Below are 72,089 nucleotides of genomic sequence, written 5' to 3'. Positions count from 1 at the left end.
ATTAACTTGATTTTTTACAAATGAAGGAACAGAAGTTAAATGATTTACCTAGAATCACATAGCTAGTAAGTGGTTGAGACCATATTTGAACTTAATTCTTCCTGAATTCCAGGTCCAGAATTTTGTCACTGTGTAATATAGGTCCCTAAAGTCTCTGATACCTAATTCTGTAACATTCCAGAAACAGGAAATGACAGAGACAAAAATATGAGTCTGAGGAGTTATGGGGCATAGTTAAGGAATGGGATATAGTCTATCCAATTTAACTTAATCAACAAGTACTTAAAGGAGAGAAGTTGTGACAATATGGTGAAAATAAAATGGCTTCATTTTCCAGCAGGACCTTGAATGTATAGTCTAGGAATATGAAATTAAAAGAAAGGAGCATAGGGGTATTGTATGTTATTTGTATGCAGTCATACACACACTGAGAAGAAATCAGTTGCTACTATTTTGTGGGTCAAGGTCATAGCGAGTTATTTCTTGCCAGTAAAATACCAAAGGTAATGTCAGTATGTCCATAGAATTGGATTCTGCCACTAGGTCATTTTTTGATAATGCATGACTATCTGCTCAATGCAAGAAAACCAGTCCCTTTATCTTATAGACACTTTGGCCAAAGAACTATTTCTATTTTATGAAATCCAGTTGTTTGAAGCTTGAGACCCATGTGGCTTTTGTGCCCCCAGAAAGGGAAGTGTTTTATGGGGGGAAAGAACCAAAACAAAAATTGCTTTTTTAAAAAATCCCTCTTCAAGATCTTGAAAGTGATTTTCTTTCTTTGATTACTTTGCTAGTGGCAAGAATTCTTGAGTGAGGAACAGTCACTGGGGATTGATGTGGTTCCCATTTATTCTCTGTGTAGCATGCTTACCTGTGTCCCTGTGACTTTGGTTATTGATAAATATAAATCCTGACTTCCCATCTGCTTTAGGTCTATTTGAAACTCAAAATCACTCAAGCGATAGACACAGCAGAGATAGCATATTTTATCCTTTCAAGGATGCCTTTACTTCTCAAGAGGGGACTAGTTTTTAAGATGTGCCTTAAAATAGAAGATTCTTTCAAAGCTGGAACTAGGGTGGGACAAGGATTTTGCCCCAGGGGGCATTATATTCTGGGTGTACAGTATTTACAGGATACTGGTTGCTTTTGCAGTTTTTTTAGCTGCTAAGTTAGTAAGAATATTTAGTTAAAGAGAAAGCTACTAGATGGCAGGCTTTGGTAAGCTTTTCCCCTACTCCATTCTGTCCTTTCCCTACAATAGTAGTCAGTATATTGCCACATCTAGTTCACTTTCCCTTTCCTTATACAACTTACTTATGGGAGCATGAAATTTGTGTTACTTTCTGTGGCCACAAAAAATTTTATTTATGACTGAGTATATATTTTTGTCATAGCTCTATTTTCCACCTTCCATGACTCTCTTTGATCTTGTACATTCTGGATGGTAATAATCTCAGACCAAAGAAGAATGTGGAAATTTCCCTGTCTTGGTGAAATTACCTCATTTAAGAATAATTGGTATTCACAGAAGTAATGCACATTTTCATCTACCTAGTAATGAACAAATTAACAAGACACCTACTGAGTTGTGTTAACAAAATTACCAAATGTAAAAGGAACTAATTACTCTCCACTTTATCCAGAGGAACACAAAACTGCATTCCTAATGGGCTTTTTAGCTGACTTTATATCTACTGCAGAGAAAGGAAATGAACAGGTGCCTGGTGATCAAAGACTGTCCTTGCTGATTGTCTGAAAAGTAGTGCTTCTTTATTCAAAAGCCCAAGATTGCTTCAAGATTTGTCCTCTTTGTTATTTTCCAAGATACCAGATTGTTATCTGTAAAACAATAATGAAAACATATGGAGATATATGTTAGTAATAGGATGCTTCAATCTTCTTGTGGAAGAGTCTTAGGAATACAACTGCTTATGAACTTACATGTGGTTAGATATACAAATTAAGAGTGCTTTTAGGGCCCAAGGCCCAAAAAGAATCAGGCTACAGGCTAGATTTTAATAACTGATGAAAAATAAATCCCAGCATGAGTATTGTAATTATTTGTGTTTATTAATATCAAATATTTTGTTGCTGAGGAAACAACAATGACATATAGGGTTTTACCAGCCTATTGTTTGGTGCTAAATACAGTTATTCAATTCAATTCAATTCAATTTGACAAAGACCTATTAAAGCACTTAATATTTTTAAGACACTATGCTGGGTGCTTTGGGTCCAAAAAAAGCACAGTGTGGGAGAAAGAAATGGACCCTACCATCTCTAAATTACATTCTACTGAATCAATATAAAATATTAAAAATAAAACATATACAAAGTGAGTGAAGGAAATTAAATTAATCCTACTTTGATTCCTAAAGCTAATATTCTGTATCCTTGAGTTGAGCCCAGGAATTGAGCTTTCCCTCTAAGTTAATTTAAAGAAAAAAGTTATAGCCCCTGGGATACTTCCAATATAAGGGAGGGAGATACAATCAGTCAGTAAACTAATGTTCCTACAATATCTGTTATATGCTAGATGATATATTAAGCAATAAAGAGAAGCAAAAAAAAAAAAAAAAAGCCCCTGCCCTCAAGAAGCTCACTGTCTAATAGGGGAGGTAACATGCAGGCAACTATGTACAAGCAAGAATTCTGGGAATATCAGCCAGAAGCAGAGCACTAATATTAAGGACTGAAAAGACTTCTTGAAGAAGGTGGAACTTTACTGAGACTTGAAGGAAGCTAGGGGACCAGGAAGGTAGAGATGAGAAAACTCAGTGTTTTAAACAAGGGAGACATTCAGTGAAAATGCTTAATCCAGAGATGGAGTGTCATGGGTAAGAATCAACCAGGAGATCAATGTTCGTGGATCTCAGATCCAGAAAGAAAACTTATTGTAGGAGTAATAAATAATTTAAACCTTGAAGGAACTAAGAATTCAAAGAGGCAGGAAGGCTATGAGGGAGAATATTATAAATGGAGCATATAAACAGGCCTGTGCTGGGAACCACTTGTAAGTCATTTTGACTATAGAGAATATCAGGGAAAATAATGTGAAATCAGTCTGACAGTATAGTGTGAGGACAAATTGTAAAATATTTTAAATGTCAAACAGAAAAGCCTTGTTTTGTTCTAGAGGTAAAAGAGAGTCATTCAAAATTCTTGATCAAGGAATGACAGTTACATTTGTGTTTTAAGAATATTGCCTTGGCAGCTCTATTCAGATGGGATGAATTGAACAGAAGAGACCAGTAATATGGATGCAATGTGACTAGGATAATGAATAAAGATGAGGAGATCAATACAAGGGATTTATGAAAAGATACAATCAATGACTCAAGATTTATAAATCTTTGGGCTCATTTAGACTGCATCTACTCATAAGGATGACACTAGGATTCTATTTTGGGGAGTGTTTATTATGTCTATCTGGAATTTACTCTGTAGAAATTTCCAAATATAGTTTACATATATTATTCTACAAATGTGATTAAAAGGGAGGTTCTCAGTTTTGCAAACCATACAAATACTCAAGGTACATATTGCATATTAGGCACAATCCACAAAGAATATTGGCTAAGATCACCTTTATTTCACTTCACAGGAATAAGAGGAAAAGGATTCATAGGATCTCATTTACCAATACAGAAAATGCACAAAACAAAAATAGTAATTTTTATGAACTCAGGAGTTTCCTCTGTGGTATAACTCTGATATTAATGAATTTCAGCTCTTCTACTGGGTTCAACACAGTCCTTTCCAGCATTCTAAAATTTTCTGTGATTTTGTCCCCTCTCCAATGGCAAACACACTTTGTATTGTTATATAAGTAATCACTATCTTATGAAGTATGCACTGCTTGAATCACTTATGAGAATAATAGGGAGATTGTAAATTCTTTGTGAAATTTAGGTAGTGATGTTCAGAAGACATTGAAAATATGTTGCCAGACTTTAAGAAAGATTAGTTGTGAGAATCATCTACCAAGAGCTTATCATTAAACATATGAAAACTGATGAAGTCAATAAGAAATTGTAGAGAAAAAAAAGAGCCCAAGACAGAATTTTGAGAAATCCCCATACTTTGTGGTCTAAGTTATGCTTCAAAATTTGAGAGTTTTCTGTCTTTCTGTATCAGGCTCTTGAGAAAACTGTATCAATTTCCATTCTGACGTCAGTAAAAATTCTCAACATCTTAATACTTTAAATGGGAAACAAACAATTTTGTCCCTAATTTGACAGTAAGAAATGAAGTTATTTCCTAGTTTATAAGCTATAATGTCATATCATGGACCTGAGAGACCTGAAGCCCCTGGTAGTAGTAGAATTTGCAACCTACTAATGTCATACACTATTAATCAGTTAAAAAACCTTAGTACAAAAAAGAGGCAAGGAATAATGGAAAGAACACTAAATCTAGTCAGAAGAACTGGATTTCAATTCTAGCTCATCTACCTGGATGCCTTTGCTTATATCATAGTTATTCTGTGAGTCTCTGTTTCTACATCTATAAATTCAGGGGAATTAATAAAATTAGAGGATTTAGAACTGGAAGAGATCCTCTAGTTCCTTCTTAGGATCCTCAACATGGCTCCTTTTCTAAAGCATAGTGAGTTTTATCCTCTTTTCAATCATAATCATCTTCTCCTTTGACTATCCTCCTTGATTCTCCCAGTATAAAATTTAGTAGAGGTTCAATTTGCTTGGGTTCTGTACCATAGAATTACAGATTCATGGAATTTTATTTCTGAAAAGCACCTGAGAGCCCACAAGGGCCATCACTGATCAAAATTCTTTCTAACATGTTTGTTATCATAACTTGATTGCATTGTTACTGACTAATAAACACTTGTACTTTTTACCTTGCAGGATTACTAATAAGGAAAAAGCTCTCATAAAGTGTTAAGTTTTTATAAAATATCCATTCTTTGAATAAAAGTAATGCCTAATGTTCTCTCTGAACATAGGATTTAAGTATTTATAAATATGATTGTATATATGTATGCATACATATATATCTGATAATAGCTTAGATTTCTATTATCATATTTGATTTTTACAATAACCTTGCAAGGAAGATAGTATAAATATTAACATCTTCTTTTAAAATATAAATAAACTGGGGCTTCATGACTTCTACACAGTCATGGAATAAAAAAGTAACAGATTTGGAACTCAAATTTAATTCTTCTGATTCCCAAAGGCAGTTCTTTCATACCACTGCTGTATCTTTTTCTTTTTTTCCCATGCTCTCTTTTCCTTGTGATGGATAGAACAATTCATCCTGAAATAGGGCTGTCATGAATGTATGAATGAATGAATGAAAAACATTTAATAATGTTACTATGTGCCAAGTACTAAGTTTTAGAGATGCAAATAACCTCTTTACCTTAAGCAGCATCCATTCCAATAAGGAGTCTTAGAAGGGAATTGTGTCTCTAGTAGTCACAAAAATAGTGACTATAATCAAAAGGCATTCAGTTGTTAATATAGGATCCTCTCTCCAGATATAATAGTGGTATTAATTTGATTACTATTCTTAGAGTAGAGAGAAGAAAGCAGGGAAGAAGTGACAGACAACAAAATATGCAGGATAGATGTATATGAAGAATGGTCCAAATCTGGTAGATTCTGTGACTTTGTACTCACTCATCATAGAAGATAGAGCTAGCCATAAGATTTAATGAGGGTATGGAGAGTAGATGTAAAAAGGGCTATCTTTCTGGAGGTCTTCTATGTATTGTACTGTACAATCAGAGGTGAGATGATGAGTCATGGCAATTATATAAACATGATATGTCTTTGGCTGGTTCCCATTACTGAGAAATTACTGCTGTTGGGAATTTTCAAACAGAAATATAATACTTTCTAAGGATCTGGGTGTCTTGACTACACTTTGTCTAGACTGTTCTTAAGTTTTCCTTAGCTTCATGGTCAGTCCTATTATCTTTTTTTCTCAGTTCATTATCTCCTGTTTTATTTCTCATTGTCTTAGTTTGTGAATCTCTTGCCAAGACACCTGAGGTAGCAGTCTTATTTTTTATATCAAGCTGTGTTATAACTTGTGAGATATACTATTGATTCTTATTTTTAGTTTCTCTTGGAGCAACCAATTTTCATTGGTTGTGGTCACTTGTCACTAGAGAAACACATGTAAAATGGTTGGCTGATTAAAGTGGCTCTGATGCCTTTGGAGTGATTCTGTTCCCAAAATATAATTGTTGGAAATGTTCTTGTTACCATTTGGCTTGATGCACAGCATGTTGGTATCACAAGAGGTAGTTGGTGTTGGGTGTAATTGTGACATTGTTACGACCAAATTTCATACCCACTACAGCAGGTTGAAGGGCACCACTACTTTGCAGACCTTTCCTTTAATCTGTTGCTTGATGCTTTTATGTTGCCAGACTTTGTCTCCTCGCCTGCCAAAACTGGCACATTAGCAGATTTCCCAAATAAATAAAAAAGACAGAGCATAGAGTTTAATGCAACATATGATAAGATTATGAAAAAATGTTTTAAAATGTCTTTCCAACAAAGCAAGGGCTATAGGAAGCTGGCATGAAGAAACTGTGTATTTTGAATGAGGGACATTATGACTAAATGGGCATAAACAAAATCTGGTGGGATTATTTTCCTAATGAAGATATCACCATAAAAGAGACATGCCACATAGAGTGATGGATAAAAGGAATAATAAGCCTGAAAGAGAATAGCTTTAGGGATATAACCATTTAAAAAATGTTTACTAAGATCCTGCATGTGCCTTCTCTCAAGGATATTATACTTTTGGGAGAGACAAAACATACATGAAATAGAATTTTGTACATTGTATGGATATATTGACAATGACAATAAAAGTGAAGGTGAAATACTTTTAATTAATTTATTTATTAAACAAGGATTTATTAAATCTCATTACTGTATTAGATTTCAGGGAGATGCACAGATGATTAAACATTCATTTTTATTTTTAAGAAACTTAAAGTCTAATGAGTAGAAATGAAAAAAAATATACTCAACTAAAAAAGTAAATCCTCCTTAAAATAAATCAACTTAAAAAGAAGTAAATCCTGTAAGAATTACTATCCTCATGCTTCATTGCCACTTGACTCCAAGTCTATGGCACTGAAGAACAAGCATTGTCATGTCCTATTAAAGTAGAAAGGCCTTAAGTAGGGGTCTGATTTCTTACTGTCATCTGAGAACTAACCTTTCTATATTTGGATGGTCTAATCATCTTAGGGTTGAAAACCAGTGGAACTTTTTTTGACCATAGCAAATCACTGAATCATCTAATGAGATATAGAAAGGTTGTCATCAGTGTTGATGAAGAAAGTACTCATACCAATGAGTTGTCAATCATTTGAAGTGTTGAAGATGTTATAATTATCATAACAATGTTAGAGGACAAGTGCTTTTAGAAGTTCAAAGAAGGGAGAGATGTTGTTGAAGGGATGAATGAAAGCTTCCTAAGTGAGAATGACATTTGAGATAGGTAGATCCACAAGGTAGAGAGGAAGAGCTTTTCCAAAGAATGGTAATGAAAAGACCTGGAAAACATAAGGCCTATTTGTTGAACAAAATATTGATCATTTTGGAGGAGTTTATATCAATTTTAGGGAAGAAAAAACTGAATCAATAGAGGAAAAACAATATAGTGAACATTGTTAATAATAACAGCGAGGTGACTTAGTGGATAAAGTGAAGGGCCTATAGTCAGGAAAACCCAAGTTGAAATCTGTCCTGAAACACTTATTAGCTGTGTGACCCTGGACAAGTTACTTATTCCTGTTTGCCTCAGTTTCCTCATATATGAAATGAACTGAAGAAAAAAATGGAAAATCAGTCCATTATCTTGCCAAGAAAATCCCAAGTGGGCTCACAAAAAATTGGACATGATTGAATGACAGGACAACAACAACAACTATACCAATCATAATAACAGTAGATAAATAATAGAAATTTGTATGATGGCTTGAGGTTTGTGAAGATGAAATTTATTTAGTGTTTTATGATATGTAAAAACATACATTATCTCATTTAATCCTCACAACAATTCTGTGACTATATTTGGAAAGGAATGAGGAGTAATTAAAGGATTTTGGGTTAGGGAATGAAGAAAATGTATGATTCTGGAAGATTCATAATCTGGTGATTGCTTGTAGGATGAAATTGCTTGCAGGAAGGGGAACTAGAGTTAAGGAGATAGATTAGATAATATTGCGGTTCTTTCAATTGAGAAAGACTATTTAAGAAGCTGAATTAAAATGATGACAAAGAAATTAAAAAGGAAGGGATGGATGTGAAGGATTAAAGCAATAATGTATAAAGAAATCAATATAGAAAGTGTATGCTAGTGAGAACTATGTGGAAGTAAGCATAATTGCCATAGATGGAAAGGAGCTTAAAGACCATCTGTTCCAACTTTCTCATTTCACATTTGAGGAGATGTGGGTCAAGACATTGTTGTTATTTGCTCAACATCACACTAAAAATAAGTTATAGGATTAAAGCAAGGATGTGGAATTTCTGGTTCCTAGTTTAGTGCTGATTCATAGTGCTAATCTGAAACACCTTTTAAACCAAATCCTTCATAGAACATGAACAATCAGTTTGTCTTTAGGAAGCAAAAGACAAAGAGGTAAAATCCCAACAAGTATTTATTGGGTTAGTGTGTTATAGTGGAAAGTGTGGTGTAGTAGAAAGAATGGTGGATTTGGAGTCAGATAACTCGAGTTTAAGCCTTGGCAATGGCACTCTTTCCCTGTGTAATCTTGGGCAAGATCCACTAACATTTTTTTATTTCTCTTTGATCCTCTATAAAATGAGGTGGTTGAACTAGATTGCATCTCAGGTTCCTTTCAACTCTGTATCTATGATATTATAATTCCTCTGGACTTGGAGTCAAATAACTTGGTTTCCAATCCTGGGTATGACAATTATTTGCTCCAAGTCTAAGAGCAAACACTGTCTCTGTTTCTTCATTTATAAATTGAGATGATATAACACCTGTACCATCTACTTCATAGACTTGTTTAGAGGAAAGATCACTTAACCCTCAGTTTTGCTTCAGTTTTCTCATCTGTAAAATGGGCTAGAGAAGAAAATGGCTAACCATTCCAGTATCTGCCAAGAAAACCGCAAACGGGATCATGAAAAATGATATACGACTGAAAATGAGTGAACAACCACAACTGCAACCACAATAGCAACAAATTTGTAAAATTTAAAATGCTATACAAATGTGAATGAATTCTGATATTTTGAGTTTCAAAACTGTCTACTGTTTCTGAGAATATAGGGAGGGAAACAGATGACTGCTATTATCCTTTTTTTTTTTTTAATCTTTTCCTCTGCTCTCCTTTATGAAATCTTACTTCTTATCAACATTGTGACTTCCATTTTCTTGCCCCTATAATCCACAAGCAGATCATCTTCCCTGAACATGTCACTCCTCTTCTTCATATAGTGATCCCATGGTAAACCAATTTAGTTCTATACTGTTTTTTTCTCTTTAATCCTAACTCCTTTATCATTTTGACTTTCACATCCTGCGGAGGCTTAACTTTGGATCACTTCTGTTATTGGTCACCTTCCCTCTCACATGCATACTACTGAACAAAGCTGAAGAAAATCATGCAACTATTCTGACTGAATCTACTTTAAATTTATGCCATAAAAACTCAACTGGACCCTCACTGCTACTAGATAATCCTTTATTTTTTTTTCACATTTTTTATCTTATTTTTAATTTATGGAATAAAACAAGCATGTCCATAAAAAAGTTTAATAAGAAAGATGATTACATTTGAATCTACTATGTATGATTTTCTATTCCTTTTAAATATTTAATAAAGTTATCATGTGAATTTCTTTTCTTTTTCTTTTTTTTTTCTTCCTTCTGACTTTCCCCTGCCCTAGAAATGGCTACCATTTGACCAAAATGCAACTCTCTCTCTCATATACATAATATTTATGTATGTACATACATTTGTATTCTATACATACATATTTATCAGTTCTTTCTCTGGATGCAGATAGCATCTTTCGTCATACCTGCTGTCTACCAGACCAGAACAGGTCTCTAACCTGTGGGTGTCTAGAGTCAAACAAAGCAGGCTAGAGACAGGAGAGTTAGGAATCAAACAGAAATTTAATTATTTCAAAGTAAGGAAAACATATTTGTAAAGAAAAGTTCTTGAGGAAAGCTTTAGGCTTCTGGCAGGGATAAGGCTTTTATGAATGAAACCACAGTCATTTTTAGGTCTTTAGTAAATAGTTTCCATGGCAGGCTCATGAATGCAGGCTTTTTTGGGCTTGGGTCCTAAAAATAGTCCTTAAGTTATTAGAATCATTGAACCTTATGATCAATCATTCAGTGGCTATGAAATCAGAGCTGGCATGATAGGAACAGTAGTGCAGCCCCTGGTTTGGTTCACTTAGTAATTACAAGCATGGGAATTTTTCAAAGTATTAGGAGACAATTGATTGCTTTCTGCTACAGTACATAGGCTGCTTCTGGTTCTCAGGTCCCTGGGAAATAGGTAAGCTCCAACAAATCTAAATGGTTATAAAAATCATAAATCTCTCTTGAGTCCTTTATAGTTTTAATCCTTTAATATAGTTTAATCCTTTAAAAATAGTTTATCAACTAACTCACTATCCTCAGTTAGTCCATCAGTCTCACAACTTAACAGTCATTCTAGGGAAATTTCTAACTCTCTTTTACCTACTATATCCAATCTGTTTCTTAAGTATATAACTTTCATCTTTGTAATATATCTTGCATATATACTCCCATTCTCTCTTCTGACACTGTCACTACTCTGGTCCTTATAAGTGAACTATTATATTAGTCTTCTGGTAGGTCTTCCTGCCTGGAATCTCCCCTACTTCCATTCATTCTCCATTCTCCATTTATACTGTAATTTTTACTAAGATCTGGATTGGATCATGTTACTCACCCCTATTCAATAAACTCCAGTGATTCCCTATTGCCTTTGAGATTAAATCATATGTTTGGCATTAAAAATTCTTTATAATCCAACCCTCTCCTACCTTTCCAGTCTTACTTCCCTTCACATACTTTCCCAGTCAGTGATACTAGCTCCATGTTGTTCTGGAAACATTGTCTTTTGGGGGAGATGATATATAAACAATGATATACAAACACAATTTATAAAGAATAAAATGAACATGATCTCAGAGGGAAGTCACTAGCATTGAGGAGAATGGAAGAGGTGGGGAACAGGGGGAATAAAAACAACTTTTTTCAGAAGATGAGATTTTAGCCAACTCCTGAAGGAAGCCAGGGGAACCAGAAGACAAGAACAAAGAACAAGAGTATTCTAAGCATGAGAGACAATTTGTGAAAATGTATGTAATTGGGAGGTGGAGTGTTGTGTTCAGAGAACTGCAAGAAGACTATCGTTTTTGGATTGTAGAATACATGAAGAGGAGCAGAAAGGTAGAGTCAAATTAATCGGCATTTATTAAGCAACTACTCTGTGTCGAGCACTGTATTAATTAATCACTGGAGTTATAAAGAAAAGCAAACATAATCACTGTTTTCAAGGAGCTCAAAGTCTAATGAAAATAAGTATTAGAAGTATAACTTAAAAAGTTAGAAGGTAAAAAAAAAATGTCTTAAGAGAAAATAATCCTCCAAGCAAATGTGAAAGGCCAGAGAATTTATGATAAATTTAAAATGGCTATAATTCTACACACATTTTTTTTTAAATGCCCTTAAAAAGAAAAATGCTGGGAAAAGCCACCAATTAGGAATTAATGAAGTCTTTGTAAAAAAACATAATTGACAAAAATTGGTCAGACCAGGCTTGAAAATGTGAAAGTTAAAAAAAAAATTAACATGCATTCTAGGGCAGGAGGGAATTGGCAAACACTTCCTGAGACGCTTATAATTATTTCTGGGAAAAAAAAGCCAGAGGGCTGAAGGAAATGTAAGATGAGTAGAAAATGCAAAGAAGCATTGATTTTTGGAAAAAATAGGTGAGACATTAATCCTGCTCTTGACTAGTAAGTATGACATTAGAACTTAGTAAAATCAAGGGAGGAGGAAACACCTGTTTCTACAGGAGCTGTAGGTACAGTAGGAGCTATTGTGAATCTCCTAAAAAGGAATGGAAACTGCCCACTACCTAAGAGTAAATTAGGCATTTTCGAAACTACATTAACTCCTTCAGGTCCCTAGGGTGCTACTGAATACCCGAATACCCTGTAACAGATTATTGAATGGCAGCCAATGAAGTTGGCTGAAGGAGTTAATAATGTACGTTACCAAATCCTAAGACCCAGTAGAAGGGGAAAAAAGTATAGTGGCAGGTGTTGCTAAAGAGTCCATATAGTGGTGAGACACATAAAAAAAGTATTTGAAATATTTTTTTGTTGTTCTGCATGAGACATTGTCAAGATGATGGGCCAGTCCTTACACCTACTGCTCCCAAACTAAAGGGGATATCTCTTATTTTCATAGGGATCTTGTAACTAGAGCAGTAGAAAATGGTAGCCTTTGAATTGGAGTCCTTATGTTCAAAACCCATCTTTGAAGGCCAGTGGTGATAGCTTAGATAAGTCATTTTTTGGGCCTCAATTTCCTAAGCTGAAAAATTATAGTGATTACATTCAATTATTTAAGGTCCCTTCCAGTTCTATATATCTATGATCCTAGTATAGATTCCAATACTGTCACCTTAAATTTCACTTTGGAATGAATTCTCATAATAAATACAACCCATTTCAGGTTAACTACAGGTTAACATCATAGGATGAATCCAGGGCAGGGCATCTTGCAAGCAAAATTGCAGGAAGATATCTGAGCCTATAATGACACAGATGTTTATTCCAAGAGGCACTGTATGTTTTCTAAAACTGACAATCCTTTTTTAGTAAATGTGTTGGATGAAATGTGCCATCAGGAAGTATGCACATTTTTGTAGCCTATCTTCTCTTTATTGCCACAAAGATACCTGACTTCTCCAAGTCAAGTATTTAAGGTGAATAATTCTCACCATTAGTGGAAGCTTTCTTCTTTCAGGCAAAATAGTAGACAATCAGTTTAATTAAGAACAGGGGTTCTTGTCCTAGGGTCTGTGAATTTAAATACATAAATAGATGGATAGATAGATAGTTGATAGATTATAAAGCTATGTAACTATTTCAACTAATTTTCTTTGTGATACTATATATTTTATATTATGCATTTAAAAGTTATTCTGAGATGGAATCTTAGCATTCATCAAACAGCTAAAAGGTTCCACAACACAAAGAAAAATAAAGATTCCTTGGTCTCTGGAATCTGGCTAAAGAAAACAACAGGATTATATAGGTTTAGAGCTAGAATGTAAATTGAATATAACCTAGTCCAGATGTTCTTAACCTAAGGTCCACAGATTATTCCCCTCTGTTCCTCCCTGTGGACAAATTTCAGGATATCCATGAACTTAGAATGGGAACAAAAATGTATATATCTATTTTCACTAATCTCTTTCACTAAACTTTACATAAAGTTTAGTATTTTCTTCAATTGTGAATTCAAGCAATAAACCACAGAAACATTAGAATTTGCCAGATTACCAAGGAGGTAAGTAGATAAAAAAATGTTTAAGAATGTCTGATCTAGCTCAAACCTCTCATTTTATAGATATGAAATAGAGTTTTAGAAAGGCAACATAATTTGCCCAAGATCATATAATCATTAACAACCAGTACTGGAACCTAGTGCCTCTGATTCCTAACTAGTGTTCTTTTCACTATACTATGCTTCTTTAATAATTTATCTTCAAGTTATTAGTAGATACTAAATTTCTTAATTAATTGTATAATAAATTACAATGACCCTTCTTTTCAGGTAGAGATCAACTTAATTTATCCAAATACTCAATGATCAATGGAAATGTGGGCTTTTCTTACATGCAAATTAATATTTTTTCACCATTTCCTAAAGCACATTTTGAATGTGAACATTCATTTTTAAAGATTTGATCTGCTGACTACTTAACTCTACATCATTTACTAATAATTTCCCATTCCTGGTTCTTGTTCCCATTTTTGTTCACTGAATGGATTCCAATGGACAGAGTGACCCTTTCATGTTGTTAAAAATGTTTCTTAATTAAATGTGAATCAGCAATGAGCACTCAGCTTAAGAAAAGGGCAATGTTGCTGTCCTTTAAAAATTGAATCAGATCTCATGTATAGCTAGAATATATCAGAGATAGAATTTAAACTCATCTTTCTGACTCCAAGTAATTTCTTTATGCACCAAACCAGGCACCTTACAATTTCTCTTAGGAGAAATAAGAGACCTATTTTAAATAGTTCACTATTTTAAAAGACTCAGTATTTCATCAGTCAATGTATTTTCTCCACTGATGTAGCTCCCAAACTCTGCATACCCCAGGCTATGGTCATCATGCTTTGCTGTGGCCAAAAAATTGATTACTGAGCAATTACTTTGTGGTAATGAGTTTCTCTGAACTTAGGTTGGCTGATCCATTGGGAATAGGATAGAATTTGTTATTGGGGTCTTATACCATTTCAGCTTTGTAGAAACTTTCAGAGCTTGTGTAGACTCTAAGAGCAGGTATAGACATTAACAATCTTGATCCTCCCATCCAGTTATGAATTTTTTAAATTACTTAAACTTTCAGAGACTCAGTTTCCTTATCAATAAAATAAAGTTAAGCACATGCATCTTTCCAACTATTTTGAGGAAAGTGCTGTATAAACCTTAGACTTTACATATTAACTTTTCATGTCTCCTACTTTATAAATTATGTAATGTTGTACGTTACAGTAATCTGTGTTTGTGTCATTCTACAGATAAACTAATAGTCTTTTTGGACTCTAAGTAGTGATTGTTTTTTATTTAAATTGTTTTATTTTCTCAATTTCTACTAGAGTGTTCTCTATACACTGTAGAATTGAAAAATCTGAAAAATGAAAAATGAAAAAAAGTAAATCCAGTCAAAAAGCCATTATAGATTTTTTTTGGTGAATCTTAACAAATAATTGAGAGAAATTATGAGAGTAGTAGATGAAGAATGAGTCTAGAAGTCAGGCAGACCTGGTTTCAAGTCCCATCTCTATCATATAATAATTCTGACTCTGGGAACATCATTTAGCTGTTCAGGCAACATCTAAGTTGTACAATTAGAGTCCATCTGTGTGGGTAGAAGGTAATTTCTTCTTTAGGAATATTTTGTAACAATGAAACCATAGATCTGATCTTAATTTCCTCCCCTTCCCCCATAGAATTGCTTTTTCTAAAGTTGTTCTCTACTGTTTGAATGAATATGTCTCCCAGAGTTCTCTAAGGCACTATCATTGGAGCACAGATTGTAGCAGATCCAACAAACCTAGAGAGTTCTGTTGATGGACCATATAACTTTTCCAGAGATGAACTGAACCAACTTCATATAGACTTGTCCCAAGTTGATGACAAGGTAATAAACTGGTCAGCCACCTAAAGCATCTCTAAGATGCTCTATAGACAGGATTTATCAGAATGTTATACACTGACAAAATTATAAACTCTTAAAATTCTAAATCATTAAAAATATCAAATACTTATGTATGATTTTAATTTGTTGGCATAGTTAGGCATGACATAGTGTAGTGAGGTTGGATTCTGCCCCTGATATTTATTACATTAGACTTAATACAAAACACTTAAACTCCCAATTTGAATATGAATAAATAGAAAGCAGAATGTATAAAAAGCAAAAATTGCGAAAATTTCAAAGATATACAAGAGTCCAGTTTGCCTTGAGGAGATAGTAATAGAAACAATTACTAGAAGGAAAGGTATAGAACTATTCAAAGATTTTAGTCAATAACAATTATCATTTGCAGTGGACTTTAAGCTTTGCAAAGCTTAAAGATGTAGTTATTTTGCAAATATTAATCTGAACATCAGTGTATTATGATTATAAGCCAGGCTGGTCATGGGGAAGATAATTCTGGCAACTGTATAACATTTATCCAGTTACTGTTTTACATCCTAGGGAAACATGAAAGTCACTCTCTCCATTGGAATCCATTCAATGAACAAGAATGGAACAAGAACCAGGAATGGGAAATTATTAGTAAATGATGTAGAGTTAAGTAGTCAGCAGATCAGATCTTTAAAACTGAATGTTTGGGTTCAAAATGTGCTTTAGGAAATGGTGAAAAAATAATAATTTGCATGTAAACAACAAAAAGAACAACAAGAAGAGATTTTCTTTCATCAAGGAACTTATTGTGGGAGACAAAAATGCACATATATCAGCATATCTGAAACATACAAAATGGAGATGAAATAAATTTGGTGGAGAGGCATTAGCAGCTAGAGGATCCAGGAAAGGTTTAAGTTGAAGGTAATATTTGATCTGAGAATTAAAGAAAATCATGGATTCTAAAAGAGAGAAGTTAAGAAGTGCTTTTCAAACATAGGGATTACCTATTACAAAGGCATGGAGATAATAGGCAGATAATCACTCATGAAGGACAATAAGACTAGTTTGTTTGACTTGACTAGACAATGTGTGGAAAAAAAAGAAATGTGAAATCAAGCTGGAAAAGTTATATAAAAAGTTTTAAATTAAAAAGAAAGGTTTTCTCCATAAAATATGAGGCAAGGTCTTTAGCTGAGAAGGTAAGGGGAGAATATACTGTGGGAGACTTAAAGAGAGAAGAAAAGGTTTGGAACAACCCCTAAGGCAAACAGAATAATTCATTAGGGAGGAATAAAATGTTTGTTATGCTTCAGTGAATCCCTAGCTGAGGGATAACATCAATTTGAAATGGATGCTGGCAGCATGGCTTTGTGACTTCTTTCAGTTCTGTTCAGCATATGAGTAGGACGGCAAGAGGCAGATTGAGTGAATAATCTAGAGTTGGAGTAGGAAAATTTGTAATGCTCATTGGTCTAGGGAACCAATGAGCAGGTACAGAATAAAACTGGGTACCTAAAGGGTTGAATTTGAGAAGGTAGGAAAGTAAAGTTAAAGCAGGGTTGAGGACATGGAAAAGTACGGAGAAATAAAGGGATTGGAGGTCATGATCAGAATGAAGAATATGTTTAGAAGGAGTAAGGCAGAAAGAGATGGAATGATAATACATTATGATCATATTAAGGAATTTCAGAGCTTTTAATCATGGAAAAAACCCTTGTGAATGATGGAAAAATTAAAGATATGATCAGGCCAGTGTGTTATTGAGGTGGAATAAAAAAATAGTTCAAGGAAATTGAATAAATTGAGGAAATTGGAATCATGGATTCTAAAAGGTAAAAGTGGAGAAGTGCTTTTCAAACATATGGATTACTACTGGGAGATTAGGATGCTTGAGGGAATATCTCTTGATACTTTGAAGGAACAGATTTTTGATGGGAAAAACAGGAGTTTATTGCAGGTAAGTAGGTATTGGTGAAAGTGATTACTAGAAAAACATGTTCTAGGTTGACATAAGAAGGCTTAGAAATACTATGGGTGAAAACATGACACAAAAAGGGACTTAATTATTTACAAGGTCTTAGACTAAAGTAAAGGCTTCCCTTATGAAAGGAACCACCAAGAAAACTTCATTCTATCGCTAAATCCATCCCTATAGTAATAGTGTATTTCCTGTTTTGGAGATATTGTTTTGGACATTTACACTGAGGAATTGTATTATTGGGGAAGCGATTTTTTCTTTCTGGTACCTCCTCCCTTCAAAAAAAACAAAACAAAACAAAACAAAACCTTTAATTACTTCTCTCATTGTCCAGTGTTTGGCACTATGTCTGGCACATGGTAGACTCAATAAATATTTATAGAATGATTGATCAACTATCAGGTTTCATACTCAAAACAAAAAGTCTTTATCACCTTGCTTTGCATTAGTTCTGGGAGTTTTCCAATCGCAAAAGTATCAGACCAGCCAGTGATGTTAAAATAAGCCAACCTTTATTCAGGGTTTATTTTACCTCATAAAAGGGAAAACTAAGATTTAAGATAACTTAGAAGTGGGAATAAGGAGAGGGTGTAATCAGGACAGTCAGAGACAATTCTAAAAACAAGTGAAAAATACTACTAGAGAAATTGTTTGGCCTTGATTCAATGACTTTCAGGATGTAGTAGCACGTAGAATAGGATTCAACAATGGTATTTATAGAGTGGCTACTGCTTTAGCTATATAGTCATACCTCCTAGTCAAAAATGGGAGATGGTGTTCTAGCTCTTCCATAAAGAAAGCTGAGCAATACCTCTCCCACAGCCTCCACCACACACATTTGGCTCAGCTACCCAAAAACAGTGCCTTAGGGTAAGATCACACTGCAGTTAATTCTTAAGTAGTTTCAAATACTAGGACAATCCACGTCCTTGGGCAGCCTAGAAGAGCTCATTTACTAGGACTGTAAGTTCCGTGAATAAAGCAGATAAGGGTTTGGGGCTTCATAGTGAGGAAACCATAGTAAGGAGACTGTTCCTTAGTGACATATTATTGTTTTACTATTTCTGATGTCACAGGAAGGAAGGAAGTTACTAGGAAATGACCAGAAAGATTCTTTGCTGTGTCATAGAATATGGAAGTTTAGAACGTGGGCCTAATATACATAGGACAATGCAAGATACCAATAAAGAGAATTAGGCTAAAAAAAATCAATACAACAGAATTTCAGGGAAGACAATTACAGCAAACTATCGCTATATTGTATTATTGACCATACAAGTTTGTAAAAAGCTGCATATCCAAGTTATTATTCTTTCCTATGAGTTCATCTATTTTTCTCCTATGATTTTGGAGAAAAGAAGCTCATTAAATATTTAGGGTGGTATGATATTTAAAAAATAAAAAAAAGACCAAATGCTCATCTATGAAAAATGTGAAATATAGATATATCAAAGGAGTTTTTATGTTTTTATCCATAAATCTAGTAAGGACCTATCTTAATGCTCTATGTATAGGTTAAAGTGGTCAGAGCTCTTAAAAGTGGGCTAAAAGATTCATTCTCTGGGATAAAAGTATAAAACTTCACAGAGGGAACCCATCTGGGTTGACATGAAGAGGCCCCATAATACAATATTAATAATAAGAAACAACAACTGTGTTTTGTATATGCATGTGTTTTAGAAAGATGTATGCAAATGTAAACAAAACACATTAAATGCTTTTCTAAAGCATAAACAAACATTGCCTTGTTTGGCAGAGTTTGCAAAATGCGTGTTGTGCGTTAGTTGTTTTTTTTTTTTTTCCTTTACTACAATAGAAGCATGTTTTTTATTAAAGCTATTGTTACTAGGAAATTAATTCCAAAATATGCCAGCGTGGCTTTCCATACAGTTGAGTCCCTGTCTCATAAAAAGAATGTAGTCTTCTCATAGATTGACCAACGAAAACTGAAAAGATCTTGTTTTTCCCTAAAAGCTCAAAACAAGCTCAGCAACAAACACTGAAAAAAAAAAGACTACAAGTATTACAATTAAGATGGTAGATGACCATCAAACTTGTCCAGTGAATAGAAATAGAACTAAGTATTTTTTCACCTGGAATAAATATAACTGGAGCTTGAAGATTTGGGGTAGGAAAGTAGCACACAGATCTGTTAATTATAGTTGTGGCCAGCCAGAAGAGGGAATGAAGCTATACAGCCTCTCCATCCTTGTCCACTGCTTCAGTCCACTCCTTTACTTCCAAGGTCCATCTTGCATAAGCCATAGAGACAGTAGTCTTTGATTACCATAGAAAGAAATAGTGGCTCTCTCCCTGAGAAAGTGAGTTTGGGGAAAAGCCCTAATTACCCATTCTTACTTCTTTCTTGCTCTTCCAGTAGATTCTACATTTTTAGTTTACAAGGGATAGGAAAAAGATGGACAGAATATGGTCTTACTAGCACATCCATAGTTTTCTAAATAAACAAATTTCAGATTAGTATAGTGGAAAGTGTACTGGATTTGGAATTGGAAGTCAAGGATAAAATATGTTCGTGCTTCCTGCCTTTGTGATCTAGGATAAGCCATTTAATTTCCCTGGGTCTGAGTTTCCTCATCTATTAAATAAGGGGACTTCAGAGATCACTTCCAATTTGAGATTTATCAAGTTATAAATTTTGAAGTTATAGGAAGAAGCTCTAGTGATGCTTGCTCTTTGGAGGATCTGTGGCTGACAGCTGCTGAAGTCACTAAGATGAATTCTAACAAATCTGTTTTTTTCCTCCTTTTTGATGAAGCCACTGAATTGTCAGATAAAGGTAATCAGGTTGACTCCATCAATCTCAATTTTAGTAAAACATTTGGACTTTGTAATCGTGAGGTCAGCATTTGCCAAGTGTACTGGTTTGCAGAATGGATGGATAACAGACTCAGTGATAGTAGTAGTGGACACTAATAAAGAATTGGGGGCCCTCAGGGCAGAAGATGATAAATGGCACTGCCACTCCTTAGAACCAAGTTCTAGGATTTGTTCCAGTTAATATCTATCCAAGAGACTGGAATGTGACATAACTTTATATTAACTTTGCCCTGATGAGTCGATTAGATTAATCCAGGCATTTTATGCCACTTGTCTTGAGAATAGTGTTTCTGCATAAGGAGAAGAGGTTACACAGAGGCTACATTTATAAATGAAGTGAAACAAAGAACTGAATCACTTAGCTGCAAAATTCTAAAAAAAAAAATAAAACAACTTTTTGATTCAGTTGAATTCAGGAAGACAGCACCTACTGAGAAATATTTTAGGTGTTAGGAATACAAAAATGGAAGACTTATGAAATTCTAGATTTATAGTGGAAGAACTTTTAGAAATCATCTGGTCTAACCATCTCATTTTATAAATAAGGAAACAGTTCTAGTGATTTAACCAAGGTGATAAATTGCAGAGCCAAGATTTTACAGTCAGAGAATTGAAAGGTATAAAGAATATAAGCTCTTGTTTCATCTATTGTTTATTGCTTTTTTTAAAAAAAATGTATTTGACTTGGTAGAACAAAATGCATTCTCAAAGACTACACTCAAATTGTGTCTCCCATTTTAAAATTATACAAGACTATTATAGATGTAACTTCAGTGATGACTTTGTTTCAAGATTCCATTAGTGTTTCCAAAAAACAAGGTGTTAAACAGGCAGAAATATGCTTACCTAAGTAGTTCACCACAACTTTGGAAGGTGTCCTACACAAATTCCAAACAAAAGCATTCTCTATTCAAAGCATAATTATTCAAAGGATCTGATTTTAACAGCATCTAAGTAGTACAGTGGTTAGAGCATCAAATTTAAGTTCAAATTCTATCTCAGATACTTATTAGTTATATAGGCATATTAGTTGAATCCTGGACATATTACTTAACTTCAGTCTGTTTTAGTTTTCTCATCTATAAAATGGGGAGAATTATAGTGCTTACACCTGAAATTGTGAAAGTAATATGAAAATATTCACAAAATACTTTGCAAACTTTAAAGTACTATGTAAATACTAGCCATTATTATAATTTATAGATGACACATCTATACTACAGTTCATCAATACCCAGGAGACTATAAAACTGTAGTAAAATTCAGAGTAAGGACAAAAGAGATTTGTCAAAACAGCAACAAAAAAGATATTGCCCAAACTGCAAATGAATGGGAAGTCTATAAATACTCTTGGACAAGAAGCCGTGACCAGAGTAATTGGGCATATATTATATTTAAAAAATTACACAGTGTTTTAAATGGTCCCAAACTATTTGCAAAAGGTCATTGCTTTAACATTTATATTCTCCACTAATGCTAGAAGCTATGGAACAACATGAGCTTAGAAGACTGAAGATTGCAAGTCTCATCATTAGTGAGAACATCTCCCCTTCACCAGTGAAATCATTACGGCATCAAACTAAAAGCTTTAATGAAATGTATATACATGTATATGTCTCACCTTCAAGGATTTACATTCTACTGAGGAAAAAGAACTGCATGTTGATAAAGACAAAAATTGATGTAAAGTAAATATACAAGAAAATATGCAGTTCCTTTGACAGGTATCTGGGTTCGGCAAGTTCAGAAGATTTTTCAATTTAATTCAATTCAACTAACATTAGTTTATTGTTTATTAAATACAAAGCATTATGTGTTATACTAGCATTTTCCAAAAGGCAAGAGAATAAGACATCAACAAGCTTGATTTATTTTGTGCAATAAATTTATGAGAGGAAACGGACAAAATTCACTTAGGAAAGTCAAGAGAGAATTGTTATGATTGGGATTTCTTGGAGAGACCAAAAATAACAGAGTATATCCATGTAATCCCTGAGAGTATGGATCCATCCAAGTGTTTCATTAATGCAAAAAAAAATGTTGTGTTTATTTATCAATGTTCATGTTATTTCTCCCCATTAGAATATAAGTCCTTGAAGGTACATTGCATTAAAGCTTTACCTTGTTGGTATAATGATTTCATTGAGAAAGGGGAGGAATTCTCATTAATGATTAGTTACTTGGATTCCTTCTAAGATCATATTATTCCATGATTTGTCATTAATGAGAATAAAAAAGCACTTATTCATTTACCATTACCATCATCAATGTTGCTGTCATCAAAGTCATTACCTACAAGAATTTATCCAATACCTCCTATACGCTGTGCAGTGTCCAAGCTTCAACTTGCTTTTCCTAAGCCATACAAGCAAAAGGACTAAAGATACCAGGATGTGGCAGGGGTTTATTAGACAAACTGATAATGTTTCTCCAAAGATAATGATACCACCATCCTGGCCTTGCCATGCTGAAAGCTTCAATAGTTTATGACTAAAAAAGTAATGGACTATATCTATAATACAGGGCTCAGTAAATTAGAATTGAATCCTCAGCATTTGTACAAGGTAAATAATCATAATAAATGTCGAAACTTTCTATACAAAAGAAATTTCCTAAGTTCTGTGGTTACTGGCACCCTCCATAATGAAAGACAAAAAAATCCCACGACTCTTAAGCACTGGTGGACTTGATAAAAAAGAACAAGGAACAGTTAAAAGAGAAATAGGGAAACAATAACTACAATTTCTTCATGAGAAATCAGATTGCAATTCTCAGGATTTTTGAGGGGAAATAATTCCAGACACATCCTGGCCTTGCTTAGACTAAGGAAGAACTTTGGTTAGGCTAACAAGAAGAAAAAAATATCAGCATTGGGAGATTCCTCATTATGACAGCATCCTTCATATGAACATCTTGAAGCATTTTACAACTGTTAATTAATTAACTCTCCAAGAACCCTCTTCCCTACTCTGAGTTACTAATGTCCCTCTAGGAGATTAAGGGGTTCTGGACTGAGTAGAAATATATCTGATTACCTGAAAGGAAATAACCTCTTACCAATTCTCTGAATAAGTATCTGAAAAGAGAGAAACTTTCAGTCAGGCTGGGAGATGACTTAATGAAGTTATTTACATATTTTTCAGCTTGCAGGAGAGCAGGTTTTGGTTATTAATTCTTTACGGTATGGGGCTCCTGAATAGCTCCTTCTGTTGTTGATAAATTCATCTGTGAATTCCATCATTATGTTAGCACTGCCTCCTGTGATCCCTTATTTACATGTTTTGTTCACAAAGGGAAAAAAAGCACCCATAATTTAAATTTTTCTGCCGTGTGACTGCATCTAAAGCCAGAAGGTTAAAACCTGGTTTTAACTTCTTGGAGAAGGAGAGCTTACTCTCACTAGGCTCTCCTCCAGTGAAGATTTTTTTTTTTCCTTTTTGGAGCCATGTGTACTTTGTACAACTACAGGATTTTAGTCCCCAGAAAATAAACAAAGGTTTGGAATAATTGTTGTGGGACATATTTAGTAAATGACTGAAATTTATTCCAGATTTAAGGGTCTTCTGAAGACAAAGACAAACCCTTTCTGTCTGTTGTCTATCTGAAAAGAGAGATTGAAAAACAGAAAGTTAAAAAAAAAAAAGCTTTCTGCTATCACAAACTCAGTACCATTGTACTCTGTATTTATTTAACATAGTTCTTGAAATTTGGCTTAGCAGCCTTTAATTTTGGAGCTACTAAATAAATGATCTTGTCTTTAATACATTAGATACATCAGTAAAGCACCTCTTTCTGTGTCTTTGATTAGGCCTATGTATATGACTGGCTTATTTTATAACACTCAGGACACTGTGGCAATAGCTAAGAAAACGCTTTTGCAACCTCAATATATCTTTAAAATGATGAGGTATTTTTTCTTGACTTGAAAATTATGGGGAAAAGAAGATATTAGACTTTGTTCATGTTCCTTGTCCTGGTGTTAAGATTCTGTAACCTTACTAAAAAGCTGTAAGCTTGTGAAATCGCCTCAGAATAAAACCATTCCCCATCATGAAAATAGAAAATAAATAGGAAATAGGGAAATCTTCATTTGAGTTATCAATCTGCCAATTAATCAACATTTGTTAATAAGGATTAAAAGAATCCTTGCTTTCAAGGAATTCACAATCTGAAGGGACTGAGAGGAAGAAGGAAGACAAAACACAAATAACTATATGCTAATAAACTATATACAGGATAAAGGGAAAATAGTCAACAAATAAAAGGAATTAGAATTGGGGGGACAAGGGAGAAACAAACCAGGGAAGTCAAATGGCAGAGATGAGAGAAAACAGTTTTTTTTTTTTAACGTTTTTTTTTTTTTATTTAATAATTACATTATATTGACACTCATTTCTGTTCCGATTTTTTTCCCCTCCCTCCCTCCACCCCCTCCCCTAGATGGCAAGCAGTCCTTTATATGTTGGATATGTTGCAGTATATCCTAGATACAATATATGTTTGCAGAACCGAACAGTTCTCTTGTTGCGTAGGGAGAATTGGATTCAGAAGGTATAAATAATCCGGGAAGAAAAACAAAAATGCAGATAGTTCACATTCGTTTCCCAGTGTTCTTTCTTTGGGTGTAGCTGCTTTTGTCCGTCATTTATCAATTGAAACTCAGGTCTCTTTGTCAAAGAAATCCACTTCCATCAAAATATGTCCTCATACAATATCGTTGTCGAAGTGTATAATGATCTCCTGGTTCTGCTCATTTCACTTAGCATCAGTTCATGAAGGTCTCTCCAAGCCTCTCTGTATTCATCCTGCTGGTCATTTCTTACAGAACAATAATATTCCATAACATTCATATACCACAATTTACCCAGCCATTCTCCAATTGATGGGCATCCATTCATTTTCCAGTTTCTAGCCACTACAAACAGGGCTGCTACAAACATTTTGGCACATACAGGTCCCTTTCCCTTCTTTAGTATTTCTTTGGGATATAAGCCCAATAGAAACACTGCTGGATCAAAGGATATGCACATTTTGATAATTTTTTGGGCATAATTCCAGATTGCTCTCCAGAATGGTTGGATTCGTTCACAACTCCACCAACAATGCATTAGTGTCCCAGTTTTCCCGCATCCCCTCCAACATTCATCATTATTTTTTCCTGTCATCTTAGCCAATCTGACAGGTGTGTAGTGGTATCTCAGAGTTGTCTTAATTTGCATTTCTCTGATCAATAATGATTTGGAACACTCTTTCATATGAGTGGTAATAGTTTCAATCTCATCCTCTGAAAATTGTCTGTTCATATCCTTTGACCATTTATCAATTGGAGAATGGCTTGATTTCTTATAAATTTGAGTCAGTTCTCTATATATTTTGGAAATGAGGCCTTTATCAGAACCTTTAACTGTGAAAATGTTTTCCCAGTTTGTTGCTTCCCTTCTAATCTTGTTTGCATTAGTTTTATTTGTACAAAGGCTTTTTAATTTGATGTAATCGAAATTTTCTATTCTGTGGTCAGTAATGGTCTCTAGTTCATCTTTGGTCACAAATTTCTTTCTCCTCCACAAGTCTGAGAGATAAACTATTCTATGTTCCTCTAATTTATTTATAGTCTCGTTCTTTATGCCTAGGTCATAGACCCATTTTGATCTTATCTTGGTATATGGTGTTAAGTGTGGGTCCATGCCTAATTTCTGCCATACTAATTTCCAATTATCCCAGCAGTTTTTATCAAATATTGAATTCTTTTCCCAGAAGTTAGGGGCTTTGGGTTTGTCAAACACTAGATTGCTATAATTGACTATTCTGTCTTGTGAGCCTAGCCTTTTCCACTGATCCACTAATCTATTTCTTAGCCAATACCAAATGGTTTTGGTGACTGCTGCTTTATAATATAATTTTAGATCAGGTACAGCTAGGCCACCTTCATTTGATTTTTTTTTTCATTAGTTCCCTTGAGATTCTCGACTTTTTATTGTTCCATATGAATTTTGTTGTTATTTTTTCTAGATCAATAAAATATTTTCTTGGAAGTCTGATTGGTATAGCACTAAATAAATAGATTAGTTTAGGGAGTATTGTCATCTTTATTATGTTCGCTCGGCCAATCCAAGAGCACTTAATATTTTTCCAATTATTTAAGTCTGACTTTATTTGTGTGGAGACTTTTTTATAATTTTGCTCATATAATTCCTGACTTTCCTTTGGTAGATAGATTCCCAAATATTTTATGGTATCAACAGTTATTCTGAATGGAATTTCTCTTTGTATCTCTTGCTGTTGGGTTTTGTTGGTGATGTATAAAAATGCTGAGGATTTATGGGGATTTATTTTGTAGCCAGCTACTTTGCTAAAATTATGAATTATTTCCAATAGCTTTTTGGTAGAATCTCTGGGGTTCTCTAGGTATACCATCATATCATCTGCAAAGAGTGATAGTTTGGTTTCCTCATTGCCTACTCTAATTCCTTTTATATCTTTCTCGACTCTTATTGCCGAGGCTAGTGTTTCTAATACGATATTAAATAATAATGGTGATAGTGGGCAACCTTGCTTCACTCCAGATCTTACTGGGAAAGGTTCCAGTTTTTCCCCATTGCATATGATGCTTACTGATGGTTTTAAATATATGCTCCTGACTATTTTAAGGAAAAGTCCATTTATTCCTATGCTCTCAAGTGTTTTTATTAGGAATGGATGTTGGATTTTATCAAATGCTTTTTCTGCATCTATTGAGATGATCATGTGGTTTTTGTTTGTTTGGTTATTGATATAGTCAATTATGCTAATAGTTTTCCTAATATTGAACCAGCCCTGCATTCCTGGTATAAATCCTACTTGGTCATAGTGTATTATCCTGGTGACAATTTTCTGTAATCTTTTTGCTAATATTTTATTTAAGATTTTAGCATCAATATTCATTAGGGAGATTGGTCTATAATTTTCTTTCTCTGTTTTCAGCCTACCTGGTTTAGGTATCAGTACCATATCTGTGTCATAAAAGGAGTTTGGTAGGACTCCTTCAATCCCTATTTTTTCAAATTATATATATATATATATATATATATATATAACATTGGAGTTAATTGTTCTTTAAATGTTTGGTAGAATTCACATGTAAATCCATCTGGTCCTGGGGATTTTTTCTTAGGGAGTTGATTGATAGTTTGTTCTATTTCTTTTTCTGAGATGGGACTGTTTAGGATATTTACTTCTTCCTCTGTTAGTTTGGGCAAGCTGTATTTTTGGAGGTATTTTTCTATTTCATTTAAGTTGTCGAATTTATTGGCATAAAGTTGGGCAAAGTAACTCCTAATTATTGCTCTAATTTCCTCTTCGTTAGTGGTGAGTTCTCCCTTTTCATTTTTAAGACTAACAATTTGATTTTCCTCTTTCCTTTTTTTAATCAGATTTACTAAGGGTTTGTCTATTTTGTTGGTTTTTTCATAGAACCAACTCTTAGTTTTATTAATCAATTCAATAGTTTTTTTACTTTCAATTTTATTGATCTCACCTTTTACTTTTAGAATTTCAAGTTTAGTGTTTGACTGGGGGTTTTTAATTTGTTCCTTTTCTAGCATTTTTAATTGCAAACCCAATTCATTGACCTTCTCTTTCTCTATTTTATACAAATAGGCCTCTAGAGATATGAAATTTCCCCTTATTACCGCTTTGGCTGCATCCCATACATTTTGGTATGATGTCTCATTATTATCGTTTTCTTGGGTGAAGTTATTAATTATGTCTATGATTTGCTGTTTTACCCAATCATTCTTTAGTATGAGATTATTTAGTTTCCAATTATTTTTTGGTCTACTTCCCCCTGCTTTTTTGTTGAATGTAATTTTCATTGCATCGTGGTCTGAAAAGGATGCATTTACTATTTCTGCCTTACTACATTTGAGTTTGAGGTTTTTATGTCCTAATATATGGTCAATTTTTGTATAGGTTCCATGAACTGCTGAAAAGAAAGTGTATTCCTTTCTGTCTCCATTACATTTTCTCCAGAGATCTATCATATCTAGCTTTTCTAGTATTCTGTTTACCTCTTTAACTTCTTTCTTATTTATTTTCTGGTTTGATTTATCTAATTCTGAGAGTGCAAGGTTAAGATCTCCCACTATTATAGTTTTACTGTCTATTTCTTCTTGCAGCTCTCTTAGTTTCTCTTTTAAGAATTTAGATGCTACCCCACTTGGTGCATATATGTTTAATATAGATAGTGCTTCATTATCCATGCTACCCTTTAGCAAGATATAGTGTCCTTCCTTATCTCTTTTAATTAGGTCAATTTTTGCTTTAGCTTGATCTGAGATCAGGATGGCTACCCCTGCTTTTTTGACTTCACCTGAAGCATAGTAGATTTTGCTCCAACCTTTTACCTTTAACCTGCATGTATCTCCCCGCTTCAGGTGTGTTTCCTGTAAACAACATATTGTAGGATTCTGGCTTTTAATCCATTCTGCTAACCGCTTCCTCTTTATGGGGGAGTTTACCCCGTTCACATTTATGGTTAGAATGACCAATTCTGTATTACTTGCCATCTTGTTAACCCCGGTTTATGCTTTCCTCCCTTCTTTCCCCTTTCCCCCCCTTCCAAGTATTAAGCTTGTGAGCACCCCTTGTTTCTCACAGCCCTCCCTTTTTAGTGTCCCTCCCCCCGCCTTAGAGTTCCTCCCCCTATCTTACCCCTTTCCCTCCCAGTTCCCGTATTCCCTTCCGCTTAGCTTATTCCTTCCCTTTCCACTTTTCCCTTCTCACTTTTCAATGAGATGGGAGAAGTTTCACCATAGATTGAATATGTCTTAAGATTTTTCACTTAAAGCCAATTCTGAAGGCAGTAAGATACCCACTATATTCATCCCCCTCCATTCTTTCTCTCAGATATAATAGGTTTCCTATGCCTCTTCATGAGATGTACTACCCCCACTTTACCCTTTTTCTGGTACAATGTCCTTTCCACATCAATTTCTAGAACAAGGTATACATGTATTCTTTATGCATCTATATAGTCAAAATATAGTTCCCAAGATTAATCTTTACCTTTTTAGATTTCTCTTGAGTTCTATATTTGTAGATCAAACTTTTTGTTAAGTTCTGGTTTTTTCATCAGAAATAGATGAAATTCGCTTACTTCGTTGAATGTCCATCTTCTTCCCTGGAAAAAGATGCTCATTTTCGCTGGGTAAGTTATTTTTGGTTGCATACCAAGTTCCTTAGCCTTTCGGAATATCATATTCCAGGCCCTTCGATCTTTTAATGTGGATGCTGCCAGATCCTGGGTGATCCTTATTGTGGCTCCTTGATACTTGAATTGGGTTTTTCTAGCCGCTTGCAATATTTTTTCTTTCATCTGAGGGTTCTGGCATTTGGCCACTATATTCCTTGGTGTTTTGATTTTAGGATCCCTTTCAGTGGGTGATCGATGAATCCTTTCAATGTTTATTTTTTCCTCTGTTCCTATGACTTCTGGGCAGTTCTCTTTGATAATTTCCTGGAAGACAGTGTCCAGGCTCTTTTTTTCATCATGTTTTTCTGGGAGTCCAATGATTCTCAGATTGTCTCTCCTGGATCTGTTTTCCAGGTCTGTTGTCTTCCCCAGAAGGTATTTCACATTTTTCTCCATTGTTTGATTTTTTTGGATTTGCTTGACTGATTCTTCTTGTCTCCTCGAGTCATTCAATTCCACTTGTTCAATTCTGATTTTCAGTGAAGTATTCTCTTCACTCACTTTTTTAAAATCTTTCTCTAATTGTCCAATTGAGTTCTTTTGTTCTGTGGAATTTTTTTCCATTTCGCCAATTTTGTTTTCCAGTTCACTAATCCTATTTTTCAAGGATTTTACTTCTTTATCCACTCTCTCTTTAACTGACTTCTCCAGGCTCTTTTGCCAAGCCTCCCTCTCCTTTTCCCAAGCTTCCTTCTCCTTTTGCCAAGCCTCACTCTGCTTTCCCCATTTTTCTTCTAGCTCCCTTGTGAGAGCCTTTTTAATCACTTCTATGAGGTTCATCTGTGCTGAGGAACAGACGATCTCCTCCTTTGGGGAATCACCTGGGGACTGCCTGTTTTTAGTCTCCTCAGGATTTAGAGTCTGCTCTCTATCTGTGTAGAAGCTGTCTAGGGTTAAAGTCCTCTTCAGCTTCTTGCTCATTCTGTCTATTAATCAGAGACAAACTACCAAAGAAAAACAGAAAAAACTGGAGTCTTTCTTTGGGGGGGGGCTGGGTGTGTTATCGAGCTTCCTCTACAGACTGCAGGTGGCAGCAGTGAGGCACTAGCAGGACTGTGCTGCGCCTGCGCTCTGAGATCCCAAAGCATGCTGAGTCACTGAGGGGGGGGAAGGGGGGGGCGGCCAGGTCCTGAGAGACTCCAGCTGTTTGCGGTTGTGTTCTTCAGCCCCGGTGTTTTTAGCTTCTCTGCTGGGCTGTTGACTTGCTGCAGGTTCCAAACCTGTAGCGAAGCTCTCCCCGCAGAGACAGCTGCGATCACTCCCCACCCCCTCTCCAGTCTGCTCCCGTGCTCTCACTGCCGCTGCCCGCTGCCTGCGCCCGATCTAAAACCGCCCCAGCCCTCCAGTAAAGACAGACCTTTCTTGGCGGATCTCAAGGATGGCTTCTCTTGGTAACTATTTGTGGGTTTTTTTCAGTCAAGCATTGATTCAGAGGCTTGTAATGAAGTGGATAGTGAGAGAAAGCGCGGAGCTTATGCAACTGTGAGCCTCCTCTCCGCCATCTTAACCGGAAGTGAGAGAAAACAGTTAATGCATGAGAGATTTCATGTCCAGAGTCAAGAGATGGACTATTTTGTTTGAGTTGTATTAAGTATTCCAGTGTCCTTAAATAGAAGAGTACATGGGTAGAGGGGAATATAAGATATAAGAAGATTAGAAACATAGATGTAGCGGGGGTGGATTATGAAGAACATAGAATGACAGAGGCTTTTATGTTTGATCCTGGAGTAAATAGGAAACACTGGAGTTTATTGAGCAGGGGATGACACAATCAGATCTGTATTTTATAAAATTGGTATTAAGCATGGTTGACTTTTTACTATATTCTAGAAACTATACTAGCTACTGGGGAAACCAAGAAAGGCAAAATCGTCTATCATATCAAGTAGCTAAAAAGCTAATGGGCTAAACAATATACAAATAACTATGGACAGTAAATGAGATAGTGTAAATAGAATGTAATATCAGAGGAGAAAGCACTGGTAGCTGGGTAAATCAGGAAAGTACTTCTGAAGATGATGGATTTTAAGTGGAATCTTAAAGGAATCCAGGTAAGCCAAAAGGTGGTAATGAGGGAGTAGAGAATTCTATACATAGAGCATAATCAGTACAAAGATAGGAGGGAAAGGGATTGTTGAATTCAAGAAACTGCAAATAGTCCTGGGGAGTTGGAGTACAGAATTCAATTTCCTAATTTCAAACATTAGTTTATAGTATCTTCCCTTAGAACTTAATCCCCAGTTTAATTGGTATTCCACACACTGAGATTTGTTAGACTGGCCATATTGTTCAAAAGCCAAATGTACACTTTACCAAAAAAAAAAAATTATGGAGAACTCACATGGGGCAAATACTCACAAGGTGGTCAAAAAAAGTGATACACGGACACAATCAAGGTATTTCTTAAGAACTTTAGAACTGAATGTATGACATAGGAGACACTGGCATGGGACTGTCCAGCATGATGTGTCTTCATCAGAAAAAGTGCTGTGTTCTGTGAGCAAAGCAGAATTAAATTAGTCCACAAGAAACATGAGATATGCAAAAATTAGAGAAGCTACCCTACATGTTCATATGAACAATTTGTAACTAACCTGTGGCAAAGTACTCTGAGCTTGTATTGGTCTGATCAGCCATAACTGGACTCACTGTAACTCGACTCTAACATAGTCATGTCATTTTGGTCATCTTTGAGAAAGAAGAACAACAACCAACCAATCAGCCAAGTAATCAACCAACCAACCAACCAACCAACCAACCAACCAATCAAGCAAACAAGCAACCAACCAACCAATCAACCAATCAACCAATCAATCAACCAATCAAGCAACTAATCAAGCAAGCAAACAACCAATCAACCAAGCAAAAAGCAAGCAACCAAGCAAGAAGCAAGCAATCAACCAATCAACCAACCAACCAATCAACCAAAATGGACATATAACCTGTGGCTTTTGAACCTATCTGATAAACTCTTGTTTCAAAGTCTGGCCTTGAAATAGCTGCAAGCTTTCCATAATAGCAAAGGCTCATCTTTTTAATAGAAATGTTTTATTGGTGCTGCTGTATGCTGTGAGACCTAGAATATTGCTGCTTTTAAAGATGGGAAGAATAGGAAAATGCTTTTCCAAGAAAAATTGTATGATAGAAAATTCAGATATCTAACCAGTGAGCAACTGTGAAGGAATAAAGGATCTCATTAAGGAACTGTATGCCATGTAGCAAGATTGTGAGATGCATTTTAGGAGAAAATGAAGAAGGCCTCTAGCATGTTGAGTGGACCTTATGAGATTTTCTTGGCAAAGATACTGGTTTGTTAATTCCTTGTCCAGTCTAAATCAAACAGGATTAAGTGACTTGTCCAGGATCATACAGTTTGTTAAGTGTATGAGGCCAGATTTGAACTCAGATCTTCCTAACTCCGGGGCAATTTATTGAGGCACTTAGCTACCTTCATAATTACTGACATTTGTATAGGACATAAAATCTTACAAAGCATTTTATGTATATCATTAGGCAATTGTGCTTCACTAAATCTCTCATGTCTTCTGACTTTATTTTTCAAAGTTCACACAATCAATAAATGTCAGATTGATGGGTAGAGAAGTCAGGTAATGCAAACTCAGGTTTTTCTGACTCTTGATCCAGCCTCTTATCCAATGCCCCATATTTACTATGTGATTCTTAGTTGTATTTTCCCATAGAAGTTGATAGGTCTACCTAGTGCGTTGAATGCCTTCCTCTTGTTCTTTAATTTAATTGTAGAGGTAGCAACAGACATGACTAACTATTGTTTCACAGCACAAAGTTTTCCATTAAAAAAATGACAACAAAGCACTATAAATCTAGTGTTTAATCAGAATGACTAGAAATATGTTAACTGCTATGAGGAACAAAGGAGTAAATCAAAAGATGAATAATTCCCCTGAAGAGGCAAGGCTAATTAATATTTAGCAAGTAGAAATAGAATGTGTTAAGTTTAAAAACTTAAATGATAAATTGTATCTTTTTGATGATACATCTGGTAGAAATTAAAAATAAAGGGAAGTCAATGAGATATTGCATATATTTTAGAGCTAAAAGAGACAAGTTCTAGAGTTGAAACTAGGAAGAATCTTATCTGTTCTACTTATCAACAGCTTGACCTTGAGAAAGTAATTCAGTGTTTATTGTTTCAGTATTCTGCTCTGTAACATGTACTTTGCTCCAAAATTCTGTAATTCTGTGTTTTGTTCATTCTTTTGCCTGTATGTGCTGCTCATCTCCTTTTGTAGTCACAGAGAACTAGACTAAAAAAAAAGGACAGATCATGTATCCAGAAAAAGAGATGACATATATGTGCCTAAATCACACACACACACACACACATATCTACATACATGTGAAATATGTTCAATATATAATTATATAATTAATGTGTAGTAAACATATTATTAATGTTCTTTATGTTTTACATACACATACATATGTTATCCACATATGTATTTAATAAAGTAAACTTTCTGTGTTCATCTTTGGTAAATTTGCATTCTGCTTAAGTTTACCATTAGACTTTCCTTTGCTAATAAAGCTATTTATATCTTTAACATTTTGTAGATTTAATTAAAATCACTAACTGGAATGGATTAAGAATGTATCAGAGGTATAATTTCCAATCCCTCCAAGTTATCTTTCTCTGATTTATTCCTCCAGGACCTTATGACACCAGATCATATATAGTGGGCATACTAAGTATTTTATAGGTGAATTTAAGAATCACAATTCTCATAGAAAGTCATTATACTTCACTTATGTTCCAATTCCATTTCCATTTTATTCTTTCCTTTTGAGTACTTTTCTTCTCATTTTGGCATGTACAATTTATTTCATTGTCCAAATGCCTTTGAGTACAATCAGCTAAATTAGGTTATTGTGTTGTAGAAAAGCATTTATCACTGGCACAAGAATATCTTGTTTTACCTGGAGCCAACAGAGATAGCAAACATGTACATCACCCAGTCAATAGTATTTCTTTGAAAACACCCAAGTCAAAGCTGCCTTGGGGAATTGCATGCTTTCAAGGATGTACAAGCCAGTTCCACTAAAGTTGAAAAGAGATCTGTCCCTAAAGATTCAATGACTCCAATCTTGCCTTCTAATGAACTCCAAAGGGTGGAATAATGGTGACATAACTCAAAAACCCTAAGAGACCTTTGTCTTCTCCCCTGCTATAGCCGCAAGGAGGAGACAGTGTCCAGATAACAAATCTGCAGAGGAGCGATGGGAAAACCAGTTTAACTTTTGATTTAACAATTTGTAGAGAATGTACCAGGCTATAGTTTACATTTCATAAAATGCTTTCATATACATAACTCTATTTTTATATCACATAAGGTAGAGAAAGCAAGTGTTAGAATCAAAAGGTCATAGATTTAGTACTATAAGGATCATAGAGGTTATATAGTCTGGCCCCCTTAATTTATAGATGGGAAACTGAGAACCAAAGAGTGATTTGACCAGAGTTATATAAGCACTAACAAATTGAAGCAGAATTTGAATCTAGATCTTCTGATTTCTTGGAAAGAATTGTTTTTTACCATGGATTAGAGAGAGAAATAAGGAGTAGGCCTAATTTCATTGGTATAGAATAAATTCCCAGAAAAAAGAAGCTCCCTTTATTAATACAGATTAGCACTGTGCTTTATATAGTTTTAGAGAGTTGCTTGTGCTGAAAAGTTAGGTGACATAAATAGGGTTACATAGTATAATCATGGATTTAAGGCCAATTCTCTATCAGTTAGGTAATGTTGCTCCCTTACTTCCATTTTATAGATGAAGCTGTGACCTAAAAAAAGGTGAAATTTTTTTTATGTTTTGCTAGGGATTAAGTGATTTGCTCAGGGTCACATAGCTATTAAAAAGTGTCTGAACCCAGATTAGAACTAATTAGAACTGATTAGAACTGAAACAGAATTGGAACAGGATTAGCACTTGATTTCAAGACCAATGATATATCCACTGTGCCATCTAGCTACCCCTGAAGGTTATTTTTTATAAGTCATATAAGTAGCAAGTAAGAAATGTAGGATTCAGACCAAAATTTTTAACTCCATATTCAGTACTTTGTTTCATTATGATTATGCAAGGATTTATTATGAACTCTGTTTTTATAGATGAGGATATAGAGGCCCAAATGTTTTAGAACATAGAATTTATGTGATTTATCCAAGTTCATGTGGCTAGTAAGTAGCCCATTTGGAATTAGAATGTAAACCTATCAAAAAGAGAGGCAGCATGGGAAAATATATAGTACAGGCATAAACTTGGATTCTGGTCCCGTATTGGCCATATTGATCAAATCCCTTGCTTTTTCTTAGAGTCAGCTTGTTTACTTATAAAATAAGGGTAATAATGCTTATATTGTTTCTCTCACAATGAAGATTCAATAAGACAATGCTTGTAAAAATAAATATAAAGCACCATGAAAATATGTTAGCATTACTAGACCTTGAGTACTTCTCCCTGTACAATAAGTTGCCCCAATATTATTTTGTCTCCTAAGGATCTTTAAAAAATAAAACAAATTAAAATAATAGATTTTCATGTTATTTTTCTAGAAGTTGACATTAAGAATCAGAGCTATTAGATGGTGTTTGCCCAGTTGTATTGAAATTTTATGTAGAGTTTGATCTTGTATGAAGACTGTCTAATATAGGTTTTCTTTTCCTCTCCCTCTTCTCTTCCCTCTTTTTCTTCTTCCTTCTCTCTATCTGTCTGTCTGCCTCTCTGTCTTTTTCTCTCTATACTTCTCTCTCTCTTCCCCCCCTCTCTTTTCTTCTCCCTTTCTCCTCTCCTCAATCTTTCTCTGTCTCCCTATATATAATATATTTATATATATTATCTATCTTCATTTATTATCAACTAATCTATTTATGTAACTATCATATATCCCTAATATTCTATGCCTGTACTTTCTTCTTCCCAAATTTGTCGTGTATTTCATCCTACAAAATTATGATTAAATAAGGACCAGAGAATATATTCTTATAATAATACTTTTAAAATGTTTCAATTCTAGGTTGAACTAAATAATAATGATGATAATATATCCCTTTTTAGGTTTATGAACATTTAATAACAACAATACCCAGTATATAGTATAGTTATTTCATTTGATCCTCACAACAGGTACTATAATTATTGTTTTCTTTCATTTTCAAAGAGAACCTATGACTTGCTTGAGAATTGGCTTTAAGTGAGGCAAAGTTGCATAGAGTCATTAGTCTCTGTCTTTTGGCGTCATCAGAATCTACTGATGAGACAAAAATCAGGACTCCTGGCAATGGTCCAGAATGCATTGGATGACCTGGGTGTCTTGCCTCACTGAGCTCCAATTACTTCATTGCCTATTTCAACTGCTTTCATGGCCTTTGGAACAAATTGTTCTCATCTGCTCATTCTACCAGGGAAATTCTCCACATTCTTGGAATAGCCTTCTAACTCATCAACAGGTTTGAGACTTCAACCTAGTTTAACCCATCTGCAGAGATGGTTTACTGTAGGTTGGTCAGTATAGTGTATATAGTGGTATACACTATATACACTATTGCTTCTTGGACCCACAAGTGAGAATTAGGTAAAGGTGGATGCCAAAGAAAGAAGAAACTGAGACTTAAATAAGTGACTTATCTACCCCACAGTTGCCATAGGAATGGAAGCAACTCCCACATCACCAGTTCTGCTTCCAGTCCAGTCCTCATGGCCAGGGATGCAATGTTTGTAAAGAAGGCGTCAACTGTCAACCAGCTGTCACACAAGGCAAGAAAGCCAACCCATATGAGAGAGAGATCTTGGCCACCATCACCCCTCAGATTTTGATAGAAACATCCCAAACCCTGAACCTCAAACCTAGTGACCTCAATCATCATTCTGGGCAACAATCCCTGTGATTATGTAACCTGGCACCTGCTCCTATAGATAAAATAACCACAACTACTGAAAACCTGAAAAAGAAAGTTCTCACTATCAAAATCCTAGACATCATCAAATACCAACTGTTGAACTGTTAAGTTCAACATTAAAAATTGATATCTTACTAATAGAAAATGACATTTAAGATGATACATTAACATCTGTTTTGCATTGTACATGCACAAATGACTATGGGATGTTTTCATATGACTTATAGCTGAAACCTTTTTATATATGCTGTCTCTCTTATTAGATTATATAAACTCCTTGACAACAGGGACTATCTTACTTTTCTATCCTCAGCACTTGAGCTAGATATATAAGTCATAGCAATGGTTTGCACATAGCAAAATACAAAATAAATGCATCATTCATTCATTCATTCCATGGGATCATAATAATGAGTATTTATCTAAAGCAGGATTTGAATTTAGCTTTTCATGACTCCACCTCCTGCTATAGGAGCGAATGAGTTGTCTTGTCACTGGAGATTTGCAAAGCTAGTCTAAATGATCACTTGTCAAGTATATTATACCTGAGTTTTCTTCTTCCCTTTTTGAACATGCATTGGACAATAGTCAGTGAAGTCCTTTCTGACTCTTAAATCCCATGAACTATCTCTCTTTTTAAAATTAGTTTTCCAAATACATGCAAACTTAGTTTTCAACATTCATCCTTACAAAACCTTGTGTTCCAAATTTTTCTTTCTTCTGCCTCCCTCCCTAAGATAGCAAGCAATTCAATATAGGTTAAACATGTGCAATTCTTATACAAATATTTTCATATTCATCATGCTGCACAGGAAACAATCAGATCAAAAGTGAAAAAGAAACATGAGAAAGAAAAAAAAATAAACCAATCAATCAAACAATAACAAAAAAAGGTGAAAATATTATGCTTTGGATTCACATTTAATCTCCATAATTCTTTCAGTGGATGCAAACAGCTCTTTCCTTCACAAGTCTACTAAAATTGCCTTGAATCACCTCATTGTTGAAAAGACCCAAGTCCTTCACAGTTGATCATCAATAATCGTATTGTTACTATGGACAATGTTATCTTGATTCTGCTCACTTCATTCAGCATCAGGTTCATGTAAGACTTCCCAGGCTTTTGTGAAATGAGCCTGATCATCACTTCTTATAGAACAGTAATATTCCATTATATCCATATATCCATATATCCTTAACTCAGCCATTCCCCAATTGATGGGCATCTACTCAGTTTCCAGTTTCTTGCCACTACAAAAAGGGCTGCCACAAACATTTTTGCACATGTGGGTCTTTTTTCCTTTTTTATAATCTCTTTGGGATACAGGCCCAGTAAAGACACTGTTGGATTGAAGAATATGCACAGCTTTATCCCTTTGGGCATATGAACTACCTCTTAAAAGATGTAATAAGCTGTCTAAATTTGCACAATTAGTAAGTGGCCATCTTAGAACTCAAAACTAACTCTTTTCACTCTAAGGTTATTTAGCACTCACTATTTCAGTAACTCAGACCCTCAATGACTTAATCCCAGCTGCTCTGAATGAGAATTTCCCTTTTTAGTTCTAGAATCATGCCTTCTAGCTCTCTCAACATTACCTTGACAACTATTTAATGTCATTACTTAGAATAAATACTTAGTTCTGAATTCAACTATACAAATCATAGTGAAACTTAGAAGCATATTAATTCTAAATTAAAAACAAAACAAAGCAAGCATACACATTATCTCATTTCAGCACATCAGCAGGGAGATATTTCTTAATTTCTTTGCCTCTAATTCTGATAAGAGGCTTAATTATTGTCAGAAACTAAAAAAATGCTCAACTCAGCAACAATTTTTAGACTCATACACACAAAGGATAAAGATGCCTGAAATGTACCCTAAATGTTAGGTTCCCTGGCAACCAAGAGAGCAGTCATTTAACCACAGTATTTCTGGTAATTAGCAGCTAAGACAACAGCAAATCTTTAGCTTTAGGCTCTAGCTTTGTTTATCCATAACTGAGAAAGGACATAAGAGAAACAACACTGCTCATTTGCTACAAAAGAAATCCATAGCAGGTGTTCATTTTCAAAATATAACTAGGGAAAACAAAAGAAACATATTAAATTATAATTGTTCCTTGGATTCAAGCTCCTCACACGAATGAGACCATGATTTCAACAAATGTCCCTGATCTCTCCATGAGTTTCTCTACCTCTGATCTCATTGCATTTTATATTCACCCAATGGAAAACCTTACCTAACTAAAACTATCCTTGGTACAAATCCAGTTAAGGAAGAGGGATGAAGATAATGGTAACAGGATTTAGAGCAATATAATGTTTTCATTCTAAGAGAGGACAATCTATCTTCCAAAAAGTTCTGCAAGGGTGGTTGTGTGAAAGGACTATGAGGTGGAGAATATAACAATATTCTAGCTCAGAGTCATTTCTGATCTTCTTCCTCACCCCACTTAATATCCAATCCATTGTTAAATTCTGACAGTTGTATTGACACAATATCCTTTTTTCCCATTTTCATTACAACTAGTTTAATGTTGTTAAACATTAATTTTTTTGCCTTAAATTTTGTCCTTAATTTTTTCTCACCTAGTATATGTCTCTCAGTTGGTTTTATTGTTTCCACTCTATGCTTCTTGAACAATCATTCTAATTTGTAATTGAGATTGTGACCCTGCAATTGTACAATTTTTCTATTTCAAGCTTTCAGTGCTTCTCCATTGCCAACTAAATAAAATATAAAATGCTGACCTTGGCATTCAAGATTCTCACAAATTGCCTCCAATTTCGCTTTCTAGCCTTACATTGGACTCTTCCTAACACTTCCATATTCTAGGAAAAGTAAACTACTCTGCCTCTGAACTGTCAGACTTTTTTTGGAACCAGGCCAATGTTTACACTGTTCCCTATGCCTTAAATGGTCCCTTTTCACCTGCTTGCCTGTTGAATTCATACCAATTCATTAATGCTTAATTCAAATTTCACTTCTTTGAAATCTTTCTTACTCTCCACTATTAGTAATGCCTTTCCCCTGGGATCTTGAATAGCATTATTTTTGAGGAGAGAAGTGCCAAAATAATAGACACTTTTTTTGTTGTAGGAAACAACTGGTTAGGCATCCTTCCTCTCTTTGATATAGATCGGCAATTTTAGAGAACTTTAAAGGGGTGAGAGTGAGAGGTAAAATACTTGCCTAGTAAGTCATGCTGTTAGGGTGGGTCAGAGGGAGGAGCTGAACACAGATCTTCTTGACTTAGAAGCCTGTTTTCTCACTTTCTACTTTACTACATTGTCTAATATCTTACTGTGTAATATGATATATTGTAGTCAGCTTTGTTTATGTCTTGTCCCTTGACTAGGCTGTATGTTCCATAAAAGAGATTATGTTTTACCTCTTTTTTTTTTCTCTAGAATTTGGCACGGTACTACTGGTACACATGACAAATGCTTAATAAATTCTCACTGAATGACTATTGAAAGTTCTACTTCGTGATTGATACCATCTGAGAACTTTCCTGTTTACCTCTGCTCATGTCCTACATTGCCTCCCACATAGGAATTATCACTCACTCATGAAATTTCTCATGGTATTTTGCATGGATATCTTCTTTGTACTTATGGTCTCCATTTTATCTGCGTACAAATATTTGTGTTTCATACCCATTAGATTGTGAGCTCTCTGAGACCAACATCTGCATCACATCACTTTATATCCTCAGGATCTGGCAAGGGTCCTATACATAGGAAGCACTGTTTTGGTACTTGTTTATTGAGAATAAAATGTGGTTCCAGTAGGAGTTGAAGGCAATTAAAATAATCCGTCACTTTTCTTTTTAAATTTTCAGTATTAAAATTTCATGTAACTTTTGATTACATTTTATCAACAATCTTATAAAATAGATATATTCACCAAAATAAGATAAAAAGAATAGTATTTATAGAAAGCCTCTTATGTTCTAGGCATTTACAAATATTTGATCTTCACAAACATAAAGTCAAGTAGGTGCTATTATCCCAATTTTATAGGTCAAAAACTGAGGCAAATAATATTAAGTGATTTAACTGGGGTTACACAGCTAGTAAATGTCAGAGGTCAAGTCTAAGCTTATTTCTTGATTCCTGGCCCAGCATTCTATCCACTTTATCGCTTAGCTGACTTGCAAGGACTCACAGAATTCATGGCTCATAAAATTTTATCTATCTGTCTGTCCATTCATTCATTCATTCACAATTAACCAGTAGAAAGGGAATAATCTATGAGGAGGGAGAAAGTCATTGACAGCCAGAGTTAGTTAGAGTAAGGAGAGAGAGAGAGACAGAGACGGGAGGGGTGGGGGGAGACAGAGACAGAGAGAAAGAGACAGAGAGAGAGAGAGAGAGAGAGAGAGAGAGAGAGAGAGAGAGAGAGAGACAGAGAGAGACAGAGACAGAGACAGAGAGACACACAGAGAGAATGAATACCTCATAGAGGACTTAGTCCTGAAAGAACTTAGAGCTCATAGAATTTAAATGACCATATTGTCCAAAACATTCTCAAAAAAACTTCCTTTATCGTATACAAGTGGTCATTTAGACTTTGAAGACTTCCAGTGACAACCACTCATCCTCTCCTGAGGCAAACTATTGGACTTCTGGATAGCTTTAACTGGTAAACAAGTTCTTCGTACATCCAGACACTAAATTTTCCCCTTTGCATGTTCTGCTCCTTGTTCCTAGTTCTCCCCTTTAGGAATAATCGAAACACATTAAATCCTTCTTCCACACAACTGCTTTTGAAATGCTTATAGAGAGCAATCACATCTTTCTCCCTTCCTCTTGTCACACAGGTTTTCTTCCTCAATGCTTAAATAAACCTGAGTTCCTTTACCATTCAGATCTGCCCACTTTTTGTTGTTCGATTTTGTATTCCCATTTGGGGTTTTCTTGGCAAAAATAAAGGAATGCTTTGCCATTTCTTTCTCTATTTCATTTTACATATGGGGAAATTGAGGCAAATGAGTTTTGACTTGCTCAAAGTCACACACTAAGTGTTTAAGGCCAGATTTGAATTCAGGAAAATGACTGGCCTTTGTCCATTTTTAGAAACTCTCTAGTTATCAGTTTTCTTCATAGTGTATATGACTAGTGACTTCAGATATGTCTGACCAAGTCACAGCCCCAATGGAGATATTAATAAAAGCTTATCTTCCAAACTCCATTGTAATAAGCTAATTTGGACTTATTTGTATTTATTCATTTTATATTTTCAGTATATATGTTTATACTTATTTATTCATCTCTCCCACTCAAATGTGGGCTTCTTGAAGTAGGCATTGTTTCATTCTTTGTATTTATATTTCCAATGTCTAGCATTGTGTTCAATACATAATAAGCAATTTAATAAATGTTTGATGATTGATTGATTGGAGAAAGATATCCATTTGGTCAATTTTTCAAGCTGGCTTAAAACTTTTCAGATAATTAGCTCTCAAATTGATGACTGGAATATGCATTATTCAGGCTAGATCAATTAATGGATGATTTAGACATGTTACATGAAGACTAGTTTGGGAGAACTGCAATCTTATTGAGGTTTTATGTTATCTCATGTTTGCATGGATTTCTATTTACTTTGTCTCTGTTTTGCTGGGTACATGCCTTTTCATCCTCCTAAATGCAAATTTTATGAAGATAGAACAGCTTAATTTTTGTTTTTGTATCCCCATCACCTAATATCATACAGTAGGTGCTTAATACATGTTCCTTCAGTTGAAATGTTGAAGCCTGTTTCCACTTGCCAGGTCTCAGGCTAACATTCTAAAAGGAATTTCACACATTACAGATGAGCCATCTTGAAAATTCTCCAGAGGTAAGTGCTAGTTTAATCCAGACAGGCTTGTGATTTGGGAACTCTTCTGGATAAGCAACACTGTTTTTGGATGTTTTAGTCAGAAGCTAGACTAAAATTAAACACAGGCTAGTCTCATAAAGTGCATTCCAACAAATGAAAACCACAAATCAGCTCAAATATGGGTAAATACAATCAGTAACTTATCAAAAGGGGAGTGGAGTGACCAAACATAGACAATGATTCATTTGAAGGTAAATAAACAAAAAATTCCACGTAACCTGTAGCCCAGCAGCAAGAAGTGATTCCTTCCATAGAAGTCTGCCCCAGAATAGTCTGAGCTAATTAATTAATAACTAGTCCATCCATCTTTCACAAAAAAAGATCCACCAGACACCTAAAAGCCTAAACTCCCCATAAACTCATGAAAACAATAGAGAATTCCCCTGATCAGACTCCTACAATAGAAAAGTCAGCATAAACTCGGAAACTGATCTAGTCCTATTTTCCTTTGCTCTGGGGATTTTGTTTGGGTCCCTCTCAATTCTGTATTTTAAAAAAGTGCATTTGCAAAATAATTATTGATGGGCCTCTCTGGAATAGGCTGAATTCAGTGATGGCTATTGTAAAAGAAATGGCAATATGAAATCCTAAATACAAAATAGAATGCTGCCAGATGATTTCAGAAGATAGAACAGGTACAGAAATTGAATGATTTTCATTCTTCTACAATTGAGGGCTAGCAGTGAACTGGTATAGTGGATAGAGCATTGGGCCTGGGGTTAGGAAGCTTAATTTTCCTGAGTTCAAATCTGTTCTCAGACACTAATTAGCTATGTGATCCTGGACAAGTCACTTACCCTGTTTGCCTCAATTTTTTCATCTGTTAAATGAACTGGAGAGGGAAATGACAAATCATTCTAATATCTTTGCCAAGAAAACTCCAAATGGGGCCATGAAGAGTTACACATGACTGAAATGATTGAACAACAATAATGAAAACAAAGATAAAGATATTGTCATTGGGAAATGTGCAAGAAGAACTTGGGAAGTCTTCCCATAACTTTTGTTTTGTTATAGTTCATTTAGCCAATCCTATAAGCATCAGAAAATCTTTTCCACTATACCCTATCTTATCAATTTCTTTCTTAATATATGTTATCCAGCATTTTACACAGTAGTGCAGATGTAGTGTAAATGGGACAAATTATAACAAAATAATATCTCTTTGGGCCTAGATATTGTTTCTTATTGTCATCTTCTGGAAAGTTAAGAAGTGGAGTGAGATTATTTCTATTGTATTGGCCAATTCCCTCTTTAGGACTAGGGACTCAAGTCTAATTTGGAAATGAATTAATCAGTATGCACTTTTCATAAACCTTTTTATGCATAGTTATACTTGATGTTGTGCATAATAGAAATTATTCATAGGATGTTATCCCTGCATCAAGCCTACAACAATCCCAACTTTGAGAGGCACATAAATTTTCTGTATTTTGTATATCTTTATAAATATTTCATTATCCAATCAGAATGTAAGCTCTTTGAGGATAGAAACTATTTGAATTTTGCTTTTGTATTCTTAGTCTAGCACATAGTGAGTATTTAATAAATTACTTTCTGATTACGTGATTACTATTACTTTGTTCAGGCAAAATTTAGAATATTGAAATCAGTTGTGAGCAGTACAATTTAGGAAGGATATTGATAAACCAGAAAGCATTCAGAAGAAAGTAACTAGGATGCAGAAGGAACACATATGAGGATTGGATGAAGGAACTGGAGATATTAGCTTCTCCAGCCTACCCAGAGACTTGGGATAGATATCATAGCTATCTCCAAATGATTAAAGAGTTTATAAAGAATGGGGATTGGCTTTCTTATTATTGACTTGAGTGGGAGCAATAGAGCAAATAGGATAATTGCATTGGAGACTGGTTTACCTGTGATGTGGGTGCACACAACAGAGTCATGCAAAAGTAGAGTGAGCTGCTCTGAGAAATAATAGGTTCTCTCACACCACCAAAAATTTAATGAACACTTGTTGTACATGCTGAGTAAGGGGTTCGTAATTGGGGATAAATAATTCCTGATAGTCTCTGAGGTCCCTCTGAGTTTCAGAAGTGTGACTTATCTGAAGTCACACAGGTTGTGCATATCAGAATCAAGATTGCTAATTAGGTCCTATGTCTTCCAATTAATTGTCCAATACAATATAATATGCAATGATCCTTGTGTTCATGTTCAATTTTATTAGTTTTATCACCCTAACTATATATTTTTGGAATTAATTTGGAGAGTTTATTGGTTTTGTAAGTTTCCCTATTTCATTTCTTATTTACAAAGAGAAAAATAGAGAGAATAGATATATATGCACATAATTTGAGTTTTTTAAATAAAATAATCTTATGCATGAGAATATGGCTTGATTACTTCTAGAGATCTCAGAAGTCTTTATTAAGCAGAAAGTGCAGTCACATAAAGTAATTTTTCTTAGGGAAAATAAATATTAGAATGCCAAAACAATAACACCCCCCCCAAAAAAAAAAAACAAAATAAAACAAAAACAAAAACCTACAAAGAAACAAAAAATCTCAGTTTATTCTTGAAATTTTAGTGGCCATTATTACAATTACCAGTGTTTTATATCATTTTCCATCACTTCCTATCAATCAGACAAAAAAGCAAACACTTGTGGCAGGATCTATATATGTCACATCCTTGGTCTATATGGAAATCTAGAAGTGGAAATAGTCAGTAAAGTGATGAGTTAGATAATTCCTTAAGACAACTCATCCAGTTGAATCTGTCTTCTTGGGGTCCATAATAGAACTATCTCCTGTTTTCTTTTACAGGTCCAGATAACATTGAAAACATGGCATTATGATTGAATAGGAGATGGGTTTAGAATCCCTAGCTTTAGAAGACCTAGCTTTTCCATGGATTACTTATAGTAATGCTCAATAAGGAACTTGGGTAAGTCCTATAAACATTTGGGTCTCACTTTTCTCATCTTTGAAATTAAGAGATTAAGAGCAGCTAGGTGGGGCAGTGGATAGAGCACCAGCCCTGAAATCAGGAGGACCTGAGTTCAAATGTGACTTCAGATACTTAATACTTCCTAGCTGTGTGATCCTGGGCAAGTCACTTAACCCAATTGCCTGGGGGGGGAGAGGAGGGGAGAGACTAAGAGATTAAACTACATGGCTTCTAAAATTCTTTTCAGCTTTAAGTTTGTGATGTAAAAAAAATTAAAAATACAGATTGTTGAAATGTCTTTTACCTACAATAGTTTGGTTTCTTTTAGGTCTTCACTGATTTCTTTTGGACCCTAGAACATTTAAATGTGGAGTATTCACAGATGGAAAAGCTCACATAGCAATTTACTATAATTTTAGTGTCCTATTGTTTTCATTTTTCAATTTCTTCACCTCTTCCAGTCTATGTTTGAGTCTTTATGTTTAAACAATACTGAATGGTCAGAGAGGGGCCTTAGTGCCTGGATAAGAAGAAGATTTCGTGTTTCAACAAGTTATCTCTAAATCAACATAATTTAGCTTGGGAGGAGAGCAATCTGGTAAGCTTTTCTTTTCAATTCTCTCATATGTTTTGTTTTAATCTAATGTGTTTGGCTGCTTAGACACCATGGTGATGGGCGTCATAGAAATAAATAGAAATAGATGAAGAAAAGGAATTAAAAATTAAAATCTTTACAGATTACAACAGGAGAAGATCCTCAAAGTATTTTTTTGTCTTTTTTTTTTTTTTTTTACACTGATGAAAGATTAAAGAAAGAAAAAAAAGGGGGGGAGGAGCTTTTTCAGATGATAGATCAGCTGATTTTTTTTTTTCTTGTAGCAATATTACTCTGAAGACACTGGTATAGGACAAAGTATATTAGTCTTTTCAAATTATTTAACATGAGTTAAGTATAATAGTTCTTTAGGTTGTAATTTGCTAATTTTTCTTTTTCTTTCCCATGTCAGAGTGAATATGGTATCAAGGGATAGACCTAATACCCATATCTATAGTGCAGGGGGAAAAGGAGATCCAAAATCTGTTTATTTCAGTTACACCTATTTATCAAAGATAGCAAGGCATAACAAAATAAAGATCCTCACTTCCCTGAAACAAGAAAGATCTGAATTCAAATTCTCCTCTCCTTACCCTAAAGGCATGCTGACTGTGTGATACTGAAAAAGTCATGTATTCGCTCAACGCTTTAGGCAATTCTCTGGTCTCCCTCCTCATATCTTACCACTGTCTTAACTAGATGGTTCAATGAATAGAGCATGAAGCCTGGATTCAGGAAGGTCTGGTTTCAAATCCAAACATTTACTATCAGTGTGATCCTTGGTAACTTAATTTGTTTGCCTCAATTTCCTCATCTGTCAAATGAGCTGAAGAAGGAAATGGTAAACTACTGCAGTATCTTTGCCAAGAAAAATCCAAATAGTGTCACAAAGGGTTGGTCATTACTGAAACAATTTGGTCAAAGAAAAAATAAAAATTGAGTAAATTAGATTTTGTACTCCACAGTGAGCATGACAAAGCTCCTTTAGGGCTAAAACATGAAAGCTCTCATCAGTCCAGAGAATCAGACTGTCAAAGATGCTTTAGCAGAGGCAAGAACACTGGATTTGGAATCAAAAGATTTGAATGAAAATCCTGTATGACTTTGCGCAGAAGGTTCACTCTGTCTGGTGCTCAGTTTCTTCATCTTTAAACTGAGAATGATAGAATTAATGATTTTTTAAAAGTCTTCCAAGTATACCTATTATGCATGATCCAACCATTATTTGATTATCTAGCCCAATTTATTTCATTTGAGGATAAAAGAACTTAAGTTTATGTTAGAATTACTACACTATGAAATCTACCTTTTCTTATTGTTATTTATTCTTATTTCTCTAAGAGGAGCAATGATATCACTATGATGATGTCTTGACTTGTGCATGAATTGGATTGAAAAGAAGCAGAGCTGTACAAAGTCATTAACTTCATTCTCTCTTCCAGAGTCATTGAAGTCCAATAAGATGACCTGAACACCCAGCATGCAATGGTGATATTCACCTTTTAAAAGTCTTTTCTAGTAACAAAGACTCATTTCAGTGCTATGAGACAGACAAGAAAAAAAAAAGGCAGCAGGTATTTAATAAGCACTTATTGTATACTTTAGTATCAGGTACTTTTCTAAATCCTGAGGATATAAATACAGACAAAAAGAAAGACAGTCCCTGCTTCAAAAGGATTATATTTTAAAAGGGAAGACAACACAAAGAAGAAATCTGAAAAGCATGAGAGGAGTTAGTAAGACTCACCTTTTACAATTGTAATTTCCTCAATGGCTAGTACCTTATATTTATTCTGTGAATATTTACATCTTTTGTTAAAGAAAAATAACAACACAGAGCATGAAAATTAGGTGCAGTTCTTACCCTGAACTTTCCCTGAAAGTGTAGGAATCTTATTCCAGAGAAGCTACATTCAATTCAAAATCCAAGACTCTTTATAAGTAGCTTAAATTATGCTTTTCTTCATGCATCTTCTTGTACCTATTGAATTTCATGTCACTATACTGCCTAATAATTTTTTGAAAACAGCAAACCACTTTGTTCTGTTTGATTTTACATACAAACTCTAATCCCCAAATGGCATCATTTCTAATCAAAATAGAGTTCTGGGCATGGGAGCTGAGAGCAATGCAATTGAATGTCAGAGAATACTATTCTTTAAGTTTGGGCTGATGCCTTTGGCCCTGGGGTAGAAACATCCTTCCTTCCCCCTTAGATTAAGAGAACATTCAGTTATACAGATGCCTGATATTAATGTCCAAAAGCAGATTAAATGCACAATAACAATATTTTACATTTTCTAATGAACATAAGCTGTTGTTTAAGATAAGGAACTATCTTCAAGAGGAGAAGGAAGAAATTCACTTTGGCTAGCTCACTATATCAACCTATCAACAAGGATTTAATGAGTACGAAGGCCCTATGGGGAATGCAAAAAAAAGTACCAGACAAAATTTTTATCCCCAAGGATCTTATAGACTAATCAAAAAGACAAAATTAAAATATATAAAAAGTAGTGGGTTATTAAATACTAACCTATACTGTCACAGGCAGTTTAGCTATGAAGTAAATAGAACTTTATATTGTCTTGGAATTCAAAAGCCCTGGGTTTAAGTTCTAACTCAAACACATACTTGAGCTATAGCTATTTATTGGCAAATTGGTCAACTTTTCAATGCTCTGATACACTTTGAGACACATAAATTTCAGACAAGTTGCTAGTTTTCATCAGTGGAGAATTTTGACATTGGGTGTTTCCCATACCATTAAATCATTAGTCTAGACAGCTCCCTCTTTGCCACACACATACACACATAAACAGGTATAATCTACATAGTTTTCATGTATGTATATGATATATATACATCTATGTATACACATCTATGTATATATGGCATAGAATTAACTAAAATTAGAACGGGAATTCAGAGAAAAGAAAAATCATTTTAGGATGAGAGAGTCCAGGTATAAATTGATGAAGGTCTGCTTTAGAGGAATGACAATGTCAGGAGAAAAGAAGGTGCATTTTAGGTATGTTGCAAAGGTAAAATTCACAGGCCATGGCAATAGATTGAATATGAAGGTAAGAGATAGTGAAGAGTTGATGATGATTCCTATATGATGAGCTCACTGAGGGACCAGGAAGATGGTATTACCCTCAACAGTAATAGAATTAGAAAGTAAGGTGTTTTTAGGGTAAAAGATAATTAGTTCCATTTTGACATGTTACATTTAAGGTGTTTGAAAAATAATTGAAGATATAAAATTAGAGGTCATCAGAGAAGTTGGAGCAGAAGAAGTAAACTTGAGAATTTTCAGTATAGATATGGTAATTAAGTCCCAATTGGAAGTATTATAGAGGGAAAAAAAAGAGAAGAAGGCTGAAGGCAGAATCCTGTAGAATAGCATTCTCCTAATCCCACAAGATTGCAACCTAGGTATCATTCTCAATGCTTCATATCCAATTTATTGCCAAAGGTATCATCACTTCACATGTGCACTATTACAATAAGCTCCTGGTGCATCTACTTGCCTCAAGTCTTTCCTCATTTCAATCCATTTTTCGTTCAATTACCAAAGATATTTTCACGTTAACACGTAAGAAAAGGGACTAGACTTGTGATTTCCAATTAAGGGAACTTTGCGATTGAGAAAACTCACTCTATTAATACAGATCAGCAACTTTTTTTGAAGTTTATTGTTTTAGAAAGTTAGAAGGAATATTGAGTGATTAGGTGAATTACCTGGAACTTTAGCAAGAGATGTTCCTGGCTTTCAGATCTATTCTCTACCAATAGGTATACTGCCTTTCAACATGAATTAGTATAAATCAAAAAAAGTAGAATGATTTCTCCAAGACTTTGTCCTAATTAGATCACATCTGGAGCGCTAGATTAGACTGATAAGCTTCAGTGTGTCCAGAAAAAAGAGACCAGAATATAAGGAAAATGAACACCAAGATATATGAAGGTTATTTAATGGAACTAGAGCAATTTACAATAGAGAAGAGAAAGTTTGGGAAGGGTGGATTCCATGATATCTGTTTTCAAATGTTTGAAGCACTTAGAGAATAGCACTTAGAGAATAGGATCTAAATAATGTCAATATCTTTAGCTTGACATCTAAAGACATAATTAGGAACCAAGATCAGAAGCAGCAAAGATGCTAATTTGAATTCATTGTAAGGAAACTATTAGAATTAAAAATTTAGGACAATTAGAATTTGGAAAGGTGAGGTTTTAATGTCACTTCATTAGAGGTCTGAAAGCAAAGACCAAGTGCCTTATAACAATAACTAATATCTATCTATCACTTTTAAGAGTTGCAAAGTAAGCTCTTTTTGTAGTGGTAAGGAACTAGAAGTTGAGTAGATGCCCATCATTTGGGGAATGGCTCAATAAATTATGGCATATGAATGAAATGAAATATCATTGTTCAATAAGAAATGATCATCAGGATGATTTCAGAAAGTCCTGGAGACTTATATGAACTGATGCTAAGTGAAGTGAGTAGAACCAAGAGAACATTGTACACAGCAACAACAAGATAAAGTGATGATCAACTGTAATGGATGTGGCCCTTTTCAACAATGAGTGATTCAGGCCAGTTCCAATAGACTTGTGATGGAGAGAGCCATCTGCATACAGAAAGAGAAATGTGGATCACAACATAGTAGTGTTGTTTTTTATTTTTGTTGTTTGATTTTTTCTTCCTCAATTTTTCCCTTTTTGATCTGATTTTTCTTGTGCAGCATGATAAATGTGGGAAAATATTTAGAAGCATTGCACACGCTTAACCTATACTAGATTACTTGCTATTTAAGGGAGGGAGATAAATTTGGAACATAAGGTTTTGCCAGAGTGGATATTGAAAATTATCTTAGCATGTATTTTGAAAATAAAAAGTTATTATTTTAAAAAGAGTTGCAAAATTTCTTATACACATTATTTTATGCCCATAAAACCACGTATAGTGGATATTATTTCCATTTGGTTGATGAGAAAATTGAGACTGAGAAAGATTAAAGGACTTAAACAAGGTCATAAAATGGTAAGTATTTGAGGAAAAATTGGAATCCCCCATTTTTTCCTGTCTCCAAGTCTACTGTTTTGTTCATTATACCATACTTCCTACTTGCTGCAAATGTTATAGAATGAATTGTGGTTTGATTAAGATTGCATTGGACTTGATTATACAATATTCAAGAATATTTACACTGTCTAAAGGAGGACAGATTAAGGATTAGTAGCAGTTAGCTTTTCTGAGAACCACAGAGAAGCATAGAGAGGTTGGAGTTACCTAGCATTCTTTGGTGTACAATGGAACACACAATAATTGATGCAAAGGTAAATAGGGTTCTGATTACTGAATAAATCTTTGGACTATTGATAGAATGTACAATGTTCCTACATAAAATGGGTAGGTAAAAGAGAAGGGAAGAATTATTTACACAAAGGTTTTGAAAATAGGAAACTCAGTTGTGCCAAAACTGTTGTACAATTCCACAGATTTAGTGGGGATCAATATCTTGCTCACAAGTTTACAATTTCCAAAATTTATCTCATTGACCTTAAAAATTAGGAAAACATTTTCCTATCTTCCAATCTTCTATTATTTAGAATTACTCAAAAATCATTGATGTCTATTCATATCTTTAACTTTTTTTCAGTATCATCAATTATAATTTATCTAGGTTGGAAGGCTTTAAACTCATTGAGAATTGCTAGTGCATTCTTACTATCTAGTGACAAAATCTAGGAATTTATTGGAGTTTTAGGAGTATAATAATTATAAATAGCTAGTATTTATACAGGAAAAGACTGCAGAGATCACCTAGTCCAACACCTTTATTTTTACACATTAAGAAATTGAGGTATATAAAGGTCAAGTGACTTTCCCAAGGTCACATAAGCTCTGACATTTGTCAGACATGAGATTTGCTCAGCCCTCATCTTACTTTTCCTCCCCTAGTCTCTTTACTTTGCTGTGTTTCCTTCAAGATTCAAAGTTCAAAGGCTTGAATCAGAATAAGAAAATTCATTATATCAGTACAAAAAACAAGCCAAATGAATTTATTATCAGTGAAACCAATCTGTATATTCTTCATCCTGAATTCTCCCTTCAGTACTTGTATCTACCTTATAAGGACAAGGAATCCAGAATACTGGAAATTCAGTTCCTCTTGTTGCTCCCAGTAGGGAACACAGTAGGAGGCCCACTAGGGGAATAGCAAAGACATTGTTCCAAGACTCCTTGTTCCAAGGCAAATAAGCCATTGATAAGATATAGGAACTCCAAGTTCTCTGTTCTTCCCTCTCCAATTGATTTTGGTTGTGGAAGCATGATGGTATTTGGCATGATTTTCAGCAAGCCATATCTCTACTTTATTATTTCTAAAATTATCTTATGCTTACATTTAAATTACTTTTCTGTTCCTATAACTATGTAAGAACAAGTGAGTTTTCCCATCCCCAGCTGTCGCCTTTCCCATGGGACACAAACTATTTGGCTATCATAGTCCCTACCAAGGGAGCTCCAGAGAGAAAGAAAAAACCCTTGCTTACAAGCAAGTTCTATTTCTTTTCTTTTTTTTTATTTCTCTCCTTATTTATTTACCTATAATCTATTTATGTATTTATTCCTTTATCCATTTATTTATTCATTCATCAATTCATTTATTTTTCATTCATTCATTTGTTTTTGTTTAATGTTTCATTTATTTTTTTTAAGTTTGATAATAGCTTTTTATTTTCAAAATGCATGCTGATCATTTTCAACATTCACCCTTGCAAAACTTTGTATTCCAAATTTTTCTCCTTCCCTTCCCCTCTCCTCCTCTTCTAAACAACAAGTAATCCAATATAGGTTAAACATGTCCAATTCTTTTATACATATTTCCACATTTATCATGCTGCACAAGAAAAATCATATCAAAAAAGGAAAAAAATTAAGAAAGTAAAAAAGCAAACAAATAACAGCAAAAAAGCTGAAAATACTATGTTGTGATCCATATTCCTCTTTCTGGATGCAGATGGCTCTCTCCATCACAAGTTTATTTGAACTGGTTTGAATCACTTCGTTGTTGAAAGGAGCCAAGTCCATTACAGTTGATCATCACCTAATCTTGTTGCTGTGTACAATGTCCTTTTGGTTCTATCACTTCACTTAGCATCAGTTCATGTAAGTCTCTCCAGGCCTCCCTGAAATCATCCTGCTGATGGTTCTTAGAGAACAATAATTGTAACGACCACGCTCGTACCCAGGACACCCCAGAATCAGCCAGAGTCAGGATAAGCAAAATTCCTCAGTCTTTATTCTTGGTCCCCAGACTCAGGATTGAACAGGATGGAAGCAGAATCTCTGTGACTACCTTCCCTCCCTATCCTTGAGAATGTGTCCCTGGGTAGCTTTACTCCACCCCCTAGTCCCGCCTACAATCCTCTATACACCAAACATTGAGCCAGTACAGATAGTGGAAAGGACCATTTTCCAAGCATATGCCCATAGAGTAATGTTCAATCAGATGTTAGCTTCAAGCGCTGGGCAGTCCCGATCTTAGTGCATAATTCCAGCCTTCTACAAATAATATTCCATGATATTCATATACCATAACTTATTCAGTCATTCTCCAACTTATGGGCATTCATTCAGTTTTTAGCTTCTTGCCATTACAAAAAGGACTGCTACAAACATTTTTTGCACATGTGGGTCCTTGTCCCCTTTTTATGATCTCTTTAGGACACAAACCCAATGGAGACACTGCTGGTTCAAAAGGGTTATGCAGTTTAATAGCCCTTTGAGCATAGTTTCAAAAAAGCAGATCATAATTTTAATCTTCATTTTCTTCAGTCCTTCTAAGTATTCCATCCTGGACTTCCTTTGTTAATGTCAGAGCCACATGCAATCCTCAACTCTACTCATTCCCAGTGCTTTATGTAAAGAAGGTGTGATTGCTACACATATCCCTTTAGTTATCAAATTCTGAAGATGCTATAATAGAAATATTTTTTCTATTTGTTCTCATCTTTCGATTCCCTCCACCATCAGCCTTATATGGATCATTCTTTCCACACCTAATGGGTATTCTCCAATACATCATCCTGTTGCCAGATAAATTTTCATTATGTATAAATCTAGTTAAATCCCTGCTCAAAATAATTGTTATAATGTTCATTCTTCATGACAACCCTGTGTAGCAGATAATAAAGTATTATATAAGGAGTTATATGGACTTACAGAGTATCAGACCTGAAAGTCAGGAAGCCCTGAATTCAAATCCGACTTCAGACCCTTTCTAGTTTTATGATTGGACATATCTCTTACCTTTTCTTATCCTGAGTTTCCTCATACACAAAATTGGGTACAAAAATACCAAAAAAAATCAATGTTGTTGTGAAGATCGAATGAAATAAAGTATGTAAATTATTTGTGAATCTTAAAGCACTATGTTTATGGTTACATTTATTCATGTCAAAATTAGCATTAAACTTCGAGTCTTGCTTGCCTCATAAATCAAAATCTAATCTCCTTTTCACTATACAATGTTGCTTCTTTGATGGTAGGTTCTTTCTTACCTCATAAGTATGGTTTGAACTCCTTTATCTAATGCTCAAGATTCTCCATAAACTAAACATTATCTTGTACTACTCATCTTCATATTTTCTATGCTCAGGCCAACTTGAAACTCTTGCAGTCTGTTCCTGTACTTGCCACCACACATTCCCAACCCTGTTCCTTTGCCCATGCTCATCTTAATGCTTTTAATATTCTCCCGTTTTTTTGTGCTACAATTCATAGAGAATGGACTCACCATTTTATTAACATAGGGAATCTTCTTCTAATCAATGCAGATTGGTATCCTTTCTGCAATGTATAGCCTTACAAAGTAAAGCATTGATGTGTTAATTTACTTGCTCCAGGTGCATTGTTTGTCAGCAGTGGGAATTAAATCCAGTATTTCCTTTCTTCAAGACAGGTTCTTTAGCTACTATTCCAAGCTTTTCCTTTGAAACTTTTGTTAGGAAATATGGTTAAAATAATTGTATGGTAAAATAATATATGACCTATATCAGATTGCTTCCTGTCTTAGGGAAGGGGGAGGCAAGGGAATGAGGGAGAAAAAATTTAGAAGTCAAAATCTTACAAAAATGAATGTTGAAAACTATTTTTACATATAATTAAAAAATGAAATACTACTGAAATTTAAAAAAAAATGTTAAATCCAGAACTAAAAATAATATAGAAAGGAAACAGAAAATATTTATTAAGCACTTATTATGTACCAAATCTTAAATTACAAATTTAGAAAATAAAAGAAAAACAAAACTGTCCCTGGTCTCATTCTAATGCATTCTAATTAGTAGAGATAAAATATAAAAGTTTAGTTGAAGTGAAAATGAGAAATTCTCAGTAGTCCTTAAGCTGGAAGAGTAAGGTAGAGCAGGAGGATTTAGAGTACTTAGAAAGTCAGATGCTAAGGTTCAAGAGTGCCTATGAATGGTAAGGCCCAATGATATCAAAGTGGTGAGAATCAAGGGCTGTATTTCAAACGATTCTTCTTCCATGAAATTTCAAAGATTACCTGGGTCTACAATGCTCTTTCCTTGGTAGGCGCTCACACAGTGTTATACTTGGAGTTTTTCGATGCAGTTATCCTATATTATTTTATTCTATGATTATTTGTTGCATGTCATATTCACTTACCAAACTATAATCACTGTGGGCACAGAAGCTTGGCATTCCCTTCCGTTTTTGCTATAGTGCTCTGTCCAAAGTAAGTGCTTTAAAAATGTTCATTGAATTGAATTGGCAAAGGAGCTGCTCCCAAGCCTTTGGATATTTAGAGAATTGCTATGTGAAGGAATGACTTACACTTTTTTCATCACAGCTATCAAAACTAGGAATGATGGGTGGAAATTGCAGGAAGACTAGCTTAGCCTTGATGTCAACAAAAATTCTCACAATAAAAACTATCCCCAAATAGGAAAGAGTTTCATTGAGAAATGGTGAGTCCTTTTCTCTTACTTGAAGTCTTTGGGCAAAGACTAGCTGATCTCTGGTAGGGTATACTATAGAGAGGAATCTTATCCATAGATGGATTGACATAAAGGGTCTTTTTTTATTAAAGCTTTTTATTTGCAAAACATATGTGTGGGTAATTTTTCAACATTGATCCTTGCAAAACTTTCCATTCAAAAATTTTCCCTCCTTCCCCCCACCCCTCTAGATGTCAAGTAGTCCAATACTTGTTAAATATGTTAAAATATAGGTTAAATTCAATATATATACACATATTTATACAGTTAGCTTGTTGCACAAGAAAAATTGGATCTAGAAAGAAAAAAAAAAAACCTGAGAAGGAAAACAAAATGCAAGCAAACATCATCAGAAAGCATGAAAATGCTGTGATGTGGTTCACACTCAGTTCCCACAGTCCTCTCTGAGTGTAGATGGCTTTCTTCATCATTGAACAACTGGAACTGGTTTGAATCATCTCATTATTGAAGAGAGCCATGTCCATCAAAATTGATCATTGAATAGTCTTGTTATTGTCATGTACAATGATCTCCTGGTTCTGCTCATTTCACTTAGCATCAGTTCATGCAGTTCTCTCCAAGCATCTCTGAAATCATCCTGTTGGTTGTTTCTTACAGAACAATAATATTCCATAACATTCATATATCAGAATTTATTCAGTCATTCTCCAATTGAAGGGCATCCATTCAGTTTCCAGTTTCTAGCCACTACAAAAAGGGCTGCTACAAGCATTTCTGCACATATAGGTCCCTTTCCCTCCTTTAAGATCTCTTTGCAATATAAGCCCAATAGAACTATGGCTGGGTCAAAGGATATGCACAGTTTGACAACTTTTTGAGCATATTTCCAAACTGCTCTCCAGATTTTTTGGATCCGTTCACAGTTCCACCAACAATGTATCAGTGTCCCAGTTTTCCCACATCCTCTCCAACATTCATCATTATCTTTTCCTGTCATCTCTGCCAATCTGAGAGATGTGTAGTAGTGTCTCAAAGTTCAGTGTCCCAGTTTTCCCACATCCCTTCCAACATTTGCCATTATCTTTTCCTGTCATCTTTGCCAATCTGAGAGGTATGTAGTAGTATCTCAGAGTTGTCTTAATTTGCATTTCTCTGATCAGTAGTGATTTGGAGCACCTTTTCATATGACTAGAAATAGTTTCAATTTCTACATCTGAAAACTGTCTGTTATTATCCTTTGACTATTTAACAATTGGATAATGGCTTGAATTCTTATAAATTTGGGTCAATCCTCTATATATTTTAGAAATGAGGCCTTTATCAGTAAAAACATTTTCCCAGTTTATTGCTTGCTTCTAATCTTGTCTGCATTAATTTTGTTTGTATAAAAACTTTTTAACTTATTATAACCAAAATTTTCTATTTTGTGATTAATAATGACCTCTAGTTCTTCGTTGGTCACAAATTCCTTCTTCCTCCACAGATCTGAGAGATAAACTACCTTTGTTCTTCTAATTTGTTTATATCATTATTTATGTTCTAGATCATGAACCCATTTCGACCTTATCTTGGTATATGGCGTTAGGTGTGGGTCAATGCCTAGTTTCTGCCATATTAGTTTCCAATTTTCCCAGCAGTTTTTGTCAAATTGTGAATTCTTATCCCAACAGTTGGGATCTTTGGGTTTGTCGAAGACTAGATTACTAAAGTCATTGACTATTTTGTCTTGTGAACTTAACCTATTCTACTGGTCAACTACTCTGTTTCTTAGGCAGTACCAAATGGTTTTGATGACTGCTACTTTATTATATAGTTTTAGATCTGGTACAGGTAGGCCACCTTCATTTGCTTTTTTTCCCCCATTAATTCCCTTGAAAGTCTTGACCTTTTGCTCTTCCAGATGAATTTTGTTGTTATTTTTTCTTACTCAGTAAAATAGTTTCTCAGGAATTTGATTACTATAGCACTAAATAAAAAAAGATTAGTTTAGGTAACATTGTCATCTTTATTATATTCACTCGACTTATCCAAGCCCACTTGATGTTTTTCTTATTGTTTAGATTTGACTTTATTTGTATGGAAAGTGTTTTGTAGTTTTGCTTATATAGTTCCTGACTTTTCTTTGACAGATAGATTCCCAAATATTTTATACTATCAACAGTTATTTTATTTTATTTTATTTTTTGCTAATCAGTTCATGTACTTTTTTAAAAAATCGCTTTTTATATACAAGTTATATGCATAGGTAATTTTACAACATTGACAATTGCCAAACCTTTTGTACCAAGTTTTCCTCTCCTTCCCCCCATCCCCTCCCCCAGATGGCAGGTTGACCAATACATGTTAAATATGTTAAAGTATAAATTAAATGCAATATAAGTATACATGTCCAAACAGTTATTTTGCTGTACAAAAAGAATCAGACTTTGAAATAGTGTACTATTAGCCTGTAAAGGAAATCAAAAATGCAGGCAGACAAACATATAGGGATTGGGAATTCTATGTAATGATTCATAGTCATCTCCCAAAGTTCTTTCACTGGGTGTAGCTGGTTCAATTCATTACTGCACTATTGGAACTGATTTAGTTCATCGCATTGTTGAAGAGGGTCATATCCATCAGAATTGATCATCATATAGTATTGTTGTTGAAGTATATAATGATCTCCTGCTCCTGCTCATTTCACTCAGCACCAATTCATATAAGTTTCTCCAGGCCTTTCTGAAATTATCTGGCTGGTCATTTCTTACCAAACAATAATATTCCATAATATTCATGTATCATAATTTATTCAGCCATTCTCCAACTGATGGGCATCCACTCAGTTTCCAGTTTCTGGCCACTACAAAGAGGGCTGCCACAAACATTCTTGCACATACAGGTTCCTTTCCCTTCTTTAAGATCTCACTCTTAAGATCTTAAATCTTACTTACTTATAATTAAACAATACAAAGAATGGGCAGCTAGGTGGCAGAGTACAAAAAATTCTGGGCCTGGAGACATCTTCTTCAACTTCCTCTATTCAAATTTGAACTCCTACTAGCCATGTACTCGATTTGCCTCAGTTTTCTCATCCATAAATGATCTGGTGAAAGACATGGCTAACCACTTCAGTAACTTTGCCAAGAAAATTCTAAATGTGGTCACAAAGAGTCAGACATGACTGAAAAATAACTGAACAACAACAATGACACAAAAAACAACAATGCATATAATTTTTTCATTGGGGAGGGATAAAGCAATGTATTAGTGTCCCTGTTTTCCCACATCCCCTCCAACATTCTGCATTATCTTTCCCTGTCATTCTAGCCAATCTGACAGGTGTGTTTTGGTATCTCAGTTATTTTAATTTGCATTTCTCTGATTAATAATGACTTGGAGCATCTTTTTATATGGCTAGAAATAGTTTCAATTTCTTCGTCTGAGAATTTTTCTGTTCGTATCCTTTGACCATTTATGAATTGGAGAATGGCTTGATTTCTTATAAATTAGAGTCAATTCTCTATATATTTTGGAAATGAGGTCTTTATCAGAACCTTTGACTATTAAAAATGTTTTTCCATTTATCTCTTCCCTTCTAATCTCGTCTGCATTAGTTTTGGTTGTACAAAAACTTTTCAATTTGATATAATCAAATTTATCTATTTTGTGATCAATAATGATCTCTAGTTCTTCTTTGGTCTATCAACAGTTATTTTAAATGGAATTTTTCTTTATAGCTTTTGCTGCTGGATTTTGTTAGTGAGGCATAAAAATGCTGATGATTTATGTGGATTTACTTTGTATCCTGCAACTTTGCTAAAGTTGTATACTATTTCTAATAGTTTTTTAGTTGATTCTCTATTGTTCTCTAAGTATACCATCATATCATATGCAAAGAGTGATTATTTGGTTTCCTCATTACCTACTCTAATCCCATAAAGGGTCTTTAAGGCCTCTTTAAATTCCTTTTGTTTTTGAGATTCTCTGATTCTCATTCAAATGACAGCCTTAACTATAAGATTTACTGTATAAAAGAATCTTTCATAATACAGCATCTTTGAAAGATGTTAGTCCTATTCTTTAGCACTTTGATTATGAAGGAAGACTATTTCATTATATAAAATAATATGCATTAGGGCAGCTAGATGGTACAATACATATAGCACTGGTGTCAGAAGGCCTGAGTTCAATTCTGACCTCAGATTCTTAACATTTCCTAGCTGTGTTGACCTTAGGCAAGTCACTTAACCCCAATTGCTTTATCCCTCCCCCAGTGAAAAATTATATGCATTGTTGTTTTTTTGTGTCATTGTTGTTGTTCAGTTATTTTTCAGTCATGTCTGACTCTTTGTGACCACATTTAGAATTTTCTTGGCAAAGTTACTGAAGTGGTTAGCCATGTCTTTCACCAGATCATTTATGGATGAGAAAACTGAGGCAAATCGAGTACATGGCTAGTAGGAGTTCAGATTTGAATAGAGGAAGTTGAAGAAGATGTCTCCAGGCCCAGAATTTTTGAACTCTTGCCACCTAGCTGCCCATTCTTTGTATTGTTTAATTATAAGTAAGTAATATTTGTGTAGCATACTGGGACAAATCTGAATAAATAATAATACTTTAATTTATTTAATGCATGAAGGTTTATCAAGTATTTTATGATCATCTCATTTGATCAGTATCAGTGATAGTTATAATTATACCCATTTTACAGATAAAATAACTATAGCCAAATCAGTTTTCGGGATTTGAACAAGTGTACACAACCAATATATTGCTGAGATGAAATTCTAACCCACATCTTCTGGACAACAATTAAAACTCTATCCAATATACCATATTGCATCTAAATAAAATGCATGGTACATTTAATAACCTGATATGATTAAATATGGAGCTGTTATCAGTAATAGTGTGGTTATATCAAGCAAAAAAAGCACATTGAAAGAAAATATAATAGTTCTTAAGGTATATACTCATTCTTATTTCATGGAGCCTTAGGACTGCAAGAGATCTTAAAGATTATCTTTTCAGTCTGTATTTTGAGTCAGGGATCTGTGTTGAAATATATTTAATATCATTTGTTTTACTTTCATAAAAGCACTTCAACTTTCTCAATATCAGTTTATCAATTTGTTGATTGGATTAGTATTATCTGATATATAAGTTCTCTTAAAGCTGTAAATTTAAAATATTATGACTGCATCATCACTTCATCTTATGGATGAGGGAACTGAGGTTAAGAGAGATGAAAAATTGTTTTAGTTGGGTGAATGATCACACAACTAATTAGCAATTGACTTGATTTAAGGATGCAACCAGATTACTTTACTCTTCAATCTTGTATTCTTTCCCCTACAACAGGCTGTTTTTCATTGTTTTCATTCCAATGCTGAACATTCTTATGCAGTTGGTCTTATTTTTAATGCTGGTGTTGAGAAGCAGAACTAATAAATTCATAAGTCTACAGTAGTTTTTAGTGCATGTAGCAGTTGTCTATGGTATGAACACAATTTTGCTGTGGCCTGGTCCTTTTATATATCCCCCTCTTATTCTTACGTCTTGAAGTACACAGTGAAACAAATAAAACCAATATCCCTTATCACTGACCAGCCCAAATCATCTGAGGCTCCAGTTATTAGTTTTAGCAACTCCCCACCACATGGTTATTTCATGTTTTAAACTTTTTAGGTGAAACATGCATTATTCCTTTCCTCTGAATAAATCATCCTCCTTTTAGAGATGACATTAATGGAGATAATACTTGGGATGCAGAAACAATGCTTGGCCTGCTGGTTTTATGAGTGCCTAGAATGCTCTCTGTCTCTCTGAGGGACCCCATGTGTGAGTCCTGGGAATCAAATGGAATGTTTAAATACGCCTGTATAAGCACTGAATTATTATTATTTTTTATTGTTTAACATATAAAAGCAATTCCATTAAATTGAAATTAAATGCATTGTTATAAGGAGTTTATGACATCTCATTTGAAGTATTGCTGTGAAACCTTTAGAGATTACTGAGCTACAACCACTAGCTTTTGTCAGGAAAGCCACCTCCAGGAATGATACTTGCTTAGCAACTAATTAAACTAAAAAGATAGATGAGAGGTTTTAAATTTTTTTATTAAAAAGCTTCCCAATGTAATCTTTGTTAGTGCTCTAACAAAATATACCACAGACACATTTCCTTTTTAAGTTTTTAAAAGGAAAATTTATTGGCAGACATACTTTTGAAAATAAAGTGGTCTGCTATGGACAGTGTGGAGGGAAATATACTATTTGTTTTATTGTACAAATGTAGGCCTGGTTGTTATAGTGATTAAATAATATTTTGGTGGTATTTTTATGTTTGATGAATTATTAATTTATTCATGTCAATCATTTCACCCTAAATGAGTTAGCATTTTTAAAGAGGCTTAATTTATGATGCACTTGCCAGCCATAATTAACAGACTCCCTTTCTCTCTAAGTTAACATTTTAAGTTGGATAGAATTAAAATTGGAGAGATTCTAAATCTCAGTGAGTTATTTTCTGGTGTTCTGGTTTTCATCAGTGTAGCTCAGAATTTCACTCAGGCCATTGTTTCTTTTCAAAAAGAACATAATCTAAAGGCAATAGCTTGTCTACTTCCTCGTAATGTGACCTTGAACTAGTCCCTTGACCTTATGGGAATTGGGTTTCATCAACTCTAACATGGGGATAATAATTCTACACTGCCTATCAGGATTGCTAGGGGGTAATAACTAATTTATGATTCCACATTCAGGATGTCTTAGGCTCTATCTGTGCAACATCAAAACATCTGGATGAAAAGTGGAAAATCTTGTCAATCATTGGGGACTTTTGTTGATCTGAAGCCAAGAAATCCAGCAATGTTGAAACACAGAGGTGATTGCCTGAAGTTTTTCTTGCTTATTAATGCAAGAAGAAGAAAATGGCAAAGAATAAAGTGCTTAAGAAACCACTAAATACTGGAATGCAATTACAAAGATGCTTCTATTAGGAAAATACACACACACACACACACACACACATTTAGAGGCAAATAATAAATGCTCCAAACTGTCCATCTATTAAAGTGATATAAGTTTTATATCCCAAAGTTTTATCTTCTAAATTAATGTCTTAATACTCAGATTGTATTCAGTGGAAAAGTAAAATCTCTGGGGTTTCCCATAGCCACATATTGAAAATATCTTGTTAGATTGATCTAGAGTTTTCTAGTTAAATTGCCCCAGATTCTGGGACAGCCTGAACTTCTCTGAGAGCTGAAAGCTTCATTTCCTCTCTATCTGCAGCACATGAACCATTTATACTGTGAGGAGAGAATTTCTTTCAAAGCTGAAAATGTACAACAGCAAGTTAAATATTAAATGATATTTAAATTAGAACATAAATACAGTTATGCATAATTCAGCACCAAGATGAAGGCTGATATTCAGATCAGACAGAAGGTCATTGCCCCTTGGTGATAGTCCTCTCAAGTCCTGGAACTATCAATTCTTTGGAAAGAAGACAGCTCTTGTGAAGAAGCAATTTGCATTCTGGACAGAGAAAAGGGAGACAGCCTCGATTTTTGGCTTAAGCACACTGCCATGAGTTTGACTCCTTCCTACATACTAGGTGATGATTAACCTTCCTGGTTGGTTACATGCATATTCAGAGGCTGGTGTTTACGGGAATTTCCCTCAGCAAAGAGTTGACAAAAGTCTATCCCAGTTGGCTACAATAGCATGACCCTACCCCCAACCCATCCCCACTTCCATGCCAAATGGAAATAGATGAGGAAGTTTACTTGCTCTTACTTGACCTATCAGCATTTCATTATACCCTCTTCTGGAGCCCTCATCCAGTGAATCACCAGCCCTGAAGTTGGGCATGTTGACACTGGGGAGAGAGCCAACATATGCAGACTTTATGGCTTGGTGCACAGTTTCTTATTGCTTTTCCGAGGTTTGATTTTGTTGAGTTTATCCTTCTGAGTCCCATGTCTTTCTGGTTGACAGTAGTGTTTGAAATGATTGAGAAGGGTGTTGCTGCTCTTTGTTATGATGCACTTTCACTACATGTAAGTTCTTTTGCAAGCATAGTACTTGCTTTTGGTTATTGTTGTCTTGGTGTGTGATTTCATCACTATAGCTACCATGCCTAGATACCAAAAGTTTCTGATGATACAGGTGAGCAACTTCTGGTCTTAGAGAATTATTTTGGATACTGGGAGTTTAAATGACTTACTTGTCAGTGGTTAGAGTACAAGTGTGACTGAGAAGCAAAAATTGATCCAGGTCTTTCTGACTCATTATGAGTTAACCTAGGTAAAGCAATTTGTGAACTTTAGAGCTCTATATACATTTTTAAGACAGGTAGGTGGCAAAGTAAATAAAATGTTAGGCTTGAAGTCATGAAAATCTATACTCTAATATATATTCAGACACTTTCTAGCTGTGTTACCCAGGACAAATGACTTAAACTTTACCTACCTCAGTTTCCTCAATTGCAAAATGGGGATAATAACAGCATCTACCTTACAGGGTTGTTGTGAGGATGAAATGAGATAATATTTATAAATCACTTAGCATAGTCCCTGACACATAATAAGCATTTAATAAATGTTTGGTTCTTTCCTCTTGCCTCTTCCATACTTCATTTGAAGTGTGCTGTTAAAAAAAATCCCAAACACATTAATGCATCACAATGTTAAATATGTTTTTCTTGTACTTTGATCTTTCTGACAGTGGTACGAATGTCAAGGAGATAAGAAATAATGACAATAATAAGCATGATTATCCTTTATTTGATACTTTTAAGAGAAGGAGTTCTCTCTCTACACACACACACACACACACACACACACACACACACACACACACACACATATATATATTCACTTAAATCTTGCAACTACCCTGTAAGTCAGGAACTTCATTATTATTATTGCCATTTTATTTTATTTTATTATTCCCATTATTAATGTTCCCATTTTATAGATGGGAAAGCTGAAGCCCAGAGTGGGTTGATTTAACCATGTTCATACATCTAGTAAGTATCAGAAACATACTTTCAATCAGATTCTTTCTGATTTCATATTAACACTATATTTGCTCTGTAATCCACAAACATTTGAATGACTAGTTGGAATAGTAAAAATGCAGTAATGTTCCATAATTTCTCCTAAGAGAATTTTCTCCTACATCACCACCTCCACCACCACAACTACCACCACTATCAACACAATTTTTTGTAAGAATATCAAACATCTTAAAGAAATGTTAAGCTTGTATAGCTTAAACTTTTGAGACATTGTATATAAGGCTTTAAATTTTGCCCTCATGATAGTTGATTGATCTAGCTAAATAATTATTTTTATTTTACTGAGAGAGGTTAAGCAACTTGCCCAGAATCACACAGCTAATAAGTATCTAAGACAGGATTTAAATTCAAGTCTTCCTGTTTTAAGAGCCAGTGTTTAAACATTACCCCACCTAGCTCCTTCTCTTGGCTCGCCATCCATCTCTGTGTGTTTGGAGTTTATTTTTTCTCTCTCTCTTCACCACTGCTATAAACCACTGTGAATCAGTTATTCCTGAATGGTAAAGATGGGAGGTGAGTCATTCCTTCCCCTCCTCCTTTTCCCTTAGAGATGTGAGATATTTGCTAACTGCCAACTACAAAGAGGCTAGAAATTTTGGAGATCCTTTCAAACTGACAGTATATTCTCAAGAGCAAATGTATGCTCACTGATTTGCTGTCACTCTCCCTAATTGGAGAATTGATTAAAGAGGCAGAGCCAATTAAATCACTTGCTTTCCACTATGGCTTATCCAAACTTTTCAACAATGAAGTACAGGCCAAATTCCATTATAATGGATGCCATCACAATGAAAAAAAGGTTATCTCTATAATGAAAAAAAATATTTTAAGCCCCAACAAATAGCCTGCTTATTTGACTAAATACCATAATTTCAGAGAGAGAGAGAGAGAGAGAGAGAGAGAGAGAGAGAGAAAGAGACAGAGAGACATAGACAGAGATAGAGAAAAGGAGACAGAGACAGAGAGAGAGAGACAGACAGACAAACAGACATAGACAGAGATAGAGAAAGAGAGACAGATAGAGGGAGACAGAGAGAGAGAGAGAGAGAGAGAGAGAGAGAGAGAGAGAATATTTGCTTATATTTTCTGGAAGGCAATTTGACTTGTAAAGCTGACTCAGAAACCAAAGATAAAACCCCTATATTTCTGTAAGAGCAATTAAGCACTTTACCAGGAGGACAACCTGCCCTTTTATTTTGGGGAGAGGAAACAATGGTGGTATGGAGAAGTAACCCTAACCCTATTATTTCTGGGAATTCTGCCTAATGACCTGAAATTATGAAAACTATCTGACTTGTGCTTTTTGCTTATTTATTTAGTTCAATACCACTACTACATAATTTTCATATAGAGTAATGCCATAATTGTCTTTCAGGTAAGTACTTAAGAAGAAAAGAATTGCAATTTGGTCCATGGTAATGGCCTGTAGAGACAAATATGAATTTATAGAAAAGCCTTGTTATCCTCCATAATCAAGATATTAAAAATAATTAAGCATCAACATCTACTCCCATTCCCCAATAAAAATCTATAGACATTGATATCAATTCCACATTCTAGATTTCTTTAGTATGTTATTATATATTTAATACCTTATTATAGATTTAAGAACTGATATCTTTAAAGTTCAGTTCTAATCACCTTACACTTTTACTTAAAAAGCTTCTATTGCATCTAAAAGAAAATACAAACTTCTCTGTTTAGCATTTTTAAAGTCCTTCAAAATCTGGTTCCAAACTATGTGTTTAGATCTTATTCCCCATCATTCCTTCTCATTCACACTTTCCCAGCCAAACTGTCCTAATTTTTTCTTCCTTTAAATTGTTTAGAAACATGTAATCAAAAAGTAGTCTTCAGCTTTTGATTAGATTTTTTTTGAAACAGTCTAAAGTCATTTGGAGACAAATATTTTGCAAGTCTTAGAGGAAGCTGGTGATTTTACCAAGTGTAGATGAATAGGGGGATGTGTATATAATATAATCTGTGCAAAGGTAAAATTGACAGAAATGAGAGCTGAAATGTATATAGGAAGCAAAAAGGACATATCATAAAGAAAGTAAAATCTAAATTGTAATTTCACAGATGATTTGTGCCATGACAGCTTCCTTCAAACACTTGTAGTCTCCCAAGGTCATGATTTTGGAGAGAACATATTCATTTGCATGATTGTGCTATGATATGTTTGTTTAAGAAGATTGGTCTCATTGCTTTATAAATATACCTTGTCTAACAACTTCTTAAGAAAGTAAAAAAAATATATAGTCAGTCAATCATCTGTTTTGTCCAGATAATGCCAAATGACCAACTTAGCTAATTCTCTCCCTTTCCCTCCTCCCTACTTTACTACTGAATGGAAGTTAATTTGGAAATATCTTGGTAAAGCCTAATAAATATCTCATTGAAGCAGAATGGTTGCTTAGAGAAAGTTCAATTTAAATGCTTCATCCATTCTACACATGGAATGAAGTTATTTTTTTAAATGGTGTACAACCCTAATCTTGAGCCATCTCTCTCTCTCTCTCTCTCTGAAATTATGGTAGTATTTAGTCAAATAAGCAGGCTATTTGTTGGGACACTGTTCACATATGTCTCTATAGTGACCTATCACTGGGCTCACATTTTCCTTTTGATGAAAGGTGTTAAGCATGACTGATTCATCATTGTTGACATATCATTTTACTTCAGTGACAAAGATGTAGCAAAATCTGACTAACCAAAATATTAACTCATGTCTTTATGTTGAGCATATCCTAGGAGACCTCCTCAGATGACACATTTGCTTCCACTGTCGATATGATATTGGCATATCTCCTGACCTCTATAAATGGAATCTTTGTCATCCTAGGGTCATTACCCACCAACAGTACAAGCCAAGGTTAATCGGGCTACCCTGACATTTAATATTTACCATTGTGGGAAATTCTGACTCCATCTGACCTGTGGTCTTTGCTGAAAACTGCCTGGGAGAAACCCCAACATAACAAGTCTGTCTGGTGTTGAGCATAATGGTAGCAGTGTGTTTAGTATCTAGAGCAAAGAGAAAGGCACCTTTTTTCCTTCTGTTTTTTAAGAGATTGCAATGTTTGTGTTCTCTGGCATTGCATCCTCTGGGACTGAGGGTTACGTGGTTATCAACAAACTAGGTCTTACAGAGGTGAAAGCAGTCCACACTTTTCCCCTATTTGACTGATAAAAGCAGCTTATCTCTGACATGAGCAGGCAGCCTCCAAGGTCTAAAAAGGTATCTGCATCTGTGTTATAGATTATACTGACTTAGTTACTATGACTATGCCTGCCTGATGTCATGAACTCATTCTAATGTTTAGTATCAGAGGCAATATGGCAAAGTTGATCAGATGATGGACTAGGAATAGGTAAAACTAAGACTTGATCCTGATACGTTCTCCCTATATGATTATGAACAAGTTACCTCAATACACTGAGCCACATTTTCACATCATTTTTATCATTAAATGGGAATAAACACAACAGCAATATTAGTAATAATTATAATACTTTGGATTATCTACCACAAAGCTGGTATGAGGTTATGCTAAGGTAAAAGAAAATAATGAAGAAATTTGCTGGATTTAAAATCAAAATGTTCTAATTCAATTGCCAGTTCAGTTATTGACTACCTGTGTGATCATTTCTCTCTGATCTTCAGTTTATTCTTCTGAAAAAAAAATAAGGCTTGACTAGATGAATGTTGAGATTCCTTTCAGTGCTAACAGAACTGTAATATATGCAATTGCTTTGAATACATTCAAATGCTCTTTACATAGTAACTATTATTGTTATTGTAATAATTAGTAATTAGTTATTGCTTTATAACCAAATGTTAGATGATATCTGAACAAAACTTATAGTTCTCAACAGTAATTTCAGTTAGAATTTCCATGTGACAGAAGTGGAGGTGGGGGGAGAGAGCTGTGGAAAGTGTGTCTATTTCCCCATTTGAGTGACTGGGACAGAGAGTACTTTTAGAAGTGGGAGGAGGTATGGAATGCAGATTATCAGGGGCCAATGCCAGATGAATTTCTAGTTGTCCTCAAAATATTTTGTGGTCCTCCTGAAGCCTAATCCAACAAAATTACTTTCCCTGGCTGTTTGTGGAAATGGCTGGCATCTCCCCCCTCCCCAATTTGGCAACAACTTCAATAAGTTTCCCTGAGCTAACTTTATCAACAACTCAATGCTGATTCATGCAAAGAGTATAAATAGGCTAAATGGACAACGGCTTTTTTCTTTGCCTTCCCGATGCAGGTATGAAGGTATTTATAAATAAATTACCTCTAAGCATATCCCTAAAATCAAGCTGGCCTCCTAAAAGACCAACTTCATGAGATATCTTTGTAATGTTCCATGTTGATCCAAGGCTTTGAATATACAGTCCAGTGCTGAAAACAGAGAAACATTTCATCACCTTGAGTTGCTGTTTCTTTTTCTCCCTGCTCTGGGATGCTTCAGGATTGAGGATCTTTTTATAAGTCATATTTGGACACTGTTAACCCTCAGGCCACAGAATATTGGCAAATAGTCGATTCTACTTTTTTCCCCATTGGCAGAGATACCATTCACAGCAGCAAGCATCTCACTCTTTTTCTTTTGTTTAAATTGGCTGCTGTCATTTTTGCTTAAGGGATTTACCAGAATGCAATCATACCTGGGATTGATCTAAAATCAGGATAAAGGACTAGAAACAGGAAGTCTAAAAACTGACCACTAAGTGGTTGACATCCTTCTTTTAATATCTTCTGGAAAACATATATAATTTTTTAGGATAAAAGTATAATTAATATTTATAAATGGAAACATTCAACAGAAACTCATTTTCACAGTTATCTTCCACTGGCAAAATTCCATGCACTCATCAATCTATTTAACATAGACACTGCCATGGAGAGTAGGAGAGCCTTCACTAGAACTGATAAAATGCAATTATTGCACATCCAGACTTGAGATCAGTCAATCTCTTTACAAGGGATGGTCGCCCTTAGTGCAAAGACTTTAGATGAAGACATGACCTTAGAGATTATTTAATTCAATTTCTTCATTTTATAGAAAAAGAAACTGAGAACCAGAGAGATTAAGTGGCCAAGCTAGGCTTTCTCCAAAGACTTTTCACTCCAAATTCAATGTTCTTTTAATTGTTGCACAATGGTTTTTTTTTACTATGGCAAATTCATTCCATTGGAGTCCTTATTTTGAAGATCTGAATTTGAAAACGCTAAGGTGACCTATAATTGTTTTATACTTTTTAATCAATCAACAGACAAACATTGATTAAGCATTCACATGGGCCCAGTACTATGCTGACCACTAGACATATAAATTAAAAATCAAAAGTCTTTGCCTTTAAGCTTAACTATTTATTTAGTTGTGCTAATTTAATTGTACTAATGAAATTTAATTGTACTAATACAATGATTACATTTTAAATATCTTAAAATTCCATGAAAAAGTACTTGGATGTCTGAGAATCTTCATTTTTATTACATTCCAATCATAAAAATCTGCATAACTCTTGATTATCATACAACCTAAAGAAAAATCTTTCTAAGAATTTCAACAATATTACTATGGAAAGGATTGCCTAGCAGGTAGTGCAGTCTCTTCCTGAAAGCCATTGAAAGTTTGTATGATAATTTGTCAAGTCAGAGTGAGGATTTTTATCTAATGACTAAAGTCTATTGTGACTCTGATTGTCTGTAACTTTTTCAGTATATGAAGGTAGTTTCCTATTTACTATCAGAGATAGTGTTATTAACTTCCAATATAGACTGAAGATAATCACAATAAATCCTAGAATGTTTTGAAATGGAAAAAAAGTGATATAATTGATATAATAAAAAAAATAAAGAATTTGGGGCTTAGAAGGGACATCTAATCAAACAAGTATCTTCTAACTTTTTTTGACATGTGTTTATTTAACCCTTGCTTTAATAAATTCAATGAGTAGGGAGCTCCATCCCTCACATAGCAAGCTTTTCTACTTTTGGATAGCATTTACTACTAGGATCTGTTTTCCCCTTATACCCAATTTAAAAAAATTTTTCACTTCTTTGCATCTTCCCCCAGTTCTGCTCCCTGGGACCAATAAAAAAGAAACAAAAAAAATTGAATCAATGGTTCAATCATATGATATTCAGTTTCAGCCATGACT

The sequence above is a fragment of the Antechinus flavipes genome, chromosome 1 (genome assembly GCF_016432865.1).
Source record: "Antechinus flavipes isolate AdamAnt ecotype Samford, QLD, Australia chromosome 1, AdamAnt_v2, whole genome shotgun sequence".
In the NCBI taxonomy this organism is placed as follows: domain Eukaryota; kingdom Metazoa; phylum Chordata; class Mammalia; order Dasyuromorphia; family Dasyuridae; genus Antechinus; species Antechinus flavipes.
Note: the sequence above shows the minus strand (reverse complement) of the source record.